The 61034-nt window shown below is 44.7% G+C and overlaps 2 protein-coding genes and 1 pseudogene across 2 annotated transcripts; 2 read left to right on the top strand and 1 right to left on the bottom strand.

Annotated features, from left to right (window-relative positions):
- Positions 1 to 5020: 5020 nt before the first annotated feature.
- On the top strand, positions 5021 to 5963 carry LOC118589480 (annotated as a pseudogene).
- An 11821-nt stretch (positions 5964 to 17784) lies between these two features.
- Positions 17785 to 27946, bottom strand: Mefv (MEFV innate immuity regulator, pyrin). The gene is made up of 10 exons (XM_036194546.1): positions 27670 to 27946; positions 25067 to 25948; positions 24930 to 24998; positions 23255 to 23601; positions 22794 to 22892; positions 20962 to 21192; positions 20519 to 20541; positions 18702 to 18817; positions 18247 to 18542; positions 17785 to 17799 (listed from the first exon to the last, which is right to left on the bottom strand). The coding sequence occupies exons 1-10, from the start codon at positions 27944 to 27946 to the stop codon at positions 17785 to 17787; spliced, it is 2355 nt and encodes a 784-aa protein (XP_036050439.1).
- A 24852-nt stretch (positions 27947 to 52798) lies between these two features.
- On the top strand, positions 52799 to 60097 carry Znf263 (zinc finger protein 263). The gene is made up of 6 exons (XM_036197462.1): positions 52799 to 53867; positions 54836 to 55016; positions 55457 to 55530; positions 55805 to 55928; positions 57340 to 57456; positions 57902 to 60097. The coding sequence occupies exons 1-6, from the start codon at positions 53481 to 53483 to the stop codon at positions 59065 to 59067; spliced, it is 2049 nt and encodes a 682-aa protein (XP_036053355.1). The 5' UTR covers positions 52799 to 53480; the 3' UTR covers positions 59068 to 60097.
- Positions 60098 to 61034: the final 937 nt, after the last annotated feature.

The following is a 61034-nucleotide window of genomic DNA, read 5'->3' as shown; positions in this document are numbered from 1 at the left end:
TCTCCAACTTCTTTATGTGTGCATTTAGTGCTATGAATTTTCCTCTTAGCACTGCTTTCACAGTATCTCATGAGTTTGGGTATGTTGTACTTTCATTTTCATTGAATTCTATGAAAACTTTCATTTCTTTATTTCTTTGACCCATTGGAGCTTCAAGTGGGCATTCAGTTTTCATGAGATTGTAGGTTTCTATAGTTTTTGTTGTTGTTGAAAATCTAACTTTAAGGCATGGTGGTCTGATAAAATACAGGAGGTTATTCCCATGTTTTGTATCTGTTGAGATTTGCTTTGTGACTGAGCATGTGGTCAATTTTTGAGAAGGTTCCAAGGATGCTGAGAAGAAGGTATATTCTTTTGTGTTAGGGTGGAATGTTCTGTAGATATCTATTAAGTCCATTTGAGTCATAACATCTGTTAGGTCCTTTATTTCTTTGTTGAGTTTCAGTCTGGTAGTCTGTCTTTTGGTGAGAGTGGGGTGTTGAAATCTCCCACTGCTAGTGTGTGGGGTTTGATGTGCAATTTAAGCTTTAGTAATGTTTCTTTCACATATGTGGGTGCCTTTGTATTTGGGGCATAAATGTTCAGGATTGAGACTTCATCTTGGTGGATTTTCCCAGTGATAAATATGTAACGTCCTTCCTGATTTCTTTCCATTGATTTTAGTTTGAAATCTATTTTATTAATCAGGATAGCTACACCAGCTTTTTTCTTAAGTCCATTTGATTGGAAAGCAGTTTCCCAGCCTTTTACTCTGAGGTAGTTTCTGTCTTTGAAGTTTAGGTGTGTTTCTTATATGCAGCAGTTGGATGGATCCTGTTTTTCATATCCATATTTCTGGTAGCCTGTGTCTTTTTATAGGTGAGTTGAGACCATTGATATTGATGGGTATTAATGACCAGTGATTGTTAATTCCTGTTATTTTTTGGTGGTAGTTTTGTGTTTTCCTTCTTTGGTATTTGTTGGTGTGGGATTGCCTATTGCCTGAGTTTTCATGGGTATGTTTGATTTCCTTAGGTTGGATTTTTCTTTCTAGTGATTTCTGTAAGGCTGGATTTGTGGATAAGTATTATTTAAATCTGGGTTGATCATGGAATATTTTGTTTACTCCGTATATGGTGATTGAGAGTTTTGCTGGTATAGTAGTCTGGGTTGGCATCCATGGTCTCTTAGTGTCTGCATAACATTTGTCCAGGACCTTCTAGCTTTCATAGTCTCTATGAGAAGTCTGGTGTTATTATGAATGGTTTGCCTTTATATGTTACTTGGTCTTTTTCCTTTGAGGCTCTTAATATTTTTTCTTTGTTCTGTATGTTTAGTGTTTTGATTATTATGTGGTGAAGAGACTTTTTTTGGATCCATCCTATTTGGTGTTCTGTAAGTTTCTTGTATTTTCATGGGTATTTCTTTCTTTAGTTTGGGAAAGTTTTCTTCTATGATTTTTGTTGAATATATTTTCTGTGCCTTTGAGTTGGTATTCTTCTCCTTCTTCTATCCCTATTATTCTTAGGTTTAGTCTTTTCATGTTGTCCCAAATTTCCTGGATGTTTTGTGTTATGACTTTTTTGGCTTTAGTGTTTTCTTGACTGATGGATCTATTCTCTCTATTGTATATTCAATGTCAGAGTCTCTGTTCCATCTCTTGCATTCTGTTGGTTATGCTTGCATCTGTAGTTCCTGATCGTTATTCAGAATTTCTATTTCTAGCATTTTCTCAGTTTGTGTCTTCTTTATTGTCTTAATTTCAATTTTCAAATCTTGAATTGTTTCCTTCATCTGTTTAATTGCTTTTTCTTGGCTTTCTTTGATTTCTTCCAATTTTTTGTTTGTTTTCTTTCATTTCTTTAAGGGAATTTTTAATTTCCTCCTTAAGGGAGTTTTTCATTTCTTCTTTAAGGACCTCTATCATCTTCTTAAAGTCATTTTTTATGATTGATTTCTTCTGCTTCTTCTGTGTTGGTATGTTCAGGTCTTACAGGTGTAGAATCACTAGGTTCTGATGGTGTCATATAGGTCTTAATATTGTTGCCTGTATTTTTGCACTGACATCTACTCATCTCTTCCTCTGCTCAGCACAGGTGGTATCTATGTCTGAGGGTGTCTCTCTTGTTCCAATAAATAGTCTTGGTCCACTGGGAGTTCTTGGTTGAATCAGTGTTGTTGGGCTCTGTTTTTCCAGGAGCAGCTTAGTCCAATCAGTGTTAGTGGGTTCTGTCTCAGGGAGCAGCTGTTCCCAATTGGTGCAGGGTGGGCTTATGGCTCTGGTGGTTGTTGGTGACACATGGGATAATTTTCTTGGTGAGGGGGTAGGAAAAGAGGCCACTGTCTGGTCCCTGGGGTTCCAATGGCTGTTCCCAGTTGGTGCAGGGTGGGCTTATGACTTCAGTTGTTGGGTTTGTAGGAGCTGTTTTTTTGGTGAGGGAGCAGGGAAAGGTAGCTGTCTGGTTTCTGGGGCTCTGATGGCTGGGGCCTAGGGGCTAGAGACCTGGTCTGCTGGTACAGAGATGGGGCCTTACCTGTTCTCCAGTCAGTGTAGGATGGGGCTTATGAGTCTGATAATTCTGATGGTTCGGTGGCTGGGCAGCTCCTTCCCTTGTGTTCTCTGGTTGAATTTTGCTTGTTCACCAACTCCTCAGGTGACCTTGTTTCCTCAGACTGCAGGCTGCAGGCTTCTGAAACCTCTCCGGAAAGGATCGTAACTAAACAGGTTGATCAGTAGGGCAATCTCACCAAGGCCTCCAAGCTGTTGGATTCTTAGGATCGGCAGCTGGGCCCTGGATCGGGCTTGGGGAGAATGCTCGGTCCGTTCTGGTCGAGTTCCACAGTGACAGCTCCTCCTTGAGTGCTCCTCTTTTTACTTTTAAGCCTTGATTGTAAAGTTTTAGATTCTTCAGCCTCCAAAGAACCATTTGCTTTATGTTTTTAAAAGATTTATTTTATGTGTATGTGTTTGCCTGCATATACATGCATGTTCACCACATGCATTCCAAAGGAGATTCGGAGAGGGTGTCAGGTCTCAGATTACCTGAAACTGGAGTTGTGGATGGATGAGAAACAACACATGGGTGCCAGGAAGTCCTCTAAACCACTGAGTCTTCTCTCTAGTGTCCAGTGTTTGTTTTCTCTATCCCGTTTTTGTTTTTATGAGACAGGGTCTTGGTAGAATAGATCAGGCTAGCCCAGAACATGGAAGCAATCTTCTCGCTTTAGACTTCATTGTGTCAGAATATGAAGAGTAAGCTACCACATGCTATCATTTTCTAATCTCCTTTCTAGGCTGAGCTAAGAAAGACATTGTTTTTACTGTTGGACACAGAATGGGAATGAAAGCCTCATCTCTCTGGTCATTAGAAGTAGCCAGAATCAGGGTTCAAGAGATGGCTCAGAGGTTAAGAGCACTGCTTGCTCTTCCAAAGGTCCTGAGTTCAATTCCCAGCAACCACATGGTGGCTCACAACCATCTGTAATGGGATCTGGTGCCCTCTTCTGGCCTGCAAGGATATGTGCACTGTACACATAATAAATAAATAAAAATAAATAAATAAAATAAAATAAAAAGAAGTACCTGGAATCCTAACTGAATATCCAGTAGGACATCCTCCAGCTTCCTTCCACTCCTCTCTGTGTTTACATTTTTTTCTGGTCAGCTCTATACTTTTGCTTGTTCATCTGTGAATCAAGCAGGAGAAAGCTGTAAGCTTCTAGGTGTTCATGGATGTGACAAGTCACACTGAGGATGGCCTGCCCGTTCTCTGTCCTCTGATCCCCGTATAAATGTATTAGTGGGCTACACAGTATATCACCCCATGGACATGACAAGTCCCACGGAGGATGGCCTCCATTCTCTGTCTTCATGCTAGATTTCTAAGTCCTGGCATAATCCTGTCTAGGGAAGGGGTGGGGAATACAAAGGAAGCTGGTGAGGAGTCCATAGATTTTCAGAAATGGGCGACTCACTGCGGTTGGGAAGACATCTCAAAGAAAGCCTACTCTGAGCATGGGTCACCTTCAGTCACGGCTGACTACAAATTCTTCCACTTTGCTCTTCCCTCATTGTACTTTACACCTAATGTTGTGTAGGATCAAACCTGACCCTGCAATGCCAGTTACTCCCTTCTGGACTCCCAGGGCTTGCTATCAGCAAATGTACCGTAAACCCTATGCGGTAAGAGGACAGTCATACAATACCAACAGTTTCTGCATCGAGAGTAAGAAGAATCTGAACCAAATCTTCAAGTCTGCCAGCTTCGATAACTAAGTTGATGAAGCTCTCAGGGAGTTTTCTCTGGGACTTGTCTCCTTCCTGATTGCTTCATCCCCAAGTTCTGACTGAGAACTTAGATGACATACTCCATCATTTTTGGCCAACAGGGACCAGGAGCTACTTTCTGCTGGTCTTTAATGAGATGCTTAGGGAGTCTATACCCAGTGGGATTGGACGCTGCAGGAAATGCCTGTCTAATTCTCCCAAACCTCCTTCCCACACAGAGGGTTAAGACAGCGATCCTCCATCCACTCTTCACTTTCTCAGAACCTTCCTACAGTCCTGAAACTTTCCAATCCTTTGAAAAAGCAACACTATTGCCCATCAACTCCAAAGTGAAAAAACAGAGCTTGCCTGTTCAGGTATGTTCAGCAGAGGTGACAATGTTTCTGTTACAGTGAGTCCTGCTCACTCTCACATAGAGGAGCAGCAGCATGAGTCACGGGCCTGTCAGTTGGAGCTTGAGATCTGTACAATAACTGGCAGCTTTTAGTTTTCTTTGAGCTGATAAGGGGTGGGAGAGAGACTGGAAACGTTACCATGTGAATGCTGTCATGTTATATTCAATAAAACCATAAGGGTGAACCTGGGAAACCAGCACCATGTAAAACTGGGATTTGTAAATTGAGTACGTGGAAACTATGAGTGATCTCAATTCAGAAACTTTAATGCAGGCTTAATAGAAACATGATTGTGACATCCTAACCAGAAGGCTGCATTCTGACCTCTGTCTCTGTTTTCTGTAGCTGGGCTCAGACCATGAGAGGCAGCAACCAGTCGAGCGTCTCCCAGTTCCTCCTCCTGGGACTCTCCAGGCAGCCCCAGCAGCAGCAGGTCCTCTTCCTGCTCTTCCTTATCATGTACCTGGCCACTGTCCTGGGAAACCTGCTCATCATCCTGGCCATCGGCACAGACTCCCGCCTGCACACCTCCATGTACTTCTTCCTCAGCAACCTGTCCTTTGTGGATGTCTGCTTCTCCTCCACCACTGTCCCCAAGGTGCTGGCCATTCACATACTTGGGAGTCAGGCCATTTCCTTCTCTGGGTGTCTCACACAGCTGTATTTTCTCTGTGTGCTTGCTGTCATGGACAATTTCCTGCTGGCTGTGATGGCCTATGACCGGTATGTGGCCATATGTCACCCCTTACACTACACAACAAAGATGACCCATCAGCTCTGCATCCTCATGGTGGTAGGGTCATGGGTGGTAGCCAGCCTGAATGCTCTGTTGCACACACTGCTCATGGCTAGACTCTCATTCTGTGCAGACAACACCATCCCCCATTTCTTCTGTGACATCACCTCCCCTCCTGAAACTCTCCTGCTCAGACACACATCTCAATGAGCTGATGATTCTTTTTGTTGGAGGGCTGTTATTGATTTCTCCATTTGTTTGCATCCTCGTTTCTTATGTCCTTATTGCTTGTGCTATCCTGAGAGTCTCATCCCCAAGGGGCAGATGGAAAGCCTTCTCCACCTGCGGCTCCCACCTGGCTGTGGTCGGCCTCTTCTATGGCACCATCATATCCCTGTATTTCAACCCCTCCTCCTCTCACTCAGGTGGGAGTGACATGGCAGCTGCCATGATGTACACAGTGGTGACCCCCATGCTGAACCCTTTCATCTACAGCCTGAGGAACAGGGACATGAAAGGAGCTTTAAGGAAAGTGATTACCATGAAATTCTCATCAACTCAGTAAGGTTAAAAAAGGCCATATAAAGAAGTAATTTCCAAGAAGATCATATTTACTCTACTGTGTGGTCTTACCTTTTGTTTTGTTAGGGAAGCATCTACTATCTTTCTTGGGAGAATAAAACCCAAGTTGTAGACTACATAGGAAAAGATGGAAAGTGGCTTGGGATGCAACTCAGTTGTAGTGTGCATATCTCACGTAAGAGGCCCAAGTTGATTTCCTGTCATGCCAAAATAAACATAAATTTCTTAAATGTCGAAAATGTGCTTGTGTGTGTGAGTTTGTGTGTGAGTTTGTGTGTCAGTGTGTGCCACACGTGTATGGGTGTCCAAAGTGCCAGAAGAGCATTACAAGTGTATTTGAATCACTCAACATGGTTCCTGGAAACCAAATTTGGGTCCTCTAGAAGAGCAGCAACTAACAGATGAGCTATTTCTCCTGCCCAATAAAAATGCTCCAATCAAATCATTTAATTCCAGTCATGAGTGCCCTCTCCTGACAAAGGGCATCACAAACCTGCTTATACTTTTTTCCTGATTAAAAGAGGAGAGAATGCACACAATTGGGTAACAGTGAGGTGTCTCAGTTGGAAGCTGCTAAAAAGGAATTATGATAAGTTGAGTTTGCTTTGGGTGATGTTGGAAAAGAATTGGGGACTGACTGTACCTTCAGATAGGATGCTGTTATTCAGGATGCTTGTGGGTAGGTAGCTCTCTTAGTTTATTTCATGTAGATGAAAGGAATAGATAAAACTTGAGCTCTTAGCTGGGCAGTGGTGGCACACGCCTGTAATCCCAGCACTCGGAAGGCAGAGGCAGGTGGATCTCTGTGAGTTCGAGACCAGCCTGGTCTATAGAGCTAGTCCAGGACAGGCTCTAAAGCTACAGAAAAACCCTGTCTTGAAAAACCAAACAACCAAACAAACAAAAAAAAAAAACTTTAGCTCTGGCCAAGTAGCACTAGCCATTCATGTGAATCCTATTAGAGCACAGGGTGTGGATCCTTATGTGGTTATATACACTGTTGTGATTGTTCTTTTGAGACAGGGTTTCTCTGTGTAGCTATGGCTACCCTAGAACTTGCTCTGTAGACCAGACGGCCTTGAACACACGTAGATCCACCTGCCTCTGCCTCCTGAGTGCTGGGATTACAGATGTGCAATACCACATCTGGCATAGGACAATATTCTTAATGTTTTCAGTGGTTCTTCCAGAATAACCTTTTGTGATGTTACAATCATAGAGACCTTACTTGCTACAGCTGTCTTATGAAAGTCATTATGTTCATTGGGAAAACTCCAAACTGTGCCCCCCAGCTCCTGGGTGACAGCACTAAGTTTCCTTTCACCACAGTCTTTGATGTGAGCACACCTGACAGGAAGACCCGACCCAGCAAAGTGATTTTAGCTATTCATACTATTTGCTCCTGTGTAAGGATTGATATGTGACTGTCTTAAAAAGAACTGGTCTGTTTCACCTATGTTTTACTACTTGTGAGCAGGTATGTTCATAGGACTCTTTTATCGCTCCTTTAAAATTGGAGATTTATTATGTATATGGGTGTTTGGCCTGTATGTAGGTCTGTGTATTTTGTGTGTGCAGTTCCTGAGGAGACCAGACGAGGGCACTGGGGCCTCTGGAACTGGAGTTACAGGGGTTAGCTGAGATATGGGGTTGGGGACCAAACTGGTTTCCCTGAAATAGTAGCCATTCTTTCAACCTCTGATCCATCTCTCCAGCTCCCTTTTATCATTCTCTTTTTGTAGACAGGGCTAGTAATGCTTCCTCGGTGATTTCTGAAACCTGTGTTTCAGGTTTATGTGTAGCAATTCTGATGGCTATTGGGAAGTGATGGGACCTTTGGGATAAAACATTGTGCAAAGCCAGGTCTAAACAGATGCTTAAGGGCACAGAGGGCTTTTGATTTTTTATTTTTTCAAGACAGGGTTTCTCTGTGTAGCTATGGAGCCTGTCCTAGAACTCAATCAGTAGACCAGCCTGGCCTCGAACTCACTGAGAACTCCCTACTTCTGCCTCCCAAGCACTGAAATGAAAGACCTGCACCGCCATCGCCCAGCCATATAAGACTGCTAACCTCTCCTGCGTCCTCCTTTGCTGGTAGGACCCCATGAGGTAAATAGACCCCCTTGAGTCCACATTCCCCTCTTGATATAGGAGCTTCCACAGATCCAAAGCAACAGGTCGTGCAAGTGTGGACGGAGAGCTCAGTGAGGAGTCACAATAAGCCCTCCCTTTCAGTTTTCTCAGGTCTGGTTACAGAAATGGAAAGCTAAACGTCATTCCTCTCAGATCTTGCTGGGATATACATTAGAGGGCAGATCCATCCCTGCTGCCACTCTTGCTTTATCTTGCACATTTTAGTACACTACATTCCCCCCACCTTGACCCATTTATTTAGAAGTGTTCTTTAATCTCAAAGTATTTGGGATTCATAATTCTTTGTGAAACTTTTCAGACAGAGGCAGGACCTTTCCTAACCTAATTTCTGCTCCTGGGTTTTAAGGCTAAGTGAGTTCTTTTGTGCCAGTTATGGGTTGACACCCAGGAAAATCTACTTTTTTTTTTTTTTTAAACAACTCAGCCTCATGACGCTGCAGATGAAGCACAAATTCTTCATTTTGAGGAAGGTTTTCCCACATTCTAGACACTTAACTATTTTCTCCCTTGCACGAATTCCTTCATGGTAACTCTGCTGAAAGTTTCTCCCACACTGAGAACAGGAACAGGGTTTCTCTCCTGCATGGAGTCACTTGTGCTTTTAACGATTGTGTTCCGATTGAATCCTTCCCACAGTGGCCACAGTCATAGAGCTTTCACCGATATGAATCCTCTGGTGGGAAATAAGGTAAGACCTTTCCTGGAACTGCTTCCCACACAGGACATGTGGACAATGTCTTTGTTTTCTCATCATGAGAAAGTGCAGTAATATTAATGTCCACATATTTCGAAAGATCTTCCAGGAGAACATTATTTTTCATTGTTAGCTAGAAGGCTTCTCAATTTCCTCTGATGTGGAATGATAATGTATCTGAAGCTTTACAATCTTGTTTCTGAAGACCTTCATCCTTGAGATCACTCTCTCATTGCCTTTTGAAATAGAAAACATTATACTGTTGTGTTATGACCACACTTGCCAGGAAATGTCAGGTTTCTTATGAAACAACTACCTTGATGAGCCATAGTGATGGATGCTTGTCATCCCACACAGGCAAGAGGAATGCTGTTAAGTTCAAGTCCAGCCTGGTCTACATAATGAGGTCCACCCAGTCAGGTCAGGTTTTGAAAAGACAAAAACAAAAAACAATAGAAGTGGCTGGATATGGAGACACTAGCCTTTAATCCCAGCACTTGCAACAGAGAGGCAAGGAGATCTATTAATTTGAGGCCAGTCTGCTCTACAGAGCAAGTTCCAGGCCAGCCAGGGCTACATAATTATGAGAGTCTGCAAATAAATTTTTTTTAAAAGTAATAAAATAAAATAAACACATTCTTAAAGTCAGAAATCTGAGGATTAACAGATAATCACTCTTTTTCAATTCTTACTGAGCATGGGATAATGACTAATAAATCTTCCTACCCCCACAGGACAAGAACACAATCCTCTTTACTTCTAAAAAAAAAATGCGTGGGATTGCACTGAAAGATTTCATGTTGTTCTGCAACAGGAACAACTTACAAACAAGCCCTTCTGGACTTTCTCTGTAGAGAACTACCTAAGTACTAGGAGCTGAAAGACTCCACTCGTAATCACAGTAATGAGGTAATCATCAGATGAACTGCTTCCAGACCTGTATACACACTGCAAGGCTACAGCACTGGGCAACACTAGAATATTCTATTCGAGGAAAACCTAGAAACAATTCAAATGGGCATAGCACATTCACACATGTATTTGGCCAACTAAAGAGATTTCTATCATAGATACAATAAAATTATTGCATTAAAAGTCAACAGTGGTTTTTCTCAACAAGAGTAATGACCAGATTGGGATGCTAGATAATTCCAGAGGTGCTCTGTACAGAAATTTTGAATGATAAATAAATACATACATTTTGTGAAAACTTCAGATTTTATTTATTTATTCGTTTGTTTTGGTTTTTTTTGAGACAAGTTTCTCTGTGTAGTCTTGGTGCCTTTCCTGGAACTTGCTCTGTAGACCAGGTTGACCTCAAACTCACAGAGATCCTCCTAGCTCTGCCTCCCAGGTGCTAGGATTAAAGGCATGTGCCACCACCGCCTGGCCTGAAAACTTTAGTTTTTATAATATATAGGCTTTTCTGAATTTAGCTTATACTTCACGATAAAGTCTTGGCCTAGGGAGATGGCTCAGTGGGTTCAGTGTTTGGCAGGTAAGCATGAGGACCTGAATTTAAATGTCAGCACCTATGTAAAGCCAAGCATGGTGTAGGCACCTGTAACCACAGAGGTAGACACCATGCTCACTGGCTAGCCAGTCAAGCATAAACAGTAAGCACTAGGTTTAAGGAGAGACTCTGCCTCAAAGAATAAGGTGGAGCTGGGCACAGTGGTTCACATTTTAATCCCAGCACTTGAAGGCAAAGGCAAATGGATCTTCAAATTTGTGGTCTATAAATTACCTGGTTAACCAGCACTACACAGTAAGAGCCTGTTTCTAAAACAAACACAAAACCATCCCCTCCATCCCCGGAAAAAAAAACCACCAAAAAATGTTCTAGTGGATCTGTTTAGTTTTTTAAAGCATAAATCATACTTTGTTTCCCCCCTTTTCTAATATCTATTCCTCTTAATTCCATTTTCTTATCTTACTGCTATATAAATTTTATTTAGTAGGTTTAATAAATGTCAGATTTCTAGTTTGTTTTCAATTTTAAGAAATTACCATCAGTTTTTTTTTTTTTTACCATAATTCCTGAATAAGTTTAAGTTAAGGGACTGAGGTTATAGCTCTGTTGATAGAGTTGGCATTCACAGTGTCCTAGGGTTGCTGCCCCAGCTATCTCAACCTGGCATGGTGGGGCTTGCCTATAATCCAGCATGTAGGAATTAAAGGAAATCAGTCAGTTCCAGGAGAAAGGCCTTTTGATGACGTTAAGTCTTCATAGTTAAAAAAAAAAAAAAGTTTCTTTCTATTCATTCAAATCAACTTTTTTATCCTTTCAAATTTTCCACATAGCAGAAATTTATTCCTAGACATTTGATCTTTCATGTCACTGTTTCAGTGGGGTTTCCACTGTCTGCCTGCATAGATGAAAGCTACTCTCTGTTCATCAACTTGACAGCCATTACCTTAGTGAATGCTCTGTTCAGACATGCTCTACAGCTTCCCAGTACAGCCTACCATACATCAACAGAGTTTTCTCTCAAATCCTAATGCATCGCATCTCTTACTCATGTACTTGCAGTAGCCAGACCTGAGACGAGATGCTAGGTAGGAGCATGCCAGTGGGATTTTTCACTGTGGTCTCAGTTTCAGTGGGATGTCTCCAGTAAAGAGGCATTTTAGGGGCTGATGACAAAGGTCAGTTGTAGAATGCCTGCCTATAGTGAACCAAGTCCATCTGGGTCTAACCTCCAGCACTCATAAACAGGGTGTGGGGGCACATGCCTGTAATCCCTTAGGTGATAGAGGAAGGAGAATCAGAAGTTCTAGGCCAGCCTGGGATTCACGAGATTTTTTTTTTTCTTTAAAGAAAAAAAAGGCATTTTAAAATCAGGAACTGGGGGCTGGAGAGATGGCTCAGCGGTTAAGAGCACTGGCTGCTCTTCTAGATGACACTGGTTCAATGCCCAGCACCCACATGGCAGCTCACACCTGTCTGTAACTCCAGTTCCAGGGTACTCGACACCCCCACACAGACATACATGCAGACAAAACACCAATGAACAGTAAATAAAAATAAATTATATAAAAAAATAAAAAACCAGGAACTGTAGCTCAGCCATAGAATGCTTGTTGACTCTGCGCTGGGTCTGACCCCTAATACAGAAAAAACACACATTAACACTGGTTTAATCTCTTTAGAGATTAAAACTCATTACTAACTCACTGGACTGTGGTGGTATTGTGTAACCTAATAAACTTATCTGGGGTCAGAGAATAGAACAGCCACTAGATTTAGAGGCCAGAAAATGATGGCACACATGGCTTTAATCCTATCACTTGGGAGGCAGAAATCCATCCGGATCTCTGTGAGTTAAACAGCCAGGTATGGTGACTCACACCTTTAATCCCAGGAAATGATGGCAGGGAGCAAAAAGGTATATAAGGCTTGAGGACCAGGAACTAGAGCTGGTTAAGCTTCAGGCTTTCGAGAAGCAGTTCAACTGAGATCCATTTGGATAAGGACTCGGAGGCTTCCAGTCTGAGGAAACAGGATCAGCTGAGGAATTGGTGAGGTGAGGTGAGATGGCTGTGGCTTGTTCTGCTTCTCTGATCTTCCAGTACTCACCCCAATACCTAGCTCCAGGTTTGTTTTTATTAATAAGACCTTTTAAAGATTCATGCTACACTGGACCTTCTTATGAAGAAGGGACTTGAATATTATCATTTCAGTAACTATGAAAATGACCATAATTTTTTTATTGTAAGATATTAGTAAAAGTCTGTTTTAAAAATATATATATTTTATTTTATTTTATTTTATGTGTGTGGTGGTTTTAGGTCCATATATTTGAATGCTTAGTCACCAGAGAGTGGCACTATTTAAAAGGATTATGAGGATCAGGAGTTAGGGCCAGTGTGTCACTGGGGGTGGGCTTTGATTTCAAAAGCCTACACCAGGCCCAGGCTCTTTGTCTCCGCTAGATCAGGATGTAGCTCTTAGCTACTGCTCTGGTGCCTGCCTGGATGCCACTATGCTCTCCACCATTATGATAGTGGACTCACCTTCTGAAACTGTAAGCCAGCCCCCAATTAAATGCTTTCTTTTATAAGAGTTGCTTTGGTCATGGTGTCTCTTCACAGCAATAGAAGAGTCTAAGACAATGTGTATGGGTATTTTACTTACATGTATGTTTGTTTGTGCACCATATGCATGCCTGGTGTCCATTGAAGTGAGAAGAGGGAATTGGGATCCCTTAGAACTGTCGTTATGGATGGTTGTGAGCCACCATATGAGTGCTAGGAATCAAACCTTGGTCCTCTGCAGGAACAAGTGTTCTTACCTTCTAAGTCACTTCTCCAGCTCCCTTACCAGACTTTAAAAAATTCAATGAGACAGGAGATGGTGGCACATGCCTTTAATCCCAGCATTTGGGAGGCAGAGGCAGGTGGAGCTCTGTGAGATTAAGGCCAGCCTGCTCTACAGAGTGAGTTCCAGGACGGCCAGGGCTACACACAGAGAAACCCTATCTTGAAAAAACAGGAAAACATAAAAAATAAACAAATAAATAAATAAATGAATTCAATGAAAGAGTTTCTTTTATTTTGATTCTATTAGTAGACTTTTTAGTAATTAGTAAATAGTAAATGACTATTAAGTTGTTTTTGCATTCTGGAGATAAATCTTTGATTCACACATGGTAGAAAAATGGTACCATTGAAAAATATCATAATTTTTCAGGTTTCAGTGTTTTTTGTTTGGTTTTTGTAGACAGGGTCTCTCTGTGCAACCCTGGCTGTCCTAGAAAAGCAATTTCTAAAGTTTCCTTCTTTTTTTCTATATTCTGGTGTGTGTGTATTCTTTGATTTGAATTGTCTAAAATTTAATGATTTCAAAGAATTTTCTGTGAAATAGCTGGAAACTAAAAATATTTTCCCCATAGGTAGAAGCAAATCTTTTAGTAATTTAAATTCCCTTTATGGAAGTTGTGTTATGTGGTTTTAAATTTTGACTTAATAATTTCTTTTTTCTAAAACTAACACATGAATTTTTAGTTTTACATTAATGTCTGTTATTTTAATTTATCCTGCTTTCTTACATTTCAATCAGAAGTTTAATTACCATCATTAAAAAAATTAATACATATGAATTACACATTAAATAAAATGAAGTTATGAATTTTATTGAGAATAATTTTAGTTTTCATCAGATTGTTTTTCTTTTTTGTTTTATTCTGTTTGACAGGGTCTCACTATGTAACCATGGCTGGCCTGAAACTTGCTATGTAGACTAGGCTAGCCTCCAGTTCACAGAGACCCGCCCGTCTCTGCCTCCTGAGTGCTGTGATTACAGGCAATATGCCTAGCCCTCATCATAAATGTACATGAGGTTCTGATAGTGTTCTCTAAAAAATTATTCAACTTGTATTTGTTTTTCTTCTTTTGGTCTAAAATTTTTTCTGGGGCTGGAGATGTAGCTCAGTAGATAAGAGTGCCGCCTCAGTTGCACAGAGGCCTGGGTTCAATTTCTAGCACCACATAAAGCAGGCGTGCTAACACATCCTTGTACTCTCAGTACTCAGGTGAGAGGCACGGGGATGAGGAGCTCAGGGTCATCCTTGCCAACATAGTGAGCTTGAGGCCTGCCTGGGCTACAGAGATCCCATCTCAGGGAAAAAACCTCCTTTTCTCTCTCTGTCATTTTGTTAAAGCGACACAACACTGACTGTCACTATCACACAGGGCTGGGACCTCTCCTGCTCTGTTCTTCCTTCCCTGGTTAACAGAACAACCCCACCCCCCCCCCCCCCACCCCCATTACATTTCAGGTCAGATTGTCAAACTCCATTTAAAAAAATAAAAAATCTTACTGCTATCATCAAAGGAATTATACCAAATTCCAAAATCAATTCTCAAGTCTCATGAAAGTCCTCCGTATGGGGAAAATAGTCACCCATAGGTGCAAGTCTGTGGTGGGGCTCTATTGATGAGCTGGAAGAGAAACATGACTGTGTACTTGCACTTTGTTAGGTGTGAATGCTGCCTCAGCCTCTCCAAAGACGAAAAACAGACGTGCAGGCTGAGCGTGCCGGGATACACCTATCCGCTGAGAGGACACTGAAACCCAGTTCCTTCTGGGAGGCCGGATGTTTCCGCTTCTGTGGGACCACTTCCAGTGAGGCACTTCCGGTGTGGAAGCCTGGTCTTCCCGCTCGAAGGGAGCTCTCAGTGCTTGGAAAGGTGAGGTTGGAGACTGGCTGCGGATGGAGCTCCTAGGGCCCAAGGGAGGCCGGCCGGGCAGGCGGGAACTATTCTCTGTGGCTCACTTCGGAGTCAAGAAGCAGGAAGCTACCTCTGGTCCTCCCTGGCGGGCGCGCATGTCGCCATGAGTGACCAATCTAGTGTCCAGTGCTCGCTGGGAAATGTAGTTCCCTCCAAACTGTGAGGGGAAACCACCTGGTGGGCGTGGGACAAGCGGAGATGCTTTGGGAAGTTGGCCACACCACGTCGCCAGGGTTTCCTTTGCAGCATTCCCGCGGGTTCAGGACCTCCTGGCGTGCGCCCTGGGTGTGTCCGGTGCTGGTGTCCGCCCCTCCTTGATACTCTAGCGGAACCTGCGTGCTGGGCTGTGCTTAGGTTCCAGTTTACTAACCTCTACATTGTCATTGTATTTTAAAAGGAGTTTCCATTTCCCTACTCATTTTTGGCCTCTTACAGACTTTCTGACCTGGAACTCATGGCGGTCTCCTGCCTCAGCTTCCCGAGTGTGAGGAAAACAAGTCCGACCCACCAACTCCGCTCTTTCGTCTCTCTTTCCGTACTCAGTTTATTCCTGGTGAAGCACTAATGAAGTTTAGGACAATCTATGGGCACTGGTTGCTTTCCTCTGTTGTGGTGTTCGAATCCACTGGGAGAAAGCAAAGACTTGGACTCAACTCAAATTAGGATGAAATGAATTTATTCTTACTGTTAGCAGAAGGACTGCTGCCTTAGAGAGTGACCTGGAAGAGGGATTGGGGTGGGTTTTTAAGGCAGGCATCAGAAAGGTATGCATTACAAATATCCATGGAATCCACAGCTGGGCAGGAAAATTGTTTTACCCTATATAGTAATAAAGAGACCATTCTGCTCCTTTCCCATAGCGATAAGCAGGGTTTACAGAAGCAACAGCAACTGTTAATACCTCACAGCCCATTAGCATAGTCTTTTTTTTTTGGTTTTTCAAGACCTGGGTTTCTCTGTGTAGCCCTGGCTGTCCTGGAAATCGCTGGCCTCGAACACAGACTGCCTGCTTCTGCCTCCGAGTGCTGGGATTAAAGGCGTGCACTACCACCGCCTGGCCTATTCTGTTCTTAATCTGAAAACCACTAGGATCTCCCAGGCATTAGAGAGCAAAAGGTCAAGGGCCCATAGGGGATTCCTGGCTCCATATTAAGTTTCGTTAGTCATCACAGGGGGGCTGTGTAAATTATTACTCAGGTCAGAGCACTCCAATGACCGGGATAGAGCAGTTCATTTCTGGTTAAGCAAAAACACAGTGCCATCAGGTTAGAGCTGACTGTCACAGCCCCACACCTCCAGGAATGAAAGGACAGCCTCCATCAGGATGTCGAACTTTTTTCTTTTTAAACGTGCCAACACTAGGGGTTGGGGATTTAGCTCAGTGGTAGAGTGCTTGCCTAGCAAGCACAAGGCCCTGGGTTTGATCCTCAGCTCCACAAAAAACAAACAACAACAACAAAAAAAAAACCATGCCAACACTAATAGCCAACTCACTCAACCATGGCTTAAAATACAGAGTATGGAAACTATCAACAAAATGAGTAAACATGTACGTGTGTGTTGTTGTTTAAAAAAAAAAAAAAAAGCCAGACACAGCTGGGTGATGGTGGCGCACGCCTTTAATCCCAGCACTGGGAAGCAGAGCCAGGTGGATCTCTGTGAGTTTGAGGCCAGCCTGGTCTCCAAAACCAAGTTCCACTAAAGGTGCAAAGCTACACAGAGAAACCCTGTCTCGAAAAACCAAGGGGGGAAAAAAAGCCAGACATAATCTCAATGCTGGGGAGACAGACATTGGGGGGTTCCCTGAGGCTTGCAAACCAGCTATCCTACTCTGCTTAGCCAGTTTCAGGCCAGTGAGAAACCCTGTGCAGAAAATCAAAAAAAGGATGGTATCTGAGGTTGATCTCTGCTCTCCATATGTCATATACACGCACATTTACACACACATGAACACCATCATGCAAACAGGCACACACCATATGCATTCATGCATACACCCAAAAGTAATACTGTTACCCAGTAAAATATGTACAGCCTACCTTCTAAGCTATGGTTAAATCATTATATGTTAATGTAGTACAATACAATACAACCAATAAATAGAATAAATTAAAAGGCAAGTTACAAAAGAGTATTTTGTAATGATAAGAATAGCAGCAGTCTGCCTAAAGGAAGCTGATACATAATTCCCTTCAGGTATGAGATTTATTAGAATATAAGGGTCTCTCGGCCATGATTGGGCCTTGAGATGGAGGAAGAGTGTTGGAGATACAATGCATGCAATAGAGAGCTAAATGTGCTGCCTTTAAAGGCATCACCTTCAAAACCCAGAGAGGTCAAATTGAGAACTAAGCTGTTCAGTGGTAGTGCACACCTTTAAATCCCAGCTCTTGGGAGGCAGAGGCAGATGAATCTCTGTGAGTTTGAGACCAGCCTGGTCTATAGAGTTATATTTCCCTTTCTGCTTGCCAGTACTTTGCACACTCCCAAACTCCACCTCCCAGTGATGGCAGCTGGAGTCAAGGCTAGGAGTATCCAGAGTGATGATGTAAGTTTAGAATCTTCGGGGACTGTCAGGCAGTAGGTATGATTTGTTTCCAAATCTCACACTCTTTATGTCAGAGAAGTTGAGGTTGGGGTGAGCAGTTGCTAGATCAGAATTCCGGAAACTGCAGGAAGAATAAGAACACCTGGCTGGGGGTGGGGATCTTTAGGCTTCACTCTAGGTTCTCCCCATCTAAGGCAGAGGGGACAGGGACATTCAGGGACCTGGTATACTAAGGCTACTACTTGCCTTGATCTAGGCACTTACCAGCTTGTTCCTGAGCACCAGTCAGTTCTGGAACTACAGAGGGGGAAAGATGGAATAAAGAAAGTTCTAAGCATATTTATCGAGGGAGTCTGAATTATACTATCCCCACAAGAGAAGATAGGATTCTCCTGCTTAGGGCTCTGCATCCTAGGTTAGTTATAACCCATGGCCTCCCAGGCACCCTAGAGACTGAAGAGGTTACTTCAATGAACTAGGCAGACCCAGGGACCAAACAGAGCTGAGGGGGCCTTTTATGACCTGTCTGATGCCTCTGTTCTAGGTGTTTCCCCATCTTCTAGTTCCCCCAAAGCAACAGATAAAGAACAATTACAAAAACTCTTGGTTAGCTTATATCTCCACCACCATACTTACAAATGAAGGCTTCCATTTCAAGAGAGATCTAATTTTTCGTTTGTTGTTCTGAGAAAGGGTCTCATGTAGCTTAGGCATGCCTTGGGTTTGCTGAGGCTGAAGGTAATCCTGAGGTTCTGATCCCCCAGCTTCCACTTCTGGGTAAAGTACTATAGCATAGTCCTGTGCATTTCCACCATCCCATTTTAGGTTCATGTTGGGAATCAAACCCTGGGCCTGTAGTCTGCTAGACCAATGCCCTCCCCATTTTGCCTCATCCACAGCACTGAATGTTTCCATTTCAGAGCGCAGTGTTTCTGAAATGGAGGAAAGGGAACAGAGAGTTAGGTCAGAAAGAAGCTAGGCAGGGTCATAAAGGCTTCAGTAGGTGGGGAAGTGAACGGACAGGCTCTGGGCTGCGTGGATTCAGGGAGGAAGTGAGCAGGTGCTTCCCCTCTCTCTTCAGGCTTGCTCACCTGAGAAATACTGCATACTCTTCTCCACAAACTTTGATCTCTGATAGAGCAGGTGGATCTTTTCTCTGACATCTGGAGGAGTGACCAGTGGCTCAGAGACAGTCACCATCTTGGCCCTAGAGACAAGAGATTGTTGGCCAGAGAAGACAAGAGCAAGATGTAGCCTGAGTCCCTATGAGGTGATAGTGAGACCATCCCCACTAAATACACGCATCCCAGTTTGGGTGACACAAAGAAATCTTCCCTAGTCTCAAAGTTCTGACACTGGTCCTCAACTTCAGCTGCAGATCAGCATTTCTGGGCCACTGTTATAAAAATCACAATGAGTTTAAATAACAGCCTTCAAATTGAGTTACTCTCGCTATCAGAATTCTCTATGTCAAATTAATTATACTTCTCTGCTGTTGCTATTGAAAGAAAAAAGGGAAAAAGGAGTACCACTTCACACCTATTAGAATGGCCCCATGCCAGGGCGGTGGTGGCGCACGCCTGTAATCCCAGCACTCAGAGGCAGAGGCAGGCGGATTCTGTGAGTTCGAGGCCAGCCTGGGCTACAAAGCAAGATCCAGGAAAGGCGCAAAGCTACACAGAGAAGAAACCCTGTCTCAAACCTCCCCTCCCCACCCCCAAAAAAGAATGGCCCTTATAATGGCAGTAAAATAATAACAGGAAATTACAAGTTGACAGTGGAGAAATTAGCACTGTGGGTGGGAATGCAAAATGGTGCTTCTACCGTGGGAAATAGTATGCAGATTCCTTAAAAATTTTAAATAGATGGACATACAATGATTCTACTTGTAAGTGTAAAATCCGAGCAATTGAAAGCAGAATCTCAAGTAGCACTTGTATATCCCTGGTCATAACAACACCATTCCCAATAGCCCAAAGGTGGAAACAGTCCAAATGTCCATCAGTAAGCGACTAGATAAGGATGATGTGATGTCTGTGTACAAAGGAGTGTCACTTGGCAATTAAAAGGAGTGGAGTTCTGATTCATGCTACACCATGAACTGTGAAAACATTATATTGAATGAAAGTAAGCCGAAGGCTACAGGACAAACTTTTTATGATTCTGCTAATGTGCAGTATTTAGAACAGCCAGACTAAGAAACCGGAAAAACAGAATGGTGGTTGCCAGGCAATAAGGGACGGAGGATGAGGAATGAGTGTTTAATGGTACAGAGTTCCTGTGTGGAAGATGAAAAGGTTCTGGAGGTGGACAGTGATAGTATGTTCACAGTTAGATGAATGTATGAATATCAGTACACTGCAGACATAAAATAGCTGAAAATTTATGTTATGCATATTTTACTGGAAAAATAATTTTTAAAAAACACTAATGTCCAAGTCCCAACCCCAAGATTGAGACTTAATTGGTGTGGCTGTGGCTTAGACACCAACATTTTGTAAAGCTCCCAAGTAATGATGAGATGTAGCCTTTTCTATCTCATCTCTCTCTTCCCCTTGCCTGCTAGGCTTAGCCTACCTCCAAACTGATCCCCAAGGACTCCCTAAAAGTGCTTGAGGCCAGAGGCCAATGTCATAAAACAAGTGGCATGGGATGCAATCCATTCAAGAGGATGCAAAGAAGCATCTGTGTCAGCAGGACTGGAATAAATCCCTTCTCAGTATTCCGTTCATGTCCTACACACTCCCACCTGGCCAAGCTCCCACACAAATCCAGAAAGGTTGATCTCAGGAAGCTTAAGGAAACAGGAGTCCTCAATTACAGACCCAGGTCTTTCCTAGGACTGTCCCATCCAAATACTTCCTGCAAGACACCAAAGGGGACACCATGGGACATCTGCAATGTGTACCTGTGCAACGTGACTCCAATGTCCTAGGAGAGAAGAGAGGGAAGCTCTCAGTTACCAGTCTCTAAGAGTCTGTGATTCCCAGGCTGCAAGATGCTCTCTGGTCTTTCAAGGACTCCCAGTCATAGGGTACCGACAAATAGGAACTTTCCTCCTTTATTGTAATTCTAACCACAAGGGTAGAAACCCTGCCAGAGCCCACTGTTCAACTGCATTGCAGTTTGTTTATCTTTTCTGGGCGATGCCAGGGGCATCTCAGATGCTGAGATGTTCTGGGCTCCCAAGAGACCTTATAAAAGAGATGTGAACCCAAGAGGCATGGGTCATTGAGACCAAGTCCCGTGCCAGACCTCAACGGCCTTGCTTCCTGCCTTGAGCAGTGACAAGAGTCTGAATTTCCCACTGGGCACAACAGGTAGGGAAAGGCCGAGCACACACACACCCACCTGCATCAGCTTCCACTCTGGCTGGTCTTGCTTGGCCTCTAGTTCTCCAATAATTTCATCCAGGAGGGCAATGTCTCGGGAAATTCGGGTGTCATATGTCTCTCGGACTTTGCCAATGGTCTGGCCTAGCTCCTGTAGCCAGGTCACAAAGAGTTGCTCTTGCTGCTCCAGGAATTGGTACAGCTTCTCTAGCTGACATGAAATCCTCTGCTGCTGGGTTTCTGTTTGTTTCTGGGGAACATAGAATTGGGAGATGTATGGGTGTGGGCTGGAAGTATATATCTAGGGATACCCTCAAAACCCACCTCACAGTGATGGATGAGAGGCAGGCTTCCTCAGTGTGAAGTTTGAGTGAGAACGGCCCCCATAGGCGTGCATGTGTACCATATGTGTGCCTGGTGCCCTCAGAAGTGAAAAGAGGGCTTCAGATGCCCTGGAACTGAAGTTGGGGTGGCTGTAAGCCACCATTTAAATAAATACTGTGACTTGAGCCCGGGTCCTCTGCAAGAGCAGCCAGTGCTCCTAACTGCCGAGCCATCTCTCCAGCCCCCGTCTTCACAGCAATTTAAATGTAACCAAGATTCTCAGCCTCTTAGAGACCTGGGCTCCAGAATAAGGAGCAGTCTGTATGGAACTTTCCAGAACAGACTGAGCATAAAAGGGGCTAGCTAGCTCTTGGGAAAATCTGCTGAATATGGTGCTAGCTTCAGTGATTTCCCCTCCAAAATTTCCATGTTGAAGTCCCAGTACCTCAGAATATGATTTTATCTGGAGGTAGGACACTTGTGGATTTATTTAGTTAAGATGAGGTCATTATTTGGGGCTGTGGGGTGCACGTCTTTAATCCCAGCACCCGGGAGGCAGAGGCAGGCAGATCTCTGAGTTTGAGGTCAGCCTGGTCCATAGAGTGAGTTCCAGGACAGCCAGGGCTACACAAAGAAACCCTGACTAAAAAAACAAACAAATAATCAAAAAAGAGGTCATTATAGTAGGTTGACATCCAGGCCATCCAGGAGTATATAATGAGATCTAGTCTCAAAAAGCCAAAAAATGGGAGCTGGAGGATTTATCTCCAGGATAAAACCCCTTCCTAGAAAATACAAAGTCCTAGGTCCTATCCCTAGAACTGGGGGAAAAAATCCAAAAGTCAATACAGTTTTTATAAAATTTATAAATAAAAATTATGTTATTATTACTACTGTCATCTAAGACAGGATCTCACTATGTAGCCCTGGCTAGCCTGGAACTTGTTATGTAGATCAGGCCGGCCTCAGACTTGTGGCAGTTTTCCTACCTTTTCCTCCTGAATGCTAGGATTACAAGTGCATGTCAACACTACCAGATTTGTTGCTATGTGTGGGAGTCTAATGTAGCCCATGGGACTTGCTGTGTTAATGATGAACTTGAATTGATCCTCTGGCCTCTACCCTCCAAATGGTGAGGTCACCCGTGTGCCCCCACATCTAGTTTTTACCACACTGGGGATGGGACTTGGGGCCTCATTGGTCCTGTGTTTCCACTCTCCCGGCTGAGCTACATCTTCAGCTGCAACAATAATTCTATAAACAATACAGAGAGTTTTTGAAGTGATCTCTCTAGTTTCTCTAAGCTCTTTAGTTGTAAGAAGGAGAGAATGAGCAGCCCTTGGAGGTGGCCCTCTCCCCTGACATGGAGCTGCAAGAAGGAATGAGCTCACCTTAAACCTCCCTACCATCCCACTGAGACCACCTCTGCTGCCCTGTGAGTCAGGGCAGAGCCTCAGGGACCATTGCACATGCTCCCTCCTCTTCCCTGCAGGTGTAAAGGGGCAAGGACTGGCTGCTGGGACTCACCAGGAAGTTCTTTGTCTTCTTATCTCCCTGTTGTAGTTTGTGTTTCTCCACACATCCCCTCAGCTCCCTCAGACGCTCCAGCTGCTTCTGGATTTGCTCCTGGAGAAGAATGTGGGTTTAGATGCTTACATTTGACTCTAGCCGTTTCAGTTCTAGAGGGAAGAATCTACTTGTGGAAGCAGAGCTGGGGTGCTGCAATTGGGAGCAAGAGGAGGGTTTTGGGAAAGAAATGGTGTGAATCCATCACCAAGGGGTCCCCATGGGGGCTCTGGATCCATTCTCAAAACCAGTGACCTTGGACTTCTGAGCAATATGAATTACCAGTTCCTTCTTCGCCCTCCTAGTCTGTCTTGCGTTTTGAACATTTAGAGCCAGGAATCCTGACTAACACAGCCACATCCCAGAGAGGTTGGATGAAGAAGAACACAAGCAGAGGCATCTACGTGGGAGTGAACACCTACTTTATACTCCAGTGCAGCCTCCTCCATGGGACGCACTCGATGGCCTTGATGTTCCTGACTCAGCCTGCAGATGAGGCATATGGGCTCCCTGTGGTCCTCACAGAAGAGCAGCTGCACCTGCTTCATGTGACGTGGGCACTGTGGTAGGGGCTGGGGGCTCTGGTCTCCACAGTTCTTTCCTGCAAGTGAACGTTGGCACTGGGAGCATATGGGTGAGCATTTGCCTGGGGCCTTGGGATCCCCAGGAGCAATGGAGCAGCTGCAGAAACTTTGCACACAGGTACCAGCATGCGGGTCTCCTTTCTGGGTGTGGCAAAGAGGACATGCAGCCTTGTCCTGTGACCTTCCTGGAGACACAGCAGTGGGAAAAAAAAAATCTCAGTGACAAACCCAAGATAGTTACAAGAGAGCAGTTGTTCATAGGATGCACACATTCTCAGTTAGAGTTGGCCACTTCCCAGCATGCTCTTCTCTGACTTCCATCCAAATGAAGCTATAAACAGGCCACTGAGGCTGAGAGCTGAGGGCGAAGCTTTTCTAGGCCCTCACATTCTCCGGCATTTATTTTGTGAGACACTTGTGGCCCTTTGCTATAAAGCCTATGCTTTCCCCCTTTTGCAGATACAGATCTAGTGGCTCATTTAAAAGAAAGCAAACCATGCTGACAGCATTTGCTTTTGTATTTCAAACCACCACAGATTGCCCACAACTCAAGCAAGAGCTCTTAGGAATGGTCACTGTGTGCCTCATGGACAGGTCTTCACTCCTAGCAGAAAATCTGGCCAGAGAATATAATATGGCAAGCATTTGAAACGTGTGTGTTGGGTGAGTCCTCTGCTCCCATTCAAGAAATAAAAGCAAAGCAAGGGACTTTATAAAGCTAGGAGGAGAATCTCACAGTGAGGACATAGCAGTTATGAAAGTTCTGCTCCGAGATTATAGGCAATGTTGTTTCTGCGTCAGAAACAACAGAGACACAAGAAGAAATAGAAACACACACACAATCCATTAGCTCTTCCTTCCTCCTCCCTCCCAGCCCCAGGGATTTGCCTCACAATCAAACATCATAGTGTTCCATAAGGACCCTTTTGCGTGACAGAATAAACTGTTTGCCTACACAGCTGCCCCTCCACCTCACTCCTCACTCCAGATTCGCAGCCTCCTGTTAGCAGAAGCCATTGATCAAATTCCAGTCAAAGGGAAGTGAGCGAGAACAAATGACTTGTAGAAACCTTTAAAAACTTTCTCTACATCATGATGTCCCTTCTGTCACTCCATACTCTTGAATGGAGCCAGGGGCTTATAACCTCTGAGGCTATGAATTTCAGGGGAAAAAAAAAAAACTTGAAGCAGAAAAACAGCTCAGCAGAAGTTTAGTTGTGGTCACACAAATGACTCACGTCTGTATGAAAGAGGAACAAACTTGTGTATTATTCATCTGAGCTGGTGGTTTCTATTTCTCACAGACAACACAATCCTGATGACTAATTTCCCAGTAAGAGGGTTTGGGGTCAACATCTTTCCCACTGCTCAGAGAAAGGTGGTTAGCAGAATCTCTGCCCCAAGACTACACTGTGGAGTCACTGTGGGAAAAGAATGTTTTAACCCCCTCTTTTTATATTCTTAACCTAGCCTGTGGCTCTATCCAAAAACTTCTGAGAGCTCAGGCACCAACTGAAATCGGATGCAACCCTTTGTGCAAGATGTGAAAATGTGCATCCTCCTGGGCCTGCGTCATGTTTGCAAAGGGACCCCTGGAGGCAACCAGGTATCCCAGCAATATAAATGTGATAAGAATAAAAGGAAATTCCGGAGAGCAGGGGAGGATACCTTTACAAGCTGTCGATCCTAAGGATGCTGGGTCTTCTGGGGCTTGGGCTGGTTTTCCACACAGTGGCAAAGGCTCTTCTGGACCGCAGGACTCACAGCACGTGCTGGCTGCCATCTTCCCCGAGCTCCCAGGGATCTCTGGACTCCCAGTTCCATTTTCCTTCCAGGATGTAGTACATTTCTCCTCTCCAGTCAACGATGTTTTGGAAGGTGTGTTCCTGAATGTTTCTTCATTGGGGACCATGGAAGGTTCTGGATTCTCTGAGCCCTTTTCTAGAGCCCCAGTAGGCCCTTCATTCAGGACGGCTATTCTCAGGGAAGAAGGAGCCAAGTGTGGATTCCCATCCGTTGTCTCCTCTGGAGTCAGAAGACCTTCTGAATCTGGGGGTTCTCCTTGGCTTGAATAAGTAGTAATTTCAAGACTTTTAGGTCGCTTCTTTCCTGAAGGCAGATATGCTTCAGCTTTCTTGCAATCTCTCTTCCCTGGGACATTGCTGCAGAGTCCCTGCAGCCTTCCCGCAGAGCTGGCATTCCTGCGGAGCTGGGCACTTGCCCTGCTCTCCTTGTCCCCTGGGGACTGGGTAGTGCCCGGGTTTCTTCTATGGGGTGGTGCTGTGCCCCTGGCCCATGGCTTGGGCTGTGAGTCCATGCTTTCAGGGCCCCTTGGATCTCTCCTTTTGACTAGAGACTTCTTCTGGGACCCCTTCTCCACTTCAGCCTGGCTGGGTAGCAGGCCATCCGATCCATCACCACTCTGCCTTGTCCCATCACCTTCCGGGACATCTGGTACCTTCACACTCTTGGGCTTATTCTCTCCAGAAGACTGGACAGGACCACCAATTCTATTTTCTTCAGTTAAATGTTCTAGAAAGACAGTCAGATAAAGGCATGAAGCTATCCTACATTCAAGGCTGAGGCTGGAGGAAGGAAGAAAGAATCTCCTCAGAAGTTACTAAAAGGAAAAGCACAGAACATTCTAGACAACAGCAGCTCAATTACACAGGATCATAAAATATAAAGTAAAATAAGCCAGGCGGTGGTGGCACATGCCTTTAATCCCAGCACTTGGGAGGCAGAGCCAGGCAGAATATATATATATATGAAGCTGGCTTATTGTTATGGATGAATGTATGATTATAGATGTGAAAATTGATTTATAAAGCAAAGCAATAAAGAAGAATTAAAGCAGACCAGCTCGGTGAGTAAAGGCACTTGCCAACGAGCTTGATGACTGAATTTGACCTCCAGAACCCACAGAGGGAAAGGAGAGACATAATTCCTTCAAGTTGTCCTCTGACCTCTATATGTGTAACATGGCATGCTAACACTCACTTGTATGTATGCAGACAGACACAAATACATATATAAAATATAATTAAAAATAAAAATTAATGAAGGCGGCTGGAGAGAGAGAGGTGGCTCAGCAGTTAAGAGCACTGGGGCTCTTCTACAACCCCAGATTCAGTTCCCAGTGTCCACATGGGTGGCTCACAACCGCCAGTAATTCCAATTCTAGGGAACAGGATGCCCTCTTGAACCAGGCATGCAAGTGGCACACACACATACTTGCAGACAAAACACCCGACACATAAAATTAATTAATTAGTAGGGACTTATAGGTGAATCTTTTTCATTCATTACACAAGCTGAAGGAAATCCCAGGTCACAAAGATAAGTTTAGAAAGCACTCGAAAACAAATTGGAGTGTGTGTGGTGGTGCACACCTTCTGATTGCAGCAATCTGGACACCGGGGTAGGTGGATCGCTATGAGTTTGAGGCCAGCCTGATCTTCATAGTGAGGCCCTATCTAAAAACCAAAACCAAAAAAAGAATAAAAATAGCAAGCAACCTTGCCTGAAATTTCAGAATGTTGCTGTTTAAAAGGCTTAATTCTAAAGTCTATATAATGAAGATAATCTCTAATCAGCAACCTATGTTTAATTCGAAGAAACCTTTCATTAAAAGTAAAAACTGTTTAAATATGCTTGCAAAGTATGCTAAAGAAGAATTCTAGCCAGGCGTTGGTGGCGCACACCTGTAATCCCAGCACTCGGGAGGCAGAGGCAGGTGGATCTCTGTGAGTTCGAGGCCAGCCTGGTCTACAGAGCTAGTTCAGGACAGGCTCCAAAGCTACAGAGAAACCCTGTCTCGAAAAACAAACAAACAATCAAAACAAAACAAAACAAAAAGAAGAAGAATTCTAAACTGAAATTAGGAAGTTAATGAGATTTTCAGCCATGTTAGTATGGTTGGATTTCCAGCCCTTTCTGCTAACCTAATGTTTGTCTGGGCATGTGTATTAATTGAAAAATGGAGTAAAGAATTCTCTAGGAACAGGCATTCCAGCTCTGCCTGTCCTGATTCTGACCCACATTCAGAATATCAGTTTTTATTTTTAAAGCCTTTAGGTGCTGTGGGAGCTTCAGTCAGCAGGCGACAAAGGCCAGAGAGGGACAAGATGTGCTGGATTGGCATTGCAGTGGACAGAGGCTTCCCAGCCGTTAAGCTAGAGAGCTTGGGTGTGAGCATTGCTTCCCTTCTCCACCAGCAGCCATCGTGGCTGGGAAGCGGCTTGGCCACTTACCTGGGCCTGTGGCCTTACGAAGCTCCTCTGCTAGGAGACGCTGGTTGGTGGCCCTCAGGATCTGCAGGGTCAGCCTTACAGCGTACTTCTCCCCATAGTAGGTGAGCAGCAGGCTGGCCAGCTTAACTGGCCTGGCCATCTGCAGATGACCCCGGGGGATGCGGGAGTGGCCCTTCTCCAGGCTGGTGTTCTGTAGCTTGAACTTGAACTTTTCAAAGTCATAGGGCAGCAGCTCCTCCAGGGTGTTTAGCAGATGGTCACCAAGGGTCCTGGCCATGGTGCTGGCCAGGAGGGACTGCAGCCGGCCACGTGGCTTCTGGTGGAAGATAAAGACCTCTCTCTTGAAACTTCAGAACAAGCAAGAAACAGCTTGTGAAATAACGGACAGGGTACAGGAAACACCACAGGCTTTGGTGGGAACTGAGACTGCCGGGGAGGGCGTGTCCGGGGTCCGGCCTGCCACGTCTTTTCTTTGAACTTTCATAGGATTTCCAATGGGGAGGGATTTGCTTGGCCAGCCTATGCCCTGGTTGAACAAAAGGCAGGCTAGACTGTAGAGGGTAGGGGGTGGGATCGGGATCCAGACCTTTCAGCTGCTCTCTTGCTCTTTCTTGTTCTCAAGACCCTGGGCTGATGGAAGAGGAGAGAGGTGGCCTTGCTCAGAGTTGGCCCCTCTGGCCAACTGCTTTCTTTGGACTCTTGGGGTTTAGTTTATAGACCTTAAAGCCAGCAACAGGTGAAGGGACAGACAGCAATAAATCCCGATAAGCTTTGCCTGGGCCTGCTCAAAAAAGCAGAAGAGGCCAGAAGGACAGTGGGATGCATTTCCAGTCCGTCTATCCAGCAGCCCAAAGTCCTCATGGTGGCACTGAGGACCACCATTCTCATGCATCTGTCCCCACAGCTGACTTGGCCCTTGCTCCCTGGGCATCAGGATGTTTTTCTCTGCACCCTTTGAAATATATTTTCTAGGCACTTGCCAGGATGCTTGAGGTGCGAGATTGGAGAGGTGCAGGCATCCTTTGGTACTTGCGGTTGAACCAGGGTGAGCCTCTCAAAGTGGTTCCAAAGCCAATAGGGATGCATGGGGCGGGGGGGGGGGCGGGGGCGGGGGCGGGGGCTGAACTCTACTTCATTTTCCTGTTTCAGCCTTTATTTTTGTCCTCGGTCTTTCATTTTGAAAATTTTCAACCTACAGAAAAATGGAGAGTACAAGGCACACTTCATATCCTTTACATAGGTCCTCTAACTGCTTCTATTTTACATTTCCTGCTCCATCCTTCACTGCTTCCTTTAACCATTTGATAATAAATGAAAGGTATTATTATGTATTGTCCTAAACACCCTAGATATCTGTGATGGCTTGTCTTGGTTGTCAGAGTGGCATGCTTAGGGAAGGTAACCTCAACTGAAATACCTCTTCTATCAGATTGGCCTGTAGGCTCGTCTGTGGGGCATTTGTCTTGACTGCTAGCTGATGGAGGAATGCACAACCCATTGTGTGTGACACCATTCCTAGGCAGGTGGGTTTGGCATGTACAAGAAATGTAGCTGAATGTGAGCCTAGGAGCAAGCCAGGAAGCAGTGCCTCTCTGCCACTTCTACTTCAAGCCCTTGCCTTTATTTCCTGTCTTGGCTTCCTTTGGTCATGGACTGTAAACTGGAAGATGAAATAAACCCTTTCCTTCTTCAATTGCTTTTGGTCATGACGTTTATCCCAGCAATGGAAACCAAACTAGGACAATGCCCTAAATACTTCTAATAATGTAGTAGGGCAGGCCCATAGGGTCAAGGAAATTGGCTCAGACCAATAGCCAAGGCATGCACATAACATACTCCTTAAGAGCCAACCTGGAGTCTGCCTGAGGGCCTAGCAACAGGAGCTGTCAGAGTTCCTAGTCAATATCAGAGTTCCTGATCGTGCCCAGCCAATGAGGGACAACCACACAGACTGGGCGCTGGGAGGAGGTTGTGTAAGGTCTACCCTGTTATTGAATAAATGAGTTTGTTATTTGCTTTCAATGGACTCCCAGTATCTGTACCATTGATGCCATGCCTTCTCACTCCCTCCCCTTCCCCGAGGGAGCTGTTAGAATCCAAGCAACATAATATATTACTTTATTGTGGATGTGTTTGTGGTGTGTGTTTGTGTGTGCACATGTGTTCAGGGGCATGTGTGCAAATGTATGCATTTATAGAGGCCAGAGATTGACATTGGGTGTCTTTCTTTATTGATTTCCATCTTATGTATGTATGTATGTATGTATGTATGTATGTATGTATGTATGTATTATTTATTTATTTATTTGTTTGTTTGTTTGTTTGTTTGTTTATTTGTTTGTTTATTTATTTGAGACATGGTTTCTCACCTAAACCTGGAGCTTACCACTTCAACTAGATGGAGAGGTCTGAGAACCCTTAGGATTCTCCACCCCTCTGGTACTAGGGTTGATTATACACATGTACCATGCCTGACTTTTTACATGGGTGCTGAAGATACAAACTCAGGTCCTTACGGTTGGATGCTGAACGTCAAACCCACTGAGCAAGCCCCCCAACCAATAAGGTGCTATTTTAAGTAACTGCAATTCAACTTTTACATTAAAGAAAGGTAACATTACAATAGAACAACCAGTCCATGAAATTTCTCCATTTGACCTTTGCTTCGTTTTTATTTCATATATTGACTTTTCCCCTTTTTTTATTACTTAAGATAATTTCTTTATTGATTCTTTGGGAATTTCACATTATGCACCCCCCTAATTCTACTCACCTCCTGGTTCCCCCATGTCCTCCCCTCACCCCTGCAGCATGCTCCCAAAAGAAAATTTTAAAAAAATCAACAAAACAAAATAAAATAAAGCAACCAAACAAACACAAACAAAAACAAGAACAAACCAACCAACCAACCAAACAAACAAACAAAAAACCTCTTCATTTCTCTGTCTTTCCTGCCTCTCCAACACCTCTCATTGGTCCTGGTGGCATTGGGAGAGGTGTGTCACATAGTATACCCTTTAGTCTAATCATCTTTATGAGCAAAATGTTCATTGCAGTGAGTCACTGGTCTGGTTCAAGGTCTCATCTGGTACAACATCATAACTGGGCCCTCACTGCCGTCCTCTAGGACATCCTATGGCTACCCCCCAGTCATGGAGATCCTGCAGGTATTGCTCCACAGGACCCATCCCTTCATGAGCTCCAGCAGGTCCTAGATGAGGTAGATGTTAGGGTAGGCCAACCCAAGGCCCAGCTGTAGGCCTCAGTGGTAGCTGAGCTGGTCATTCCAGGCCACTGGGGCCACCCACTTCAAGCAAGGGGGCAGAGCCAGCTCCCCTATGTCCATGCCATCAGGGTCAGAGCTCCCTTGCCAGCTCTCTTGCTGCAGTGTCCAGTGAGAGGCAGCGCCAGCTTTCCCTGAGCCAGCAAAGGACAGAATGGCCCTCTAATTTCATCACACATGGTTCCTATGCCCCCCTGAGGTGACACAGGCCACTGACATTAACACAGACCCCAGCTGAAGCTGGACCATGGACCCAGACATTGCCCTCGGCAGCAGCTTGGGCCTGAATGACATCCTGGCATCAGTAGAAGCCCTGGCACTCAGATTAGGATGGCTCTGGTGGCAACATGGACCCTGGACACCACCAAGGCCTCAGATTGTGGCCCCAACCCCAGGCTTATGTGTGACCTTTGGTGGCAATATGGCACTTGGACTTTGGCACAGACACCAACTACAGTAGGACTTAGGCAACTACACCAACTACCCAGACATGGTCCTTGGCAGCAGTCAGGTCTGAATGTCACCATTGTCCCAGGTGACAATGTATGTCACTTAGATCAGCATGGCCCTTAGCAGCCATGTGGCCCTTAGCCACCAACCTGGCTCCAGACCTTGGGTGTCTGCATGGCCTTCAATGGTAACAGGAACCTCGGGTATCAATACAGACCTTCAGCTGCAGTTCTGGCCCAAACATTACCATGGCATTTGGTAGCAGTGCAGGCCACTCAGATCTACATAGCCCTGACTGTATCATGGCCCTTGGACACCAACATAGACTTAGGTGGTTGACCTGACCCTGGGCAACCACATGGCCCTTGGTGGCAATAGGAGCCACATATGTCTGCCCAGACCCTGACTGCTGGTCCAGCCCAGGCCACACAGATCTGTATGGCAGCAGCTACAGCCTGGCTCCCAGACTCCAACAAGGCCACAGGTTGCAGCCCAGACCACGGGCCTCTGTGTGGGCTCTAGTGGGTGCCTGGCCACAGACTTCAACACGAACCCGAGTTGCAGCTGAACCACGGACCCACACATGGGCCCTAGGCAGCAGCTCGGCCTAGTCAGCATCCTGGCTCCAAATGGAAGCACCAGCCACTCAGATCGGAATGGCTGTGGCCGCAGCATGGCCCCCAGACATCAACAAGGCCACAGGTTGTGGCCCAGACCCTGGGCTTCCATGTGGCCTTTGGTAGCAACATGGGCCATGGGCTTCTACACAGACCCTAGCTGCAGTACGACCATTGACCCAGACATGGTCCTTGGTAGCAACCTGGGTCTGGATGTTACCATGGTCCCAGGTGACAGCAAAGGCCACCCAGATGGGCAGAGCCCCAGTGACATTGTGGCCCCTGGATAGCAACATGGCCCCAGGTGGAGGCCCAGACCCCTGGAACCAACATGACCCTCAATGGCAACAGGAACCACGGACATCAACACAGACCCTGGATGCAGTAAGGAAGACTTTTTTCCATTTTAATTTGATTTTGGTGTTTTATTCATATAGACTTTATTTTAAACTTAATTGGTTAATTTGCATTGATGTACATTCATTGTACATAGTACTGGATCACATAAGAATCACTTCATACAATAATATATACTTTGAACAAACTCCTCCCATTCCATCTTCCCCGTCCCTGCCTTAGTCCCTTTGTCCCCTAGACAGTGTTTTCTCTACTTCATGTCACAACTATATACATGATTTTTAATATCTACCGAAAACTTAGGTACTATAAATGAAGGAAAGTAGGTTAGCTGTCTGAGGTTGACTTAGTTTGTTTAATATGCTCATCTCTACTTGCAGGCATTTTCTGAAAATGATATATAATTTTATTCTTCTTTATTACTAAAAAATTCAAATGTATATTATATGTATTATATTTTCTATATCCATTCTTCATTTTTAAAAGAATCATTTTCTAAATGTCACTCTAATCTTTTACATTCAGACCAATATTGAATGCTTTATAATCTAAGTATTTCAACCTGATTTTCATTTCCCAAAGTAAAACTATATATATATTTTTAAATCTGAGCCTGTGTAATGACAATGAGATTTGGAAACATTTTAAGAATAAAGTAATATTTTGTTGGGTGAGTTTGCATATATTAAGATGAGAAAGTGTGTGGGAATGAACCTTCCTACACAAGCCTTGTGTAAAGGCTGAAGTCTCTTATATGGAGGGTTCTCTGACTAAAGATGGGAGCTTTCCTTGCCCCTTCAGAGGTCAAGTCCTAACCATGGAAGACAGGCAATACCAAAGGAAGGAATTCAGTGACTTCAGAATTATTTATTTTGAGGAAAGTCATATGATGACAGAGACAGGCACAGACATTAGCGTGGGAGTTGTCCACGGCGTCTTCTGGCCTGTTTGGTTGAGGAAGGCTTTCATTTAGGACAGGTGAGCCTGAAACTTGTTAATGTAGGTGAGGTTGGTCTTGAACTCCTGGTCCTCCCTCCTTTCAAGGCTGAGATTAGTGTTTGGATGTCACAGCAGGCCTTTTGAGGTTTTGGTTTGTAGTCGGTTTTCACACAGCCCAGGTCTCCTTGAACATGCTATGCTCCTAAGCATAGCCTTGGGCTTCTGATCCTCCTGTGCCTCCTAAGTGTTGGATTTACAAGTGGGCACTGCCACTTTAGGCTTTTTGATTTTTGTTGAAGGGGTGGTTTCTTTGCTTTGAAACCTCAAAAACTGTGATAAACACCACGACCAAAAGCAACTTGGGAAAGAAAGTGTTTATCTGGTGGACACTTCCACATCATAGTCCACCATCAAAGGAACTTGAGGCAGGAACTGAAAAAGCCACAGAAAAACGCTGCTTTCTGGCTTGTTCACTCAGCCTGCTTTGTCACACACCCCAGGATCGCCTGCCCTGGGGTGACACTAGCCAACAATGAGCTGGGACCTTCCACATTGATTATTGATCAAGAAAATGCCTCCCACCACATGCTCACAGGCCAATCCAGTAGAGGCATTTTTTTTTTTTTTTTTTTTTTTTTTTTGTCATTTGAAGTTTCTCCTTCCAAATGACTCTAGTTGCGTCAAGCTGACATAAAACTAACACACCTTCCCAACAGACCCTCAACGGTTTCCATACCTTCTGCAAGCCCACTCATAAAGCACCTCTACCAATTGGCATTCTCAAAACTACAGACATTGATTTTTTTTTAAGGTCTATTGCAGAGTGTCCCTTAGTATAGACTTGTATGGCTGGTTCTTGGTGAGCAGACTGCAGGTGACATTCACTACCCTCAAGATCTCTCTCGTGTCAAAGGACATCTTTCCCTTGCAGTGATGAACTGACCTTGAGAGCACGACAGTGTCTTCTACCCAGTGGTTCTAAGAATTCATTGATGAATCGTTCCTAAATATATTACTCCAAGTGATTGGCAAAGAGTGATATTTCCATTCTTCGTATTATTTGCATATCTTGATTAGACTTCTGTTCCCATCAAAGTTTTGCTTAAAACTTGTTTTGTGGCCAGGCGGTGGTGGCACACGCCTTTGATCCCAGCACTAGGGACACAGAGCCAGGCAGATCTCTGTGAGTTCGAGGCCACCCTGGTCTACAGAGCAAGGTCTAGGACAGGCACCAAAACTACAAGGAGAAACTCTGTCTTGAAAAACCAAACCAAACCAAACAAAAACCCAAAACAACAAAATCAAAAAACAAACAAACAAAACCAAAATAATTTGTTTTGTGAAAATACTGTAAACCTTCCAACAGCACCTATTTTATTCCAGGTATACTACTTACTCTGTTTTCCTTCTCTCTCTCTCTCTCTCTCTCTCTCTCTCTCTCTCTCTCTCTCTCTCTCTCTCTCTCTCCTCCATCATTGTGTGGGAATGCAATTGTACACCTGCTTCCAGGGCACACATGTTAAGGTCAGAGGCCAGGCAAGGTCTCATCACCACTGTATATGCCAGAGTAGCTGGTCCTCCAGCTCGGGTGGATTCTCCTATCTGCGTCTTCCATCTCTCCATAAGAACTTGGAGATTACAGACACACACTCTGCTGTAGCCAGATGACAGCCCCTATGTAGAAATTCCCAGGTTATGTCAGAAGGGTATTGAGTGACGTCTCACTGGGACCAGGACCTATACTAAACTCTGGGAGGCTGCTGCTATGCACTCTGGCGCCAGGCAGCTTCCTGCCTCTGCTGGGAGAAGTGGTGTGGTTTCGTGGCATGCAGAGTGTTGCAGGTTCCTGGGATTGGTGACTCCTTGAGTCATCACGGAACATCCTTGGAGGACTAGCCACAGAACCAGGCTAACAGCGGGGATTTCCAGCTCATGTTTTGCAATCCTAACCACTTTGTTTGTGACAGAGGCAATTCTGAGTCAGAGACTTCTGAAAGGCAGTGTTTTGATGCCCCTAGGGTCTTCCTAGGTCAAGAGACTCCCAAACATTTCATTTTGGGGGGCTTCTGATGAAATGTAAAAATAGGATTAAAGCCTTGGTGATTAAGGGTTTGATTTAAAAATGACAGTGGAATGGTAATGAGTTCCTTGTTTTTAATAATGTTTTTTTATTAGTCTTTGGTAATTTTATACATGTATACAATGTATCTTGATCATAACCATCTCCTCCTACTGACTCAAGATACTCCCCCAATACATCACCCTCCCATATATCAGGGCTTTTTTTTTTTTTTTTTTTAACTTACTGAGCCCTGTGAGTGATACCTGCTGGAATGTTGACTAAGCTTGTTGGCTTGATCTGGTTGGTGCAGGTGACCACAGCTTCAGTGAGGTCATGAATGCAATGGGCACGTCATGACCAGAAGACAGTGTTTTGCGGCACTCCTCCTCACCCTCCAGCTCTATTCTTTCCTCCTCTCTCCGAGGGTGCTCCCTGAGCTGTTGGAGTGGATATAGACGCCCTGTTTAGGGCAAAGCAAAATCTTTTTGGACTTCCTGAAACCAGATGTGTGCTCTTATTTGGTGTCAGCAATAAATCTGAACCTAACTCGGGCCCTTAAAGGATCCACCTTGTCTCTCAGTCCCCAGTAATGCACAGATCAGATGCCTCGGGCCTTGCTCACTGCACTCCTACTCATCAGATGTTTCCTAGTTTGGAATGCAGAGGCTCAAACCCGGGCCTTATGGATGCCCCAGCCAGCGGGGTTTCAACAGGGACGACCCACCTGTGGGAGCGAATGAAAGAGCAGGGGACACAAGAGACTGACAGCAAGACAGTATTCTGATCAAGCCGCCAAACTTTATTTTCCTCCGCATGGCTTATATAGCATAAGAGGGGAAGGGGGAGGAAGGAGGGAAGGGGAAGGGACGTGGAAGGCGTGCAGAATGTGGGAGACGTGCAGGTCGTGCAACTGCAAGAAGTCTGCTAAGGTGACTGGTCAGGGGCCATTTGTTCTGTTGCTAGGCTACCTGACCATGGAATGCTCTTCTCTTTGGGGGCCTCCAGTTAGTAAACAGGTGTTACTGCTCTGGGGGAGGGTGGTGGGCTTATGACTTGTTCTCTGGCTTAGCTAGTACTTTCCATGGTTCATGTTTGGTTCCTGAAATCTTGGTCCCTAACAATGCCTATGAAGGAAGAACACTCACTGAGATAGGTCTCCAGTCCTGTTTTTGGATAAAAAAAAAATACAATTTTGTATTACTTTTACAGTAAGAAAAAGATAGTCTTTTGAACTATTTTATTTATGCATGTGTATTTGCTTGTAAGTGTGCATATCCTGTGTGTTGGGGTGCTCAAAGAGAGACCAGAAGAGGTGGTCAGACCCCCTAGAGCTTGAGTTACAGGTGGCTGTGAATTACCCCCTGTAAAGTGCTGGGAATCAAACTTGGTTCCTCTGGAAGACCTGCGAATGTTTTTAACTGCTGGGTCATCTCTCCAGCTCCAAAGATAATCTTTAAGTCATTTGTAATTAGCTGATCCTCTAAAGGAATATCTAGTCTGTCCTCCAAAACATCAAGATAAAGGATGGTATTTCAATATATCTGTTATTGAGTCAACAGAAGGGAAGCCTGGGAAGGTCATGGAAGATTTCTTATGTTGATCTGGAGCCGAAAACAAATGGGTCTCATTGTGAGTCAGACTTTCCTCTCCTCCCACAGTATTTCTATCCTTTTATTTCTGTTTTAGAGCAGGATCCTAAAGTAGTCCAGGCCGGCCTTGAACTCACTAAGTAGCCAAAATAAACTTCTGATTTTTCTATCTTCTCCTCCCTCATGTGAGGATTACAGGGGTGTGCTGTAATGTCTGTTTGTCCACAGTATATTTAATTTAAGGGACAAATCTGAGACATCAAGATGGTAATCATTCAAGTTTGAAATGAGATTCCAGGTTTTGCTTGGTTGCTCTGTTGTGCCCAGAATCTGGACCCTCAAAGACCACCAAGAGACCAAATCCAATGCAAAAGCAAAGAGTCTTTTTATTGTGAGTTAACTCGGGCCTCTCCATCTGTCTGATGCAGCAGCAGAGCAGAGGAGACCCAGAGTAGTGATGGGGTAGGGTTTTTATAGGGGGTAAAGCAAGGCTGGGTCTTGGGGGTCTACAAACTACATAGGAACAGACTCAGGATTAATTTATGTGAATGGCAATCATGTTAGTAAGATTTAATTGGCTGGAGTTGGCCAGGGGTACAGTTATCCATTTGGGGGCAGGCTTGGACAAGTCCCAGGCTTTGTCCTTGAGCTGCTGTGGAGTCTGGCTGACCTAGCTTGTACTGACTGTGGAGGTTGGCTCAGGAGCCCAGGCTTGGTGCGTCCTATCTGCCTGTCCCTACTGACAGGGGCATCAGTGATTGTCTGTTGTTCATGGCCCTCCCAAAAACTGCTTTCTTGGTCTCAGGAAACTGAAATTGAGGCCTGATCTCTGAGAGAAGACTGAGCAGCCTGTTATGGAGTCTGCTTGTTCCTCACAGCTCAGCAGCCTCTTCCAGGGTAAGAAATCTGGTAAATGTTCTATGATCATTAATATTTTGTCCACCAGCTGGATATCAACCCCAAATCCAGTTCTCAACTTTAGCAGTGAGATTGTGCTTTCTAGAGTACTTTATAAATAAAAATTTATATGATGTGTGTGTGTGTGTGTGTGTGTGTGTGTGTGTGTGTGTGTGTGTGTGTGTGTGATTTTTCAAGACAAAGTTTCTCTGTGTAACAGTCCTGGCTGTTTTGGCATCTGCTTTGTAGACCAGGCTGGCTTTGAACTTAGAGAGATCTGCCTGCCTCTGCCTCCTGAGTGCTGGGATTAAAGGCCTGTGCTGGGCCAGTTAATGATATATTAGGAAGCCTAATACAAATGTATCTGTGACAAATAAGATTTGTCAAAAGTCGCAACATACTTTGATATAGCCAAACAGCTGTATCAAAATGACCAAAACTGGGGCTGGAGTGATGTCTCAGTATTTACTGTTCTATAGGTGGTGAGAGCTGGAAGAGTGGAGCCTAAAAATGAGCTGGACTAAAGTCTCCTGCCAACTTTATTCAGAGCATCAGACAATTTTACCCTGAGGGTTAAGAAGAGCCACAGGAGTGTACAATCGCAAGGACAAGTCACCCATGATGGGCAAAGTCAAACATAGCAAAACATGTTTTTCCATAGAGGCAAATAACAGTAGCCAGTTGTAACACATAATCTGAAGTCAACACCTATCAGCTTCACCTGGGAGGGGTACGAAAGCATAATCCAAGAACGGTTCAGTGTTTCGGAAGAAACTGAAGTCATGAGACTCTTGTCTTGGTTTCTTGGAGTTTTCTCACAAGCACTCAGAAAACTCAGGACTCCATTCTTGGACCCTGTTCCAGTATCTCAGCAGTTCTTTCAAAGGACCTACATTTGGTTTGCAGCAGCAATGTTGGGCAGCTTCTAATGCCTGTAGCTCCAGCTCCAAGAGAGATCGTGCTCTCTTCTGGCCTCTTCGGGTATTGTAGCACATACACACATACACTCAAATAAAAATCTTCTCTTTAAATGACCAAAACAAAACAATGGCTTGACTGTCTGGACTAGATGATGGGCATAGGTGTGGATCTGCAGTCAGGAGGGAATACAGGCTGCCAATAACACACCTACAATTCACTCTGACAGAACCTGACATGTATTAGTTTATACGTATGTTTTTCCTTTAATTACCACCCAACTCTGTGAGGAAGACACTTTGTTCTTTTTCTTTTCTTTCTTATATTTATTTGTTTATTCTTGTAGTGTAGGGATCAGATAAAGAGCCATACAGTAGTACTAAATACTCTACCACTGAGCTAGATCCTCAGCTTTTGGTGGCTTTTGTTTTGTTTTGGGGATTGTTTGTTGGCTCTGTGTGTGTGTGTGTGTTGTTTTGCTTTCTCCTTTGCAACAAGGTCTCATTTAGTCCAGGCTACCTCAAACTTGCTAAGTAGTTAGCATGACCTTGAATTTCTGATCCTCCTGCCTTTACCTCCCAAATACTGTAATGACAGGTACAAGGCACCACACCTGGTTTTCCTTGTTTTTTTGTTTTGTTTTGTTTTTTTATAGATGAGGAAATCTTGGTTTAGAGGTAAGATGACAGATATGTTTGTGGGACCAAAACACAGTTTGCTCAGTTTTAGCACTGAAAGTTTCCAAATAAGATATTCTTAGAATGCCTTCCATTCTGAGAAAACTTTAGAAGAGTTATTTGACTTGCTGAAAACTTACCAAGGAAGGAACATCCTAAGACCACACATTTAAGTCATAGTTACTGAGAACTTGGCACATGCTGAGTACCATTCTAGGTACTGTGGGTACAGATTTAAATGAAGTAGAACTCCTCACAGAGTTCACATTGTTATAGAAAAATGTGGACAGACAATAAACAAAAACACTTGCATGGCCAGGATAAGGAAGTTCACCAAATCACAACAGAATAAAAGGCTCTGTGAGTGCAGTGGACTGCGTTGGTATTTTGGGCAAGTGTTCTGCAAACATTGAGCTATATCCCTAGCAAGGTATAGTAGAGCAAGGCCTTTGTGCTTCAACTAAGACCCACAGAAAGTGAAGGGAAGAGGAGGAGAAGAAGGCTTTGCCTACTTCCAGTGAGTGTAAAGACACTAGGGGCGCTATGCTTAGTGTCTGAGGAAGAACAGTGTAGCTCGTGCATCAGAGGGAACGTGGAGGTGACAGAGGGAGCCAACAGCTGGATATGGTGGTGCTCATATTAATCACTGAAGCTGAGTCTGGAGGATCACCAGGAAAGTCAAGGACAGCCTTGGTTACATAGTAAATTCAGGATAGCCTCAGAAGCACTGTAACATCTTGTTTCCCCAAACAAAAGAGCAAAAGGGAACTTGGTGCCAGATCAAATAGGGCTTCTAGATCTCAGTAAGAATTTCATTATCTCCTGAGACGAGGGGAGACTGCAGAGTCTGAGCAGGGACAGGGGCTGACTTTTTGTTTTGTTTTGTTTATGATATTGTTAAAGGTAGCTCACCAGAGATGACCATTCAGACACAATTTATAGTGAATTGAAAATCTTGGTTACAGCCAGCTTGGACTATACACAAGTATTTGGGGGACCTTGCTGTAGCCCTAAATAGCCAGGTTTGTTTGCTTGTTTGTTTGTTTGTTTGTTTGTTTCTTTCTTTCTTTCTTTCTTTCTTACTTTTTAAGGTTTTTTCAAGACAAGCTTTCTCTGTGTAGCCCTGGCTGTCCTGGAACTCGCACTGTAGCCCAGGCTGGCCTCAAACTCACAGAGATCTGCCTACCTCTGCCTCCTGAGTGCTGGGATTAAAGGTGTGTGCCACCACTGCCTGGCTGAATATCCAGATTTTTTAAGGAAGAAACCACATTATGGCATCTCACTCATCAGTGGGTGGGTGGGTGGGTGGGGGTGTTCTAGTAAGCAAGCAGTTTGACGGAAGCTCAGATAAGCAGTTAGCTAGAGGGGGAGGTTTGCATAAGCAGGCAGTTCAACAGAAGCTAAGATAAATTAGCTAGGACAGCCTGATCTTGGGTTCCTTGAATAGAACTGGGTAGTTTTCCATGGGATTCTCCATCAGGGAGATCAAGTTCTAGTTAAATCTGAAACGGCCTCCACAAGAACACCAGCTGGAGGAACCTCTGCACTGTCTTGCCCTGTCACAATGTAGAAACTCGTGTAGCCCAAAGTGGCCTCTAACTGTCTATGCAGCTGAAGGTGGCCTCAAATGCTTGATCCTCTTATAACTGGCCTGGTAGAAATGAAAATATTCTAAAGAAACACAAACCACGAAGGCCCATTTTTCTTGATCCCAGCACGACTTAAGCTGGCAGCTCTGTAAAAGAACAACTAAGAACCATAAAGAAAAAAAAAAGACAGACAGAAGACAAGGAACAGAACTAATGGTCTCATAATGGCTACATTCAGGCTCACAGATTTTAAGGTATCTTCAAAAAGGGTTAGATGAGTTTCAGGAAGCCAATAAATGTTGCACAGAGCCATTCCTGAAAAGTAGGTACTACACCAGCTTGAAGAGGGTTGCAAAAAATGAAAATGCTTAGCTGGTATGCTACTGTTAACAAAAGAAGGTCAGTGACCTTCAGAGTTATCCTTAATCTCCAAGGTGTCTGGGTGACACGTTCTCAAACATACTTGAAAGAGCAGTTACCATACATTACCTTCTGAAGAATCCAACCGCATGGCTACAGTTCCTAGGCTTATGTTAATTCTTGCCAAGGCTGGCTGTATTGGGCTCTCAATCCCCATTGGCATCAGAAGAGGAGAGTTTTTCATGAAGGCCCAATTACGTCTCTGCCATGCTGGGATTCGGCAGCAGCCACAGGGCGCACACAGCACTCAGGAACCCAAAGAGGAACCTCATTGTCCTGAGGAAAGACACAAACAGAACCCCGGGCCCACACCAACACCGGATCGGGTTCCCCTCCAAGTGCCAGTAGAAAGATCCTTCCATCGCACCAGAGGGTGATTTGCAACAGGAGCCCTCCAGTGCTTATCTGCAGCGGATACTCCAGCAGAATCCACTGATAAGAAATTTTAAATATAATGTGGAGAGAAGAAATGAGTCCCTAGCTCCCCCCTTTTTACTTTAGCAATATATGATTTAAGGTACGACGGCAGTGTTCTACTATAGCCTGTCCTTGAGGATTATAAGGAAGGCCAGTCTTATTAACAATAGAAAAATCTTGGCAGAATTTTGAAAATCCTGTACTACTGTAGGCAGGACCATTATCAGTCTTTATGAATTTTGTCACTCCCATATAAGCAAAGGCATGAAGACAATGATTCTTCACATCCTTAACCTTTCCCCTTAATGGGCAGAGGCAAAACTTAGAGAGGAATATGTATTGATAGACAGATGGACATATTGTAATTTTCCAAAGGAAGGTACATGTGTGACGTCCATCTGCCACACATGATTAGGTAAAATTCCTCGGGGATTAACTCTCAAATGAGGAATAGGTAAAAATTCAGCACAAAGAGGACATGAGTTAACTGTCTGGATGGCTTGTTCCCAGGTTATGCCTGTTTGATGATGAAGAGATTCAGCATTAAGATGATAATGTTGATGCAACTGAGTAGCCTTTTCCAAGGCAGAACAAATTAATGTGACAGCCATACAAGTAATGGCATCTGCCCTCTGATTACCTTCCCTTAGAGGTCCAGGCAATTGGGTATGAACTCTAATATGGTCCACATAAAGGTTATGTGAGCGGGACCATATGAGTCCTTGCACTTGAAACAAATATTCATGAATGGGAGAAATGGATGGCATGCAGGCTGTTTTCTCCAAAGGTGTAATTGTGTGTGCCACATATTGGCTATCAGTATAAATATTTACACACTCATCAGAAAACATCTGTAAAGCAAGCAACAGTGCCTGTACTTCCGCCATCTGGGCGGAAGTGCCTTGGACTTTCATTCTTTACACTATGTTACCAGAAACTACCACAGCAAAACCACGTGATGTGCCATCAGTAAACACCACATGGGCCTGAGGAATAGGAGCCATCTGTACTATCTTGGGAAATACGACAGGATGCAGTTTAAAAAATTGACACACATCATTGGAGGGGTAGTGAGTATCAAACCGACCCTGCATGGAGTATGTCAGTATGGCCCAATCATTATCGTTAGCTTGCAATCATGCTATTTGAGACTGGATGTATGGGGTCACTACAATATCTGGCTCCTTACCAAAAGTTTGAACACTGATCTTTATTCCCTTAAATATAATCTGAGGATAAAGAGTAATGATTTTCACTGGAGAAGCTGGGGAATGTACCCATAGAATAGGACCTGTTTGCCAAAACACTCCAGTAGGTGAATGGGAAAAACAAAATATCAAATACAACAAGGGAGAAGAAAGATCTATATACTGCATGTGAGCCTGCTCCAGGGCCTCTTGCACTCGCTGTAGGGCCGTAAGCCCTTTAGCTGTTAATTCATGGGGAGATAAAGGGTCAGGGTCGCCCTTTAAGACAAGGGGCGAAGCTGACCTGTTGGAATCTTCAAAGTGGACCGAAGCCATTGAATATCTCCCAGAAAGGTTTGGAAATCATTAAGTGTGCATAGCTGATCTGTACGCAGAGTAATCTTTTGTGGATGTATGCCTGTGCGTAACAATTCATGACCTAAGTAATGACAGGGAAAAGATACCTGTACCTTTTCTAGGGCTATTTGTAAATTAGCCAGGCTAAGAACCTCTTGTAATTTAGAAAAGACATCAAAAACAAGTTTTTTTTTTAATCTTTGGCAGCCAATAAATTATCCATATAAGTCAATCACAATTAAATGCCAATGTTTAGGAATTGCCACAGGGGCAGGCAAGCCAGGCTGTGTTGCTCCCATGCGAAGCATGGTTTTATTTACAGCTCTAAGATCCTGTAACAGCCTCCATTTTCCTGACTTCTTGTAGAGGCCAGTTGGGATCTCAGGATTCTTGTGAAATTTTAGATATATCCAGCACCAGAATCCAATAATCTTTCAATCTCAATCCCATATAATTTTATTTTTAATTTAGGCTGTTTGTCATTGATAATTGTTTGTCAAAACACCTTTTCTCCTGTACTTCCAAAGCCTCCAGTTCTACATATAGGCACCATTTTGCATCTAAAATATGAAAGTAATAATAATTGAGCAATTCTATCACCAGCTTCTATTTCTATGGTCCCTTTTTCATATGCCAATTATAAAAGCATTAAATACAATCTCTATAGGATTTGAAGAAGTAACTTTAGGCAATACTCTTGAGTATGTTTATAAAATCTTAAGAGGATTCTTCTTTATATATTTCCAAGTAACACATTAATGTAAATCGCCAATTATTAACAGTGTGGACCAAACAATTTACCTGCATTTTATTTACTGGAAAAATAATTTTGTAACCTCTTTTTCAGTAAGAGATTATTTTTATTGGTTTATCTTAGCAACATTATTTAAAAAGCTAACAACCCAATCCATTTCAGGTGTTATATTTCTATAGCATTAAACCAAGAATTTCTAGAAAGCAACTTAAAGAGCAGAGCCAAGTTTTCAGTAATGATCAACAGATAAGAGCATACCTAATATATAGTTTAAAATTTTGAATCCTGTTCCTTTAGCTTATCTACCATGAGAATCAACCATTCATCCAAACATTTATTAAGACAATCAAAAGAACATAACATCCTTTACGCAATGAATGATTAATATTTCTGAAAATTCAGACTGCATTGACTTAGCATTCTATGTCCTGACTGAAACCTTTTTCACCAGAAGTTGTTGGACCTATTTAAACGTTTAGCACCTGTCCCTCTCCAGGCCTCTGCTCGCTTGGCATGGGCTTTGGCTTTGGTTCCGCTGGGTACATGGGCTCTAGTGTCAGCCTCCATTTGGCTGCGCTCCATTGCAGCTCCACCTCCCATGATGCGTACCTGCCTGCCTGCCTGGCCATCTCACAAGCCATCACAAGCGCCTTTGTCTGCCACACACACATGCACTCCCATTTAAACTTCCTCTTACTCCCATGAAGGGACTATCTATAATGAGTTATTCCCATTGTAAGGGAAAAAACAAAAACATTTCCCACTAAGGAATCCTAAATATTGAATTATTCCTACTCGGAGGGAAAAATAGACAACAAAACTTGAACCTCTGGGCTTGCTTGCTTGTTCAGCCAGCAGCAGTGAGGCCTACCTGCTGACTCTTTGTAATTCAGATGCTGCTGCTCTGCGCTGGCAAGTGGAAAGAGCTCGGAGCTCTAGCTATCCTGAAACTTCTACATCGGAAAGAGCCCTTTCTTCCTCCATCACCACTGGGAAGAGGCTTTTCTCTTTCCTTCATCCTTCCTCTACAGGGCCCAGAATCTTTAGGCTTAGTTTCAAAAAAATTTTCCCCTTTTTACCGGGAAAATCCTTTTTACTTGATTAAAATTTTCTCCCTTTTCTAACAGGAAATTTCCTTTCCTTCCCTCTTCTCCATTGGGAAGATTTCCTTTTTTATTTTAAATCTTTAGCTGTCTTGCCCTTTCTTAACTTTGGTGCCTTCAGCAGTCCAATTAACTGTGAGCTACCTGCACCCATTTCAATTCACCCTTCTCTTCTCTTTTTTCTTTAAATTGCTGGCGCCAGACTTACCCGGGTGTCCATCAGCTCTTCCCTTCTTTCTCGGATCTCGGTGGGACCTCCATTTGTTGCGGTAGCACCCATGATACCACTACCCGTTTTACCATGTCCGAGTGAGGGGCTGTGGATCAAAACACAGAGACAAAAGACAGCGGATCATACATGCCAACGGATGCTGAATGCTGTTTATTGAAGAAGGGAGGAAACCTTAAAAACAGGCTTACAGCACAATGGAAGAACCCCTGGAGGGCAGAAGTTCACTACTGAATGTTCTATATTCTTGCACCTAAACTGCTTACACCAAATGCAGGAAACACAAACAAAGAACCTCCAGTGAGCATTCAGGAGAGTGGAGGCCAGCAGGGAATCAACATAGGGAGGACATCTGGTCAAGGTCAGCAAGCAGAGCTGCAGTTACCCAACTTGGGAGTTCCAGGGCCCTACAGGTAAGAACTTGAGAGGAACAAACTGAGAAGAGGAAGAACTAGATTGAAGGGCTAGAAGAGAGAACTAGAGGAACGAGATGGAAGATGAAGAAGAGCCAGATGGGGAAGTACTAGCTGGGTAAGAACAAGCTTGAAGTCCGGTCTATCCTGTGTGTGTGGAGAATACAGCGTAAGCTGTGGGCCTCCCAGGCTGTTGGGGGAGGGGAGTGAACAGCCACGTGCTGAGAAAGAAGCAGCTGGTGTTTCCAGCTTTCATTTACACATTGTAACAAACAGAAGAAGGAGACATTTACACAATTTAGGATGGGAAAGCAGTCAGGAACAGAGAAAATAGATCTAATGTAGGAAGAATCCCAGCGTGGCCAGGGCAAACACTGGAGCCTGGTGAGCAAAGTTAAGGTGGGTGCTACCAGGAGAAAACAGCAGGATCAGCGGAGTTAGTGCATGGGGGAAACGGGGGAATGACTGAGAGAAAGGTCTTCTTAGGGTGAAGGCATGGGGAAGCTGGCTGGCAGGCTAGCAGGGAAGGAAGGGAGGGGGGAGGGAGGTGGTGGGAGATGCAGAGAAACAAAGATCAAGGAAGGGGTCAGAAGGCAAAGCTGGTAACCCTGGATGGGGGAGCTCAAACCATTGTTTGTTGTGAGACATCCCCAATTTGGATAAACTTTGTAGGAGACACCCCAAGGTGTCTGGAGATTGAACTTGGACCCACAAGTAACCATTCACAAGCCTTTAGCCAGAGACCGAAGGCTACAGGACAGTGTCCAGCTCTATAAACCTATGGCCTGGAGCAGTGTGCAGGATTGTCTCTGTGAAGAATATCTCCTGAAGAATCCCAAAGGACAGGGCTTGTCCCTGCTCCAGGAATAGGCCAGAGTTTTCTGGTGCTACAGCAGCCTTGGCATGGAATCTCGAAGTCTGGCCCAGAAGGAGTTAAAGACCTGGGAGGGATCCTGGCTACCTTTTAGGCTTTTGGTTTGCAGTGGGTGACTTACCACTTACAGAGCCAACTTCTGTCCAGTGTGGTGGAGGCAGGGTGGAAGGGAGAGTCAGAGTGGCTTCCCACCGCCATGTAGTCTTGGGAAAGACTCAGTTCTTCCCAAGTTTCAGCACCAGATGATAAGTATTTTTATTGAATATCCACCCCACACACACACACACCACCACCACCACCACCCCCGTACCTGCCCAGTGGAGTTTTCTTTCCAGAGTCTGGGGAAGACACCATAAGTGGCTGGGATCTAATCTAATATAAAATGAATCTATGCACACCGAGCTCTTTCAGTCCATTCACTTTATTCTTCTAAATCAAGTCTACAAGTGCTGTGGGGGTCCTGGCTTATATACACTTACAAGCAGGAATTCTTTGGCAATGCAATGTGAGGCTTGAAGTTTTCAGGGTCTCGGAGAGAGGTGATAAGATCCTCACATAGAGCTGTAATTGTCAGCTTTCATTTACAACCCAAACTGGGAGTGACGAAGGGAAGTTCTCTGGTAGGGTCAACTAAGGGCTGAAATTGATTAGGGGATCTAAAAAGAAATTTATGTGCTCAGACTATACTCTTAGAAGTGGCCAGATAGTATGTTAGGGGTCTGCATGCACTGTTAAGCCATGAGTAAATTAGATGGCCTGTTCTTCCTTTGACACCACTACTGTCTCAGCTTTCCCAGTGGCACCATTTTCTGGCAGGACAGGGGAAGTGTTCTTGGTTGCTAGGCAACATGTAGCATTTGGTCCATAAACGCACTTTCACCCTGAGTCAGTTGCTAAGGGAGACCTTTAGCGCTCAGGATAACCCCTGGGCTGCGGGTAAAGGAAGAGGATTTAAGCTTAATTTGCACAAGAAGCAACGCTTGGCACCAGCATCCACCTGCCCAGCCTTGGTAGTTGTCTCACTGGGTCAGTGGAAATGTTTACCTATCTCAGTAACTAGCAAAGGGCTGATCACCATCCTGGTAACTGCAAATGGTAAATCACTTAAATTAGGGTCTTGTGTTAATAAACTGGGGTGAAGGTAAGGAGTTAAGGAGTTAAGGTTAGTGAGGTTAGCTTCTCTTATCTGTAGGTGAGCTCAGGGCATGCTAGTGCTCATCTATGGGCAGTCTGTCCTTGGATGTTTGAGAAGTCTCTCAGATGAAATGCTTTTGTCCAGAGATGGCCCTGGCCAGATGTCTGCTAATGAAGATAGTTACAGGAAAGCAGACTCTAAGTCTATGCTTAGAGAATAAGAACAAAGGCCTGACTATGGGAAGGGGTCTTGACTGTGTGACTGTTTTCATACACAGCTGGGGATGTTTTCCACATACCCCAATTGTATAGGGGAAGTTGTGCCCAGTGAATGATCAACCACACTGTCAGAAGTTGTTGGGAAAAGAATCAAATGAGAAAGCTACAATAGCACATAAGAGATTCACTATAGGAAACAGTTAACACATTCAAAAGCCAGTGTCCCCAAGACTCCTTGAGTTTTGGCTTCCCTCTGGCAGAGTCCCTGGCTATTTAGCCTTGTCAGTGCCATCTGAATTCCTACTTCATATTTCTGCAGCTCACAGCATATTTTTAAGCCCTGCTTGTGGGTTTCTCTGCTGATACAATAAGCCAAATTAGTAAGACCAGGTTTAATGAGCAAAGCATTCACAGATGATTTTGTGGAAAGGAGAAATCACACCCTGCTCCCAAGGAGGGGGTCTTAAATACCCTGTAGGTGCAGTCTTGAGCAGCTCCAGGGGAGGAGCCGCTGCTTGGTGGGCTTTCTGAGGTGCAGAGTTTGGAGAGGGAGGAAGGGGTTGAGGCAGAGTTCCCAGGTAACACTCCCCATGAATCCATGGGGGACTTTTTAATTCAAACCACCACACCATGTACACTGCTGTGGGATCTCTTTCTGTATGCTGTGAATATGTGTTGCTATGATTGGTTAATAAAGAAGCTGCTCTGGCCTATGGTAAGTCAGGATATAGCTAGGTAAGGAATCCAAGAGAGAGACAGGAAGAAGAAAGGCAGAGGCAGAGGAGATGCCATCCTGCTGTCCAGGGAGTAGCATGTAATAGCACACAGGTAAAGCCACAGAACATGTGGCAACATATAGATTAATAGAAATGGCCTTAGTTTAGTTATAAGAGCTATCTGGCAAGAAGCTTGAGCCATAGGCCATGGCCATGAGTTTATAAATAATATTAAGCCTCTGAGTAATTATTTTACAAGTGGCTGCTGGACTGTGAGGCCGGGCGGGACCAGCCAAAACTTTCAACTACAGTACACAGATAAATGAACAGATAAATTCAAGATGAATTGGAATAAAGCAAAGTTATCAAGAGATATGAGATACTACCCTCATCAGATTTACACACATGCACATTTACATGCACATGTGTATACACACACACACACACAGAAACACATACACACAGGAGTACAGGGGAAAAAAGGAGAGAGGGAAATACAGATAGATGCCCATAAGACCATATGCTGAGTCCTGTATGGCTCCAGAGATGACTTGGCTAGGGAGGCGATGGAATGAAGAAAAGACACAGGGACGCTGGGGTCAGGTGGAATGAGCTCTCTGATGGAGGAGCTGAAGCAGCCTGGACGTCCGATGTGTTTATTATATACATTTGGACAGGGAGGTGGGGTTATTGCATCCAGCCAAACAAGGAAGCTGGGTCATTAAATACAGATAAACATGGCGGTAGGGTTATTTATATAGCTGAACAAGGAGGCAAATTGGCTAATCTTAGTCTCTGTAGGGATGCTGTCTTTAAACATCTCGTGTGGGGTGGAGGAAGCTATAGTAGATTTTCTACACACTGTCAACGTTCGCATTTGGATCTCGGGATGCCTTTACTACTCCCATTAGTCTGAGGCACTGGGATCCCTGACACGGCCACGTCAAGCAATATACATTCACTCCCTATAAATATGACAATAGTTTTCTTGGCCTTGCACCACGACCCTCTTTGAAACTCCTGTGCCATGAAAGCAAAGTGGAGAAAGAAGTGACTGTGAAGGGTGAAGCAAAAGAGGAGACAGACAGACAGACAGACCAAACTGGCTTGTGCGTCTATGAGCTACAGGAGAAGAAAGAAGGAGGGCTTCCTGCTCAAAGAGCTGAGTAAGAAATGATGGGCTGGAGAGGTGGCTCACAGGTGAAGAGCACCAGCTGCTCTTCCAGAGGTCCTGAGTTCAATTCCCAGCAACCACATGGTGGCTCACAACCATCTGTAATAAGGTCTGGTGCCCTCTTCTGGTCATACATGCTGTATACATAATAAATAAATACATCTTAAAAAAAGAAAAGAAAAGAAAGAAAGAAAGAAAGAAAAAAGAAATGATGGTGTTGGCCCAAACTGTTGGACAGCATGCTACTGACAGCACGGGCTGTCTCAGTGGCTCTGGAAGGTCCAGCACTGCGTGATTACTGATGCCACCTCTGGGAGACCTGCTGAGCTGATATCCCAAACAGACCAATTGCTACTGCATTCAGGACTATTCTGTTCTCAGTTGTGTCCAGGTGTAACGTGGACAATAACATCTCTTTTAATCTTTCGTATGAAGAATTGAAAAAAAAGACAATATGCATCCAAGACATGGGTGTATCTCGTGAGAATTGTACAGTGTTTTGACAAGAGCTATATGTGATTTTGTGATTTTCTAAGTTATATTGCTCAAAGGATATAATTTACAGTAGTATTTAAAGATTAAGCAAAGCTTTAAAAATAACTATAAAATGTATGATGCTATATATTTCTTTTTAGACAAGATCTTACATAGCTCAGGCTGAATGTCTGATTCCCTGATTCAGGTTCCTGAGTATAGGCATGTGCTACCACAGCCACCTTCTGTAAATATTTTAGTTTTATTTTTATCAGTTGTGTTAAATTTCCTGACTTCCAGCCAGATCCTGATGTGAGAACTTCTCCGCTTCTTATGGCTCCTCCATTTCCCATATTTTGGTCCTGACTCAAGCCCACACTGTGTGCAAAGCATTGCTCTGTGAATCGTGTATCGACTAGTACTATTGTTTAATCTTCACCCATGCCAGCCGGTGGTACAATATTACTCCAGAACAGGAGAGAAAATGGATGTTTATTATCTTAGTGAGAGTAGATAAATTGTCTGAGATCACATAGTAAATGCTAGGAAGAAAAGGACTATAGAATCTATAGTCCCTTGAAATGGAAATACCTAAAATATGAAAATGATAATAGGAGGTCACTTGACTTCACATGTCTTTCTTTAAAAAAAAAAAAATTATTTTTTGTGTGTTTGAATGTTTTTGTAAGACCAGGATTGACTGAGGCAGTGCAGAAATAAAGAAAGGGAGACCAGCCACTCGGAAGTAGAATGGGTTTGGGAGTTTTATAGGGCGGGAAAAGGAACTTTGAGGATGGAAGATTGCATCTGCAGGTCAGTTTGCCCGCAGTCTTAAAAGTGGTAAATGTAAGCATAACAGTCTGGATGGAAAGGCATCGTGGGCAGTGGGGAGCCAAGGAATACTCCAAAGTCACACTGCACAACAAACCTCACACAAGAGATTTATTGGGAGGGAAAAAACGAGGGTGGCTGCGTCTGCTCGCGTGAGAAACAGCTGAGAACTGAGCTGAAGGCAGGACTTGTATAGTTTCTTGAGGAGAGAGTTGGAACTTTTCAAAGTGAAGCCTTCCAGGGTGGGATTGGTGGGATTTTAAGTCCAGAGCTTGGGTTTTTACTCTGTAGGGTGGGAGCAGGGTACAGCCATTAGGGCAGTTAATAGTCTGTGGGTGGAACCTGGCAGTTGGAGGCCCTCGGGGGAGGGGCCTGGCCACTCTGGGAGGGGCTTATAGTAAACACCGGAGGTTGGTAGTTGATCTTAACAGAAGCTCCCTGAATCCTAACATCTCACAGGTGTTATCAGCCAAGTCAGCTTTCTTGTCTGAAGCTTTTAGGTCATTAATCCTTCAGTTTGGGCTGCAAAGACGTATATATATGCCTGGCATGCACCAGAGCCCTTGAAGGCCTGAAGAGGGTGTCAGATCCCCTGGAACTAAAACTACAAAAGGTTGTGAGCCACCACGTGATTGCTGGGAACAGAACCTAGGTCCCCTGGAAAAGGTTACGTTCTCTTAACCGCTGAGCCATCTCTAGCTCAACCTCACAAGCTTTACGAAGTTTTTCTGAATGAATCTATATCTGCCCATGTGCTAGTTAGCGTCTGGGTAAGCATTTGCCATGACAGCCTGCGGACCTTTGTACCTGTGATAAAACTAGGAAATACTCAGGACTCTACACAGTCATCCAAAACAAACCATTTTTATTTCCTCAGCCTAAGCTTTTGCAGTAAGATTAGCTGTGTGATCTTGGGCAAGAGACTTAGTTATTAACTGACACTCAATGCCGCAATCACAGAACTTAAAATAGAGCCTCCTTCATACAATATAGTGAAGGTCCTATTTCATGTCAACATGTGTTCAATAAGCGATTACTGGTTTTCGCGACACACTCCTAGGATCTGCGGACTCCATGAACTGTCACAGGCACGCTCCAGTTTCAGGCCTGGGCAGTTCTCTCTTCAAAAGAGAAGGGAGTCCTCCTGGTGTTTTTCACTCTCACAGCCATAGACCTGAGCTGGGAGAATGGAGAGAGAACAAATCATACCCAGCGAGTTCCTCTGGGTCGACCAGCCCCTAAAGTTGGAGGACTAGGGAACTGCTGCTCAAAGGGAGGATTAAGGATAGGAACCTCATATGGTTTACTGTAGTAGGTGGAACTCAAGACGGCTTTGGGACGCTTGATCCACAACGCAGGCGCAGGAAGAAGGGCGTGCCAGGAACTACATTTCCCGGCAGTCACCGCGCAGCTCGAGCGGATGAGCGCAGTGCACTGGTTTCCCCTGCAGGTTGTAGTTCTCCGGGGTGTTGGGATCGGCCTTCAGAGAGGTTTTCTTTGTGAGTTGTTAACAACGGATATTGCTGAGCCCCAACAAGACACTCTTACGCAGCTGGATTCTAGTTCAAGCGTGGCTCAGGAATGTACCTTTTGGCAAATTTTTGGCACATCTCCTAGAAATGTCTGACCTAGGTCATGCCCTGGCCACACTTGCCCAGGGACTCCCACGCCTGCGGCTTTCCACCTGGCTGCCACGCCCACTTGGTAGTCCCGCCTCTCATCAACACATGGCCAGTCTCCTCCCGCTCTTTAATGCAAATTTTCCAGTGTCGTGAGTCGGCAGTGAGTACGTGGCGAGACCCGACCCAAAGGGAGACAGAGTAAGCAAAACGTAAATCGGAAGTCCGTCCCGACGAGCGGCCGTTGGCTTATGACGCCTAACTCGCGCGCTGAAACTTCCGCCGCGGACGCTGAGGGCTAAGTTCTGTGCGGGCCCGAGAAGCCGGTCAGGTGGGGACTGGAGACGCTGCAGGGCTGTTTCCCGGACTTGGAACTGGGTTCTTCCGGCGGGATTTGGAGCCCCGGCCCACTCGGCTACTGCGGTCGTGCTCTACTGTTGGACGGAACTTAGGGCGTCTTTGGAGGCGGACGTAGCTGGTTTCGGGACCTAGGCACTCTGGGGGCATTGAGCATGGCTGCTGGTCCGGGCTCCCAGGAGCCGGAAGGGCTCCTGATAGTGAAACTGGAGGAGGACAGCACCTGGAGCCACGAGGTACCCCCGCCGGACCCAGACTCCAGCCCGGAGGCCTCCCACCTGCGTTTTCGACGGTTCCGCTTTCAAGAGGCCTCTGGTCCCCGAGAGGCCCTTAGCCAGCTTCAGGAGCTTTGCCATGGGTGGCTACGGCCGGAGTTGCGCACCAAGGAGCAGATACTGGAGCTATTGGTGCTGGAGCAGTTCTTGACTATCCTTCCCCAAGAGATTCAGAGCAGGGTGCAGGAGTTGCGCCCAGAGAGTGGCGAAGAAGCAGTAACCCTTGTGGAGCGTATGCAGAGAGAACTTGGGAAACTGAGGCAACAGGTGACAGAGCTGTTTTATCCGTGGTTTGGCCCGGAAGACTGGGACATTGTGCTAGCCTAGTTTTGTAGTCAAATCCACTTGATTGCCCTGAATAGACATTGCCCATATGACCAGTAGTTAGTGACCAGTAGTTAGTGCTGTCGTTAGTACTAGCTTTGTGACTTTGGGCAGACTACTTAATCTCTTTGGTCCTGTTTTTCTGTTGGTAAAATGAAGATGCCAAAGTGCTGTCTGGGGACAGTTTCCAGGGTCGGGAGAACAGTATGTCAAATTTGGACGCCACTGCTTGCGTTTGTTTATTTTGTGACAGGGTCTTATGTAGCCCAGATTGACTGTGACTCACCGTGTAGCTCAGCTCGGCTCCAGACCAGTGGTGATCCTCTAGGTTCAGTTTCCCAAACTCTGAGTTCTTCAGTTACAGGCGTGTGCCAGCGCCCTTGGCTCTACATATGTAACCCAAGCTTAAACTCGAGGCAATCCTCCTGCTTCAATCTCTCTAGTTTTGGGATTACCACAGGCATAGTACACCACCTCAGGCTTGTACTTAGTGGTTAATACCCACTATACCTTAGTCAACAGTCTCTGATGCAGAGTTGGATCTCAGTTCATTGACCTTTCAAAAACAGCTAAGCACTGAGGCTTTCTGGTCACTGCCAGATAAGTTTACCTTATCTGGTAGTGAATGGAGCATCCAGGAGAAGAGAGCGAGCGAGCTAGCAGAAGTGAGACGTATCAGAAGAGTTATGCTGAGGTGTGCGCTGGCTGTGGACCCTCACTTTTTCATGTTCCTGCACTCCTGTTTTCTCTGCCTCATACGATCTAAAAAGCCTTTAGCATTAACTGTCCTCTTGGTGAAGACCGAGGGATGCTCTGTGGGTCTCTGTTGAAGGCTTGACCTAAGAATCCTGTACTAATTTCCATTTCTGTCAGCCCGGTTGTGATGCTGAGTGATGTGGGTTGGTTCCCAGGTCACAAACCAAGGGCGGGGAGCAGAAGTACTTTTGGAGGAGCCTTTGCCACTGGAGACAGCAGGAGAGTCACCGAGCTTCAAGCTGGAGCCAATGGAGACTGAGCGAAGCCCTGGCCCCAGGCTGCAGGAGCTGCTAGACCCCAGCCCCCAAAGGGACCCCCAGGCTGTAAAGGAGAGGGGTGAGGGGCAGTTATCTGGGCAGGTGGGAGGGAGGAGGGACTTTGGGGTTGCCCTGACCCTAGTAGAATGTAGTACAGGTACCAAGGAAAAAAAATTTCTGAAGTTAAGGTTCTCAGATGTCTGAAAAACCTACAGCTGGTGGTGTGGGTTCTGCGAGGGGTAAGTGGGAAGAAAGGGTAGTCTCTTAGTAAAGCCCTTTGGTGTACAGCACTGGCAGTTTATAGTTGGATGATTGATGTGGGGATGTGTGTGGTTAGAACATTGTTGCTGGGATCAAAGCCCGTTCCATTACTTCAGATCCTCTGTTAGAACTTTTGCTACTTTTGTTTAATGTCAGTCTGAAAACTGAGACTGGGTGTCGGGGAATGCATATTGTGTTGTAATAATCTGTGGGTTGCCGAGATTCACTGTTTCTCATTATGATTTCTGTCATCTTCAGCATTATCTGCTCCCTGGCTCTCTCTCTTTCCTCCTGAAGGGAACATGGAAGATAAGGATATGACTGGGTCCCAGGTGATGTGGAAGTTCTCATTGCCTCTCCCCAGAATCCTCCTTTTCTCCTCTCCTTTTGGGGTGGGAGGTGCCCCTCTGCCTCTAGGAGGATCTTTTCTTTCTGATCAGATATCGCCCTTAGCTTGCCTTTTCAACCCATCACATATAGGCCTGGGACCCTTCTTTCCCCCGTGACGTATGTTCTTGGTACTCCTGGTTTTACCCCTTCAACCATAACTCAGCTTGAATTGTTGCTGTTACATGTCATGCTAAAGGAGATCTTGTGTTCTTGCAGTTGTCCGAGAACTTGGAAGACATGGCAATGTATATCTCTCAGGAGTGGGGCCATCAGGATCCTAGTAAGAGAGCTCTCTCAAGGGACATGGTACAAGATAGTTATGAGAATGTGGGCACACTAGGTAAGAACTGCTCTTCCTGGAATGATGGCATTTACGACCGAGTGTCCTGCTCCTTGGAACACACATTCCTTTGTACAGGAGCCCTTAGTTTTGTCAAGAGACACCCCCACACACAGAGTTTCTCCTACAATGGTCAGTTAAACATCTGCCAAGTGGCACAGTTGATAGACTTAATGGCGTCCTTAGGCCGCATTTCCGATGCTGGAGTTAAAGGCAGAGTCTGAGCTGTGGAGAACTTGCAAGAGCAACACAGAGCATAGCCAGTGACCACAGGCCACACCACCCATGTGACCACAGGCCACACCACCCATGTTCAGTCTCTGCATTCTTGCTTGCATGTGTGCCCTCTGTGCTCATTGGTAAATCTAGACTTTTTACCAAAGACAGAAAATCCATGGGTGCTGGCACCAATATACCAGTTTATTAGCTCTGTACAAATCCAGGAAGGGAGGAGGACTTGTAAATTTTGAACACTGTATATGCAAAGTAGGCTAGACAATACATTCATTAAAGTTTTGAACAAAGGTTAAAAATGATGTTAGTAAAATAAGATAAACTGATATGTAGGTGGATATGTGTAAATACTACGTAGTTCCTCAGCTTGCTTGTATATATGACAATTCTCATGATAAAAGTTGGAGGTGCTAGGCAGTGGTGGCGCACGCCTTTAATCCCAGCACTCTGGAGGCAGAGGCAGGAGGATCTCTGAGTTTGAGGCCAGCCTGGTCTACAGAGTAAGTTCCAGGACAGCCAGGCTACACCTGTCTCTAAAAAGCGCGCGCACACACACACACACACACACACACACACACACACACACACGCATGCATACACACACATAAGAAAAAGTTGGAGGCAATCTAACGAAGGCCGTGTGTCTGGTATGATTGGTTATATTGAAGCCCACACCAGGAAGATGCCACATTGCTGTTCTTTTGATCCACCTGCATGTTTGTGTGCAGCTCATTAGAACTGTCGTGCAGCACTGTAGCGCTTTTGCTTCCTTCACTGAGACCTTAATTTCATGGTCTTCTAAGAGCTGGAGTTCTTTTCCAGTTGATTTCATGTTTTTTTCTAGAGTTTTACAGTTAAGTAAAAGTAGCAACACTCTTTCATTAAAGTAAGTTGATTCTCAAAGCAGTGGTCATCCTGTGTTCATTTTATAGTTACTTGAATTACAAATTGTATATTCTCATTTTAAAAAATTCAAGTTCTTTGAAAGTATTAAAAAACCCATAGTCTTTTCTAATTTCTTATTTCTATAGAATAACTACAAGGAAGGGTTTGGTGTGTTTCTCCAGTAATACATGTTAGAATTAGGGCGAGTTTGTTTCTCTGCTGCTGACAGGGAACAAGACTGTTTTCTCTGTGTGGTAGAAGAATGTGGTGATGTTTCTTTCATTGTGAACAGAGTCTTGCATTCCCGGTCAGGAGGTCTTAAGCACCCAGGCGGAACAAGGAGGGAAGCCGTGGGACCCTAATGTGCTGAGCTGCAAGGGAGGCGGGAGCCCCAGAGAGCCAGTTCCAGGTGAGACGTATAGATAAACAGGGCTTCAAAGGGATCCCAAGGTGTGTGTGACATTTGGGGATCTGAGTACATGGCCAGTGCAGTGTCTCCTGCACACTCAGCAAGGCAAGTGAGGAATGTGGGCTGTACATCTGAGGAGGTTCTAACTCTTGGACTTACTCGGGACACTCTAGTCTCAGCCTTGGTCCATACCAGAAGGGTAAAAGCTAGTCAGAAAGCAGTGTGGGGCTTACAGAAGGGAGTTCCAAGACTAGTCTTAGCTCCAAGCTCCAAGTCTTTGAGTCTCTTTTCCACGTGCTTCTCTGGCATGCTTTCTGGACAAGGTCAGGGTGGGAAACTGAGCTAGAACTCTGTTTTCAGGGCCTTTCCATGAAAGGCATGTAGAGATTTCTTTTTCCCCCTGCTGTAAAATAATCTAGAGGTTTGTTTTTTTCTCTCTTCCTAGGGGTAGAAAAGTTTGAGAACCCGGAAAGAAGTGTTGAGTCTGTTTCTCCTGAAAGTACCCATCCTCCGGTACTGATGCCTGGCCAGGCCAGAAGGGAGATGCCCTGGAGTCCTGAGCAGGGAAGGGCTGATGACAGAGAAGAAGGACACTGGGAATGTCCCCCCGAGGACAAAGTAGAGGAGTCGTTAGTGGGAACCACAAGCTGTAGAGGACTGGCCCAACCAAAGGAACAGCCCAAGAAGCTCCATCTGTGTCCCTTGTGTGGCAAGAATTTTTCTAATAACTCAAACGTAATCAGGCACCAGAGAATACATGCAGCAGAAAAACTGTGTATGGATGTAGAGTGTGGGGAAGTCTTTGGTGGGCACCCACATTTTCTGTCACTGCATAGAACACATGTTGGGGAGGAAGCCCATAAGTGCCTTGAATGTGGGAAATGCTTCAGTCAAAATACCCACCTCACCCGCCATCAGCGCACCCACACGGGTGAAAAGCCCTATCAGTGCAGTGTTTGTGGAAAAAGCTTCTCCTGTAACTCCAACCTCCACAGACACCAGAGGACACACACGGGGGAGAAGCCTTACAAGTGCCCTGAGTGTGGGGAGATCTTTGCTCACAGCTCCAACCTGCTGCGGCACCAGAGGATCCACACTGGAGAGAGGCCCTACCGGTGTATCGAGTGTGGAAAGAGTTTCTCTCGAAGCTCACATCTTGTTATTCATGAAAGAACCCATGAGAAAGAGAGACTCGACCCTCTCCCTGAGTGTGGACAGGGAGTGGACGGCAGTGCCCCCCTTCTTACAAACCATGGAGCCCACAGAGTGGAGAAGAAACTCTTTGAATGTTCAACTTGTGGGAAAAGTTTCCGGCAGGGCATGCACCTTACCAGACACCAGAGAACACACACAGGAGAAAAACCATATAAGTGTACCCTTTGTGGGGAAAACTTCTCTCATAGATCCAACTTAATCAGGCACCAGAGAATTCACACAGGAGAAAAACCCTACACCTGTCATGAGTGTGGAGACAGCTTCTCCCACAGTTCTAACCGGATTCGCCACCTGAGAACCCATACAGGAGAAAGACCATATAAATGTTCTGAATGTGGAGAAAGCTTCGCTCGGAGCTCACGCCTTACAAGTCATCAGGGAACTCACACTGGCTAGAAACAACGGGCTTTCTTTTTGTCCTAGTTTTGGCAGAAAGTTGTCTTATCCAGAGCTGGTATTCTCTGTCCATGTGGTGTGTTTTGCTGGTAACTAATATAAAGAAATTGGAACTTATTTTAAGGGAGGTGCAGAGGTGAAGAACTAGCTTAAAACTAAAGTTTCCAGAAGTAAGAATTCAAGTTCTTTAAGGTAACCTGCTCAGGGCCACTTATCTGTGAAGTTCACCCTGTCCTCGGGCACACCCACCCTCTTTGTTGTTTTGACTAAGGTTTGGTTTGGGTGCTGAACTGATGCTGGTATTCCAACAGTTAGGGGAATACAAGTGACTTCAATTCCCTCCTTATTTGTGACATTTAGCAGGAGAGTTTGAGCTCCTGAGGCCCTTGAGACCAAAGAAGAAGGGCTAGGTCTCCTGGGAGACCAGTTGAAGGTCAACATGACCGATTTTAAGTTGCATCTTTTTGCAAAGCCCTGGCTGGGAAGTCCCAGACAGTCTAATTCTGCCACTACAGTACCTACTCCTAAGTAGTTTGGCAGGAGTGCTCATTAGCATATAAGGTGACCTCAGAAAAAAAGGGAACTAGAGAAATAGGAAGTCATAAGATAGAATCTGCAGATGAGCCCAGCATGTCACAGATTAAATGGGTATGGTGCATAGCTCTCTAAGACGTGTTTCTGGAAGGTTCCATGATTCCTCAGAAACAAAAACAGATCCTAAAGAAATTAGGAATTATGTCTTTCCCTGTTGAAAATGTTTGAAAGGTTTATAATAAATGTCTCCCAGGAAACATGAGTATGTATGAGTTTCATTGAGGGCCTTTGTGTTGATACATTTCAGACAAACTGCTCTTTCCTTGTGGAGGTTCTAAGAAAAGTAGCAATAGATTGGTTGAAGCAAGGTACTGGAGGCCTTTCTTGGGTTGGACTGTTCTGTGCTAGCAGGGTGTGCTAGTGAATGGTGGCCAGGGTGATGAAAGATCTGCCAAAATTATTCTCTCCCTTTTTATAGCAGTAAAGATGTTTGCAGGTCTGTTTAGGATGATGTGTTCCTGCGAAGGCTTTTTTTAAGTTTAAGTTAGTATGCAAAAGTAATGATTTCATCATTGGATCTTCATAGATCAGGCTTTTTAAAGACAGGTTGTTTTTATTTTGCAAAACTGGTTCCCAGGAGGGAATCTAATCATGGTCTTGATACAACAGCCATTGATCATTAATGATGCAGAGATTTTTTAAAAGGCACAATTATTGGGAAGTAAAACATTATGTCTAGAAGGTAGGCTTGAGATAGGAGTCATAATAGTGTTTATCTTAGATCCCAACCCTCTAGGATAAGGAAACCAGATGCCAGGAAGCCATCTCAATCATCCCCAGAGAAAGCTATCTAACTGGCTGCTCTTTTGGAGGACAGGGTGATGGAACAGTTTTTGCAGCAGTTTGTCAAAGCAATCCTTATTCTTATCCCAGCTCTTGTCTTAGATTAGTGTGTGCAAAAGCTTGGTTTTCTGGGCCAACTTTTAAAATACCATTTTCCCGTTTCTCTCCCTTTATCTTGTGGGCCTTTTCCATAGGAGGTGGGCAGTGGGAGTATGAAGTGGGGGAGGGGAGGAGATGAATGTAGATTAACTAGAGGTTAATGAAGGATCTGCTGTAGTAGGTCCTGGGCCTGTGGAGTAGGGCAGGCCTGATAAAGCTCCCACTGCCATGAATTGGGTGGAGTGGTACGCAGTTACTACCGTGCAGCTTGCTGGGATTATTACACACACACACACACACACACACACACACACACACACACACACACACCATAACATCACCTGTGCAGAGATTACATGATCTAACTGGTGTTGTGTTATGTGCCTTTTCCTGGGCAGATGTAAACAAATGTCTGTCACCCCAGATAAGATACCAATGGCTGACTAAAGAAAGGATTCCACCCATGTCAAGATTGGTGAGTCAGTGAGTGT

This window comes from Onychomys torridus, chromosome 8 (genome assembly GCF_903995425.1).
Source record: "Onychomys torridus chromosome 8, mOncTor1.1, whole genome shotgun sequence".
NCBI lineage: Eukaryota > Metazoa > Chordata > Mammalia > Rodentia > Cricetidae > Onychomys > Onychomys torridus.
This window is presented reverse-complemented; position numbering and strand designations above follow the sequence as displayed.

Bases quoted from the DNA above. Each gene is read 5' to 3' on its own strand.
- Znf263 (XM_036197462.1), top strand. From the start codon at position 53,481: ATGGCTGCTGGTCCGGGCTCCCAGGAGCCGGAAGGGCTCCTGATAGTG. The intron at 53,868-54,835 runs GTGACAGAGCTG...GTTGGTTCCCAG, and splicing joins TTGGGAAACTGAGGCAACAG to GTCACAAACCAAGGGCGGGG. The intron at 55,531-55,804 runs GTGATGTGGAAG...GTGTTCTTGCAG, and splicing joins AGGATATGACTGGGTCCCAG to TTGTCCGAGAACTTGGAAGA.
- Mefv (XM_036194546.1), bottom strand. From the start codon at position 27,946: ATGGCCAGGACCCTTGGTGACCATCTGCTAAACACCCTGGAGGAGCTG. The intron at 25,949-27,669 runs GTAAGTGGCCAA...CTGTCTTTCTAG, and splicing joins TCGTAAGGCCACAGGCCCAG to AACATTTAACTGAAGAAAAT. The intron at 18,818-20,518 runs GTACACATTGCA...TCTTGTCTCTAG, and splicing joins ATTGGAGTCACGTTGCACAG to GGCCAAGATGGTGACTGTCT.